Genomic DNA, 53,213 nt, shown 5'->3' with positions numbered 1-53,213 from the left:
GTGCTAGTTGGGTGTACTATGGCATGCCAATGGCTATAAAATTACCGTTAGCAACCAACATTCTGAACTCAGTCTTCCTAATAAAAATCAAGCGTGCATAGAGCAAGAAAGCAATTTTAAAGTTTTCATCTTCAACCATACTATTTTATTATCAATTCTCACTGCTCAGACTCATTTTTCAATTAAACATGAAATTAAATAATTAAACCGCAATAACATAAACTATTAATGAAATCAAGACATGATCATCAATAAAAAATTATTAAAAATTGAATTGAAAAGAATATTAGTACAATTTACAAGGGAATAATATTAAAAGTCAAATAAAAATTATTTTATAAAAATATTATTAAAAAATTTATTTGAAACGACTCACTTACTTGAAATTTTAAAAAAAATTTAAAATTTGACTCTCTCAAATTCTCATTTACGTCAAGGGTATTCTAAATAATTCTTGTAACAATCAACTTCAACCACCATCATTAATATAATTTATTTCGAGCTTGACACAATCTATATGAAGACAAATATTTGTTCAATTTACATATATAATTCCTTTAAGCTCTACTCTAAAATTTAACAATCTTATTTCATCAGTTTTTTTTTTTTTTCAAGCATCCCTACAAATACTACAAGAACATTCACAATTAACTAAAATCAATAATTTTTAACGTCTAATTTCTTCACCAAATTTTTCAGCTCAGCATAATAATAAAGTAGCATCCAACATTAACCAAAATAACACCTAAGTTTTTGTACAAATCTCATGACAGAAATATTGAAGAACAGAGCACTATCCTCGGCCAAAATATTGAAGAATGATCCACGTAGTAATTGAAATCGAAGGAGAAAAAGGAAGAATCAGTGTTTTTAACTCTACCAAAGTGCAGTGGGAGCTGTCACATTTTAGCGGATGGACCACCGAAGAAGAGGAGAAGAATTTCGCCCAGCTGTTCTTCGAAGAGGGTGAGAAGTAGAAATCACTAACCAAAAAAAGGAAAATTTAACCGTATAATACACACATACAAGGACGTTTAGCAGTTGAGGAGGAAGGAAGATGAAATCTAATTTCACGCACACACTCACCACCGACAGCCCACAGTAGAGAAGGAAGGGAAGAAAAATTGCAATCACTCACTTTCCAGTGGCGGACGGACGACAGTGGGGCAAGGAACGAAAGGACGACAGTGGCGGTGAGGAGAAAAATGAAGAACAAAGGCGAGGAGGAGAGACGACCGAGAACGTGGGAAGATCTCTCTGTTTCTGGCGGTTCTGGAGCTTAAATCGCAGAGGAGAGAAGAAAAATTTAAGTATTAAGAAATTGGGACAATTTACTAAAAGGAGCACAGTAAATTTACAAAAGAGAGCACAATGAAAATTATAAGAAGGGCACAATTTTTTTATAATTTAAAACATAATAAAACTAACTTTTGCTTAATAGAATTTAAACTCTAAATCTTTAAAAAAATTATTAGCATAAGTTTCATTAAACTACCACTCTCTAGTTGCTATAAATTAATTTAAATAAAATACCAATTGAAAGAAGTTTTTATTTATTCATTTATTTTAAAATTTGCGATCATTACACATTTGATTGGTTTTGCACCTTTTGTCAATAGGGCTTGTTCCCAAACATTATTGTCTTACATGAATTTATACTCTTCATTCATTACATCAATCCACATTTGAGAATTAGGATCTTACATGGCTTGACCAATGTTGATTGTATCATTGTCCACCTTACCTTTTGCTCGATCATATTCATAAAGAATTACAATGTAGTCATTTGTAATTGCTTTTCTCCTTCCTCTTATGGATTTACATAATGGAGGTGGTTGTTGAGTTAGTTCCATATGAATCTTTACTTGATCTTCCATCAGAAGAATTACTTAATTTGTTCAATATTGTCCTGTTGAGGTTCTTGAATTACTTCTTGAACAACAATAAGTATAAGAACCAATATATAGTTAGAAGCATCTATAGGAATTGGTTCAGTAACTGAAGCCAATTCTTCCTCTTAGATAATGTTTCTATCCTTATTGCTCCCCCCATTCTCTATATCTTCAAAACACCATGTTGTTCCCATCTCAAAGATAGTCTAAAGCATAGGGTCATAGAACTTGTAACCCCTAGAATGTTTAGAGTATCCAATAAAGTAATTGCTAATTGTTTTAGACTCTAGCTTCTTTTCTTGAGGCTTATAAGGTCGTGTTTCAGTTGAGCATTCCCAAATAAGAAAATGCTTAAGACTAGGTTTGCGGCTTGTCTAAATCTCATAAGATGTTTTAGCAGTTGTTTTAATTAGCACTCTATTTAAAATATAAGATGTTGTCTTAATTGCTTCTCCTTAGAGTGACTCTAGCAAGGTAGGATGATCGATCATACTCCTTATCATGTCCTAGAGAGTTTGGTTTTGCCTCTCAACTACACCATTCATGCTAGATGACCCTAGCATTGTGTATTGAGGGGCCATTTTCGATTCCTCAAGGAATTTAGCAAATGGTCCTGTACGTTGCTCACTTGAACATCATATTTGCCGTAGTATTCACCACCATGATTAGATCTAATGCTTTTAATTCTTTCGTTGAGTTGATTCTCAAATTCAACCTTAAAAATTTTAAACATGTCTAAGACTTGTGACTTTTCATGAATTAAATATATATACCCATACTTGGAGTAGTCATCTATGAATGATACAAAGTGTTGTTGGCTATTCCATGAGGGCTTGGGAAATGGTCCAAAAAAGTCTATATGTATCAATTCCAGGACATTTGAACATCTTTGGGGACCTGCTACCTTAGTATTGGTTTGTTTCCTTTGATATAATCAATACAAACATTTAAGTTTGTAAAATCTATATCATTTAAAATTCTATTGGACACAAGTCATTCAATTCTTAGTTGAGAAATGTGATCTAATCACTTATGCCACAATGACACAAAATTTTCTTGGTTAATTTTATGCATAGTATGACATGATGACATATGTAATGTTTCTTGATAAGATGCAACTGTCTCAAGTAAATATAAAGTATCATAATACATTAGAGAACTAGATCCAATAATATTTGAATTAATAGATACTACTACCTTATTATTTCCAAATGAACAAAAGTAACAAGATTTGTCCAATGCAGAGACAGAAACCAAATTCCTTCTAAAAGACAGAATAATGAAAGTATATATTAAGTCCAAAAAGTGACTAGTTCCTAATAATAATTGAAAATGACTGACTACTTCTACTGCTACTGACTTGCCATCTCCCACATAAATGCATCTTTCAATATCAATTAGCTTTTGATAGCTCATGCAACCTTGCATAGAAACATTTATGTGAACAGTAGCACTAAAATCTAACCACTAAGTGTTCCTAACTAGATACTGAAGCTAAATTAACCTCATAACAAACCAAAGAGATGAGTAAGTTTCTTTTCTTGAGTAGCTAAATTATTCTTTTCTTGAGTAGGTTTCTTCTAGTCAGGGCCCTTAGCAGCCTTAGATTTCTTTATCTTTTTGCCTTTTCCCTTAGAGGTGGATGCAATTTTAGCACTTCAAGTGCTATCATGTTTAAGTCTCTCCTTCTCTTGAACAAGGTAAGAAATGAGCTCATTTAGAGTCCATTTCTCCTTTTGATAGTTATAACAAACTTTGAAATGACTATAATGCATGTGGGGAGAGAGTTTAAACCTAGATGCACCAGTAGATCTTCACTCAGTGTAACCTTGCGTTTCTTAAGCTTAGCAACTATATGAGACATTTTCATAATATATTCTCTAATATTTCCTTTGCCTTTGTACTTTATAGAAATTAAGTGTTACAAAAGCATGCTTGTTTCCACCTTATCACTTTTTGAAAAGTGTTTCTCAATTTCACCAAGGAAAACTTTAGCATTGGTGATCTCTTCGGTCACCACACCTGTCACCACACCTTTAAAGATTATGGAATGGCACGTTTAATGATCATCAGACACATGTGGTTTGAGTGATCCCAATTCTCAAAGTACTTCTTTTCATTAGAGGAACTTGCATATGTAAGAGAGGGTTGCTCAACCCTTAATGCAAGGTCTAGATCCATGCAGCCCAACATGATCTATATGTTGTCTTTCCATTCTTTAAAATTTGTTCTTCTCAAAATGGGAACAGAATTCAAATTCATAGATATTGATAAAACAACAGCTAAAAGAAAAAAATACATTACAATAGATCATACTCACAACAAAAATAAATTGATAGGAAATACATTCAAATAATTAATACCCATGTCAAGATATGATACACCATTAATATTAAGTCTTTGGACAATAATATAAATTGCAAGTGGTAATCTTGTTGCAATAATCAAATATTGACAATAATTATTGCCAAATAATAAATAATCTTGCGATTAAAATATTATTTGCATTTAAAATTTATAATTGTCACACATTTATCATTACATTTGCATGCAAAATTCGGTCAAGTATATACTTTCCTTTGGGTTGATTAAAATCCCACACACATAAATATTCCATTATTTTTTTAAAAATAATTTCACAAGGGGGGTCACTTAGTGACATTCATGTGACAATTAAATTACAAAAAATAATAGATAAACTTTGGGGAATTAAAATTAAATTAATGCTTTATATAATTATTTGAATTTAATTACTATTTCTTAAAAAAATACATATACTATATTTATATATATGAAGTTGCCTGTAAAAAAAAATATAATAATAATAAAAGGTGCTTGCCATAACTTAATACTTCTTAGGGCTGCAACGAGAAATAGGCACTAATATGTGTGTGTATTAATTTTTTTTATATATAACAAAGATAATATAATATATAAAACATAACGGTCCATTTTTTTAAAACTAGAATTGCAAAACCAAAAAAAAATAATAATGTTCATCCATTTGACCGAAAATCAATCTTTTGGGGCCCTACCTTTTGAAAATTTCCAATGGTAGAATCCGTGTGCGCACATCGGCAATTGCATCTTAATTCCTGACTTTCAATCAAAATTTTTTAATGAGGCCCATCCATTTATTATATCAACCTTATTGTTTTATGAAAAATGGCACTTAAGTATCACTGTGTGATATTTATACTGCATAACAACTAAATAATTTGTTGTTTGCGCTACAGTCCTCTGGTCCTTCTTTGATATTAATTTCGTAAGCAAAATGACAAAATTGCCCATTAAGTAATTAAAAAACCAAAAAAAAAAAATCCTGCCGTCACCAGTGTCGACCGTTGGATCACTACCGGTAGCAAGTTCACTAGAGCTCCAATGCCCATGACATTTTATTTCAGAGAAATCCCTTGGCCACCTGAAAAGGATGGTGGCCACTAGGCCATCAAGCTATTTAATAACATATAAAAAAAATATAAATAGTAAACCAAGCTTCTAACCACTTTCATGTAATAACATAATGATATATTGTTAATTTCTGAATAGAACTTATTATTTTACAAATGTCACTTATTAATATGACATGGACAATTATAAATTGAGGATTTCAAAACTTTACTCATTTTAATTGTTAAATGTCTCAATGTATTGTTGTTAATCACAAATAGCTTGTAGTCAAAACTAAATGAATACCTGTTAATGAATGACTAATATATACAATTAAATATTTTCTATCAATTTTTCTAACTTATTAAAACCTTTTTAGGTGGCCAAGGGTCATGGGACCAAACCCTCCCTTGGCCACTTAAAACAATTTCTTTGAAATAAAATGTCGTCGGTGCCAAAGCTCTAGTGAGCTCTGTTGGCAGCAGGGACTCCAACGACCTCACCATCGGTGGTGGTCCGATGGCTCGCGCTGGCGACGATGAGATTTCTTTTTCTTTTGTTTTTTAATTACTTGAGGGGTAATTCTATCATTTTGCTTATGAAAGTAATATCAAAGAAGGACTAAAGGATTGTAGCTTAAATAGCAAATCATTTGGCCCTCATGCAAATCATTTGGCCCTAGTGAGCTTTGTTGGCAGCAGGGACTCCAACGACCTCACCATCGGTGGTGGTCCGATAGCTCGCGCTGGCGACGATGAGATTTCTTTTTCTTTTGTTTTTTAATTACTTGAGGGGTAATTCTATCATTTTGCTTATGAAAGTAATATCAAAGAAGGACTAAAGGATTATAGCTTAAATAGCAAATCATTTGGCCCTCATGCAATATAAATATCACACAATGGTCCTTGGATGCTATTTTCCCTTATTTTATCTATTGAGATAGCCTTCATCTTTCTCATTTTGGTTCTAGAGAAGAGAATCACCAGCCATGACCTAGACTTCATATTTATAGATAGAGAAAATAAAAAATCAATACTTATCACCCTGTAATTTCCAAAAATTTCAATTTGCCAATCAGTTCAATTTATTAAGATCTTCATGGATTGATAAAGAGAATTAGATTTATTTTTCTAAAAGAATGCCTTACCATAACATGCTTCCTCCATGAAACCAAACCTTAAGGGTGGTTGACCAGAGCGTACTGGCATGTGAATTTTCTGAAACTTAAAAAAAAAAAAAGGTTTTGAACATAGGCGCGGGAACAGTGCAAACCAATGGATTCTTAACATTGAGAAAAACTTCAAAGGTTGGAAGTCAAGAATAAAGATTGGGCCTAAAGGCTTTATTTAAATAAGGGTTTATATTTAAAAAATGAGTAATATTTAGGATAATTGGGCTTCAGGACTCAGCCTTGATAAGCCTTTAAACAAAAAAAAGGTTTGGGTCCAAGTAGCCTTCCAAGCCTTGTTATAAGTAAAAAAAAAAATCTAAAAACTCATTGTATACCTAAGCTCCTCTCATCTCTTCACTCTTTCTAATTTTTGACAAAGCCATATCTTCATCATTCAATACTAGAAAATAAAAAAAAATTATGGTTATTTTAGCTCATAAATGATGGTTAGTAATTGCCATTTATGTGTCTAACATTTAAAAATCCATAGTAAATAACGGTTATATAACCATCATTTATTCTATTTTAAGTGTAGGCCATATCAAAATTTGTAAACAACCTTAGAATTGATTGTTTCATGTTTGTGCAGTATAACTCAATCACCCTAATAAAATAGTAAAAAATAAACACATAAATATATAAATATATAAAATAAACACATAAATAAACACATAAATATATAAAATATATAAAATACTTTATTGACTTACATATTAATTAACTCTAATAAAATTTGTCAATTAATTGATTGCCCTCTAAGAGAATCGAGATAATATATCTTTGGAGTGTTACCGAATGGTTCAATGGCAATAAATACCAATGATCCTTGACAATATTAAGAAGTGTTATAAAATTATAATTAATCAATTAAGTTAAAAATAAAAAATTCATTATGATAAGAAAGAAGAACATTGCCTTTAACAGTATGGTATTATGAATGATGCCCCTTTCGAGCCCTTGCTTTGAAATTTTTACTTAATTACTTTACTTGATCTAAAATCTTGTCCTTTTTAATTAAAGCATGTGCATTAACCTCATAGGGACTGATGAGGACGAAGTTCATTTGTAGATCAAAAAGGACAATAAATTTTTCATATAACCACCTACCATAAATATTTCAAATGGATTAGTTTATATTAAAAATACTAATTTTTCATATATGAAAAAATTTATCATATGTAAAAGCTGATAATAGTGAGGCAAGTCATATCTTGTTAAAGCACTCCATCAATAATATCAAGTGAAAGCATATCATATCATTCTTTGCCATGTATTTGAGCCTCAAACGAGACTTGCAGGATTGGAGGATTAGACTTCTGAATTGCTACATATGCCTAAAGTAAATTTCACTATTGGCTTGACAATTAAGGCTCTTCCTCAAGCACAGTTGCATGGGAGACTAGCCTTTTTTTAGGAGAACCTAGATTGAAGTATCATTTTTTTCTTGGATTGTGCATCTTTACTAGTTTTTTTGGACTTGACATTTTAACTTGACTAGCTTCCATTCAACAAAACTACACTTTGCCTCTTCTACAATCCTTGCATCCTCAATGGGAATAGGTTGTGGATAGTTGAGATCTTTTGGCAAATCAATAACAACCCATACATAGGATGCAGGGAGTGGCATATTATGTAGCATATCTCTCGGCAAATTGAACACTTGAACTATAGCAACCACATGATGATTCGGGCTATTTGCCAATAACTCACATATTTTCTCACCCTATATTAAGTAATATATTATATTAAAGCCATGGAAAATAGAAATAGTGAAAAATAACTAAAATAAATTAATAATATTTTACCTTAGGGAGATTTTTAATAAGCTACATTACACTATAACTACCTGCTAAGGTTGATATGTGTAACATCTTAATTTTCTAATCTTGCAATTAGCCATTAATCAGGGGTAGATAATTAATTAGTAAAGAATTAGAGATTTGGATGATTAGTTGATGATTGGACTCGTTGGGATGTTATATGGAAAGGTATGGGTGGAAGGATCACATTTTGGGTTGAAGTATGTGAGCACGGTGAGGAGAATCCTTACCGTGCCATACGCTACGGCACAGGCTATATGCATCGCGGCTCATGGACTAGAAAGTGACTTAATAAATCATGAATTAGGGTGAGTTTCAAAAGGGAGATCAAAGAAACACATGAGAGGGAGAAGGGAGGAAGCCAAGGTTAGCTAGGGTAAGAGATTTCTGAGCATTAGAAGTTACTTTCGATTAGTAATTTATCAGGTAAGCTTCGTACAACCCTTACCTTCCATTCTACCCAAATTTCTCTTGATATGAGTTATAGATAAATTGAATTGGGGAAATTTAAGGGGCTTTATTCTTATCCAATAGTAATGAAAAGGTTTTTGAGAGTTAAGTTAGAACTTTATGACTGATTTAGAGTTAAACGATAGAGTTTTAAATCCATAAGCTCAATTTTGGCCCTAATTCAATGAAAAATCAAGGGTAAAAGTGATGATAAAGCAAAATGGGATTGTTTGAAGTGTCATTAAGTGGTAATCAAGTAGTAATTAGCTTAAAATGGATAAGCGAAAGTGAATGAATGGCTAGTTGTAGCCATAGTCGATAATTAAGTATTTTGGTCAATTTGAACCAATTGACTAATTGTGCCAATTATGTGTAGATTGGCATATTTCACATGTGAGTTGAGAAAGAAAGCTTGTGACGAGCTATAGTGGTAATTGAAATCCATGGGTAACCTTTCTTGTGACAGAAGGATTGAAGTAATCAAATAATTTTCTCTATTTGACTATTTATTGTAACTGTGTGTGAGTATGCTATGTAGTACATGACATCTTTTTAAATTGAGCATGTTTTGTAGCATTGTATGCTTATTGCAGAAAAAGGAATTTTGGTTAAACAAGTAAATAAAATTTTGTAATTTAATATAAAAATGTATATATGTGTATATAAGACATTAGTGGTGATTGGGAACCTACGATTGATTTGCAAAGTATGATCATAGGGGTGAAAGTTCACCTGTATAGAGATATAGTAATGAGACTATATGGCATCATTCTCCTTTGTGTCCGATGAGGTATGATGTTGGATAATTGCATCTCCTTAGTGCCTTTTAAGGTATGGTGTTGGAGATGATCTCTTTAGTGCCTATTGAGGTATGATGTTGGAGATTTGGACTCCTTAGTATCAATGTGATGTGGTGTTGGAGTCAACAACACCCCATTGTGTGTATTAAGGGAAACCGTAGTCTAAAAGTGAGATAAAACACCTTTGACTGAGTGATTCTACCACTGAAGGTGAGCTTAAGGCTGATGAGTGTGTTATTGGTCTAAGGTGAGCCTATGGTTTTAAGTTAAGGTGATTTAGAGGTTTAGTCAATAGTAATCATGCTATATGTGACAAAGTGATGAAAAATGATGAATACTGTGGTAAAAGAGGTGAATTGACATATGTTGTTGTGATTTGAAATGAAATATATGTTATAAGTTATGTTTGATAGTATATTATGCTATACTTCATAAAGTTGCATGTGATAATTAAAAGTAGAGAGTTATTCTATTATTGAGATAATTATCTCACCCCTGTGGTTACATTTTTATAAAACTGAGCAGTGAGCCTGGCAAAGGGAAAGAGTCTGAACCGATATAGTGGTGTTGTAATCAAGGAGATTCTTGAGTTTGTGTAATAAACCGAAATTTATTGTGAATATTGTGTATATAAGTTGTTATAGGATTTGCATGCATATTTGAATGGTAAATTATGAGAAAATGGTAGTGGATTTGTGAATCTTAACCCATTTGTAAAAATATGTGATGAAATTATTAATTGGGCTAAGGTTGTAGTTGTGAACATGTGGTAAATGTGTGAAGCAATGATTTTGTGGTGAAAAATAGCCAAGTGGTCCAAATTGAGTTAAATTGTGGAAAGTTATGGTTTATGGAAATTGGCTGTTGAATAGCTAAATTTTGATATATATGCATATATGTGATGAAATGTGGTCATTCAAATGTATTAGATCCTTTTGAACTTCGCTTAGAATGATGTAATGAGATTAAGGGATTGAGTTGAGTGCTTGGGTACATTAATTTCTTTAAAAAGTAACTTTTTACACTTGGTGTCTAAATTTTGATTAGACTGTTAGATTGTGTTTAAACCTATCTCATTAGTTAGCTTATGAGCTAAGCTTCATGTGGGTACTTGAATCACTTTGATTGGACGTCGTATGTAAAAATGGTGCACGCCAAAAGTTCATTATTTGAGCTGTCAAATGATAGCTACATAATCAGGCTTGTGCACCGCGATGCATGGCGTGTCATGTTGCGGTGAATGGCACAAAGAAGGTCTGGCTGTATGACTTTATGCCACATTCTGCAGCATAGGTGTTGTTCGCCACGATAAATATCCCTTAATCTAACTTGATTTTATAATTTTTAGGACATGCAATGATTGTTATGAATGCATAAGGCTTGTTTCCATTGTGTATGACTTTGATGTGATAAGATTTTAATAATTTTGTAAAAAGAGTCTTGGGCTTAAGCTTTTCAAACATTTGTATTGATATTGAATTAGTTTTAACAGGTGGTGATTAAGTTAATCTTTTCCTAGATTTGACAGATATAAGGGAGGGTTATAATATGAAGCTCCCCTTCTCACATCTCATTGTCCTTTAGTAAGGCTTCAATTATGTCATGTTGCCTGTAATGTCCACCTTGACATTACCAGGACAACAATCACACATCATTGTGATAACTATGATTAAATAAAAGCCCCTGAAGAAGCTACCACAAAGATAATTAGTTTGAAACATTAAGATCCTAAGAAACTCCTTTTTAAACTATGGTTTGAGCTCAAACCATGGCTAAAAATCAATTTAAAAGAAATACGAAAGCATAGAAAACAAACTACATCAAAATTAGGCTAAAATGCTATTTTTCTACAAATTTTGGTCTATCGCCATAGAGAGATGAGTCCCTCAAAGGCCCCATGCACCATGGCACAACAACCACGCACCGTGACACACATCTAGTGTCATGATAGTAGCTTGCTGTCATGACAGCCCTCTGAATTTTTAGACCGCATCGTTTCGCCATCTGTTGTTTGATTTGGGCAATTCAAGTGTCCACATGAAGCTCTTTGAGCCTTCTAGTTAATGGAACCGGTTTCTCACTTAAGCAATCATTCGTTTAAAAGATGGACACCCAAACCCAATATGGTTTGTTTTCACAACAAAATACACACCAAGGTGTCCAACTCACAATACCAAATGTCACTAATCCCAGAGACATTCTGACCACCTCAAATGGACCACATACAACATAACAATTCATTCATATCATACAAATAAGTAGTCACGCTCAAAATGACCACCAAACCCCCATTTGGCCATAACACAAAGGGGTAGATTATATTTAGTACACACCTTAACTTGGTCATTTTAGGCACATAATTCACTTCAAATTCATCACTTGTAATTGTAACTTAGCCCAACACATACACATAATCCCCACATTATCATTGGACCAAGATACGCACACTTATAGAAAATCCATACAAGTAATATCCAAAATAATGTCATGTACCTAAGTTGGCATTATATATGTATATTGACAATATTCATTACAATACTCAAAAAGAAGAAAGGGAAGAGCTATACAATGACACTTTTCACTCTTCAAATGTCCCTTCTTTTTCCTTGCCCCTACTAGAGCCCTCACCTGTAAAATATAACCACAGGGTGAGATAAATATCTCAGTAACCAATATAGTTTATCAAATGATTATTACCACAAATAACCACGATGATATCAAAACTATAGTAATATCAAGTATACATATTTATGAGATAAGTACATATTTTCACAACAATTTCATACTAGCATGATCATTTAACCACTGAACCTCCAATACTTCTCGAAATGAAAACTATAAGCTCTCCTAGATTAACCACTTGTTGACCCGAGCATACTTTCAATGGTAGAAACACCTGCCCAAGGTTAATCTAACCTATCTACGGATTATGGTTTTTTCCTCTTCACACACTTGTGATAGAGGCATCATTGAGTCCTAACGGGTACTAGGGAGTTGCCAGACTATCTGAATGTCTCATGGTAACAATCCCATATAATGCTGTATCGAATGTCCCATGGTGCCAGCCTAACCATATGAATTTTTTACTCATATATCTCCACACACACATATACCCACATATCTCGGGTGAACTCCTACCCCCTATGATCATGCTTCTTCATAATTTCTACTACTTTTCATCACATTTTCACATCATAAACTTATATACATAGTATATACATATCAATTAAAATCAATAACCTTTTACAAATTGATTTTCATGCTAAAATCATTTACAATATCAAATTATGCATAAAACTCTTCAAAACCATAACTTTATCATTTGTATTTACTTCTACCCAATTATAATAGTTAATAAACATAATAAATCATATGGTTACCTCAACCCTTTGTCACACAAAAAGGGTTACCATGACTTAACATTAGCTCCACATGTTCCATATGTACAATAAAGCTTGAGCAATGCTCAATCTACATAATTAAGTAACAATTATCAATTATCACTCAGGTTAACTCTGAATTCACTAGGCTTTAAGTGCCTATAACACCTAAATTCCTTACCTAACAACACTAACCATTCTTAAATATTCTAACCATCTTTTTAAATATCCAACACACTAAAATCACTAACCAATATCCCACATCATCTTAAAATTTTCAAATTATGCTTAGGGTTTATCCAAACCCTTATCAAAAATTCTCAATCACCACAAAACTCATAAACTTAGGGTTAGAGGCTTGATTTAACTTCCCAAGACCTTAAATAAACCAATGGGTTCGGTCTAAACTTAAGAAAATCAAAATCAAAGCCCCCATTAGCCCAAATGTCTAAATTTTTCATATAATGAGGGAGAAGAGGGAATGTACAACTTACCTAACAGTGATTCAAGCTCCAAATGCCTCTAAAATAGCTTAGGGATCATGCCCAAACAGACTACAAGCTCTTCTCCATCACTCTCTCATTATCCCTCTTTCTTCTTTTTATTTTCAATTTGTATTTCATGTCTGATAAGTGCAGATTTTGCACGTGTACCATGGCAGATTGACATACCCATTGTGGCACATAGCACAGAAAGTCTCACAAAATTTTAAACTCCTTTCCATGCCATAGCCAGCTCAAACATAGACCTAGCCCTCTTTTAAGACTATCCAAGGATCTAAACATTATATTAGTCTCTAATAAACCTCGTTAATTAACAATTTATCTAAATTAATCAAATTACCCTTGGAAATACTAAATTTTACAAATTGAGAAGCTTAGGATGTTACATTGCCTAGATAGCTCCTCTCAATCCTTGCACCCATATCCTCTATTGGCTTCATCTTCTTCAATGTCCTAAATATTTGTTTCTTTCATAATACTAAAGCCGTTACCACTAACCAAACTAGGGTGTTTGGGAGTACCTAATGTTTTGCCCAAGACATCATCATCAAGTGTGCCACTTTTCTTGATCTTAGCCTATGCAATAGGTATAGCGAGAAAGTTAATTGATTAATTATAAGAAAAAATGACAACATCAAAAGTAATGTAGTAATACATTTGTCAGTAAATTCTTAAACATGTTTATCAATAATGTTTCCTTTTTTATCGGTTCAGCCTTCTATAAAGAGTTTATACGTGAAACAGAACTTGCTCCTGAACCCTCTTGCTCGACCTATGAATTTAAATAATGTTGAACATCGGTATTATGCACATCCATTTATTGCTCCATTCCTGTATATCCTATACACCTATTCTTGTAAGGGTATGGACCTTTCTCTTGTAAATTTTTCTTTTTTTTTGCTCAATTCCTATGAAAAATGCTTGGAATTATATCAATAAACATAAATATATTGACAATAAAAAATTAATTCATCTCATTATTCTTACATGAAATTGTCCCTTAACATATTGGGCTATAAATTTATCCCATTATTTTTTTGAAACTAATACCCTTATTAATTTGAGGGCCTCAGCACTAACATTTATGCTTGATTTTTTAATGTATTTTACTCCCCCGAAATATGAAATTGTTCACATTATCTTTCTAGTTCGTTGGATGACAAATTTCATCTGACTATCATCAATTGTAAATGTTAACTATAAACTAAGGAAATTAATTAGATTTTTGGTCAAGTAATTTCAATTAATTACAATGTTTATGAGTAAAGTATTTTACCTCTACTTGCTCCCAAATATAATTCTTTTTTATTGGACTAACATTGTTCCAATGCCTAATTGTAATGGGCATATTTGTTCTTACCACAACCCCAATGTAGCTAATGAATTTATTTATGTTGGTCTTCATAGGTTGACCTTTGTAATTTCATTCAACATCATATTTCTGTCCAACAACCCTTCTTCTATTCAACTTAACCATTAATGTTAATCCTCTCGTTATTTGATTTGCTTCTTGCTAACTTTGTTGGTCATTCATGTTAATGCTAGGATCATTACTGTTAGGTCCGCTGAGACCAGCACTTTTTTGAGAAGCCATTTACTTAGAAAAATAGAAAAACAAATTAAATAATAAGTAACGGTATAGAAAAATAAAGCATATAATAAGTAATTGTAATCTAGAAAATTAAATCACACAAAACAAGTAACCTACAGGTTTAAGTTAATTGTTCTTTTTCATTTTCTTATATGTTCCTTATCTTTTCTCTCCTTCTTTGCTCGAATTCCTTTTCCTCTTTTCTTTGAAATCCAAATACCTTTATTGTGATCATGTCTCATAGAAAATGCTTTATCTTGAATGAAATAATTTTCAAATGATGTCCCCATTAATAGATCATCTTTAACTGTAGAATCATTCCTATCTTCATTTATTTCACTATCCAATAAAACAATAGACCAATTTACTTTAGTCAGATCAGGAACAAAGAATACTTGTTGAGCTTATGAAACCAAAATAAAAGGCTCATCTTTATAACTTTCTTTATTAAGATCTACTATTAAGAATCCCAAGCCATCAACTTTAACACCAGTAGTTTTATGATCATCAACCCACTTATAACCCAAAATTGAAACTTAAAACTTGATATAGTCCAACTCTCAGTATGCTCAATTACCTCAAAGTATGATATTTTTTGCATACAAAGGATTTTTGTCTTTAGTACTAGACATATGCATTGCTTGGTCTATAAGAGTTGTACCACTATTTTGCATTGTACTTCGATCATCTTTCTCTTTAGTATATAATGTGTATCCATTAATGAGATCACCAATAAAGGAAAGAACTTGTTTATTTAGACATCTTGCTAACCATTTTAATTTTTCAAAAATTGCATTAGGATCGATAGTGAACTTCTTAAGAATGTGTTAATTTTAGCTAAACTGTAAAACTCTTATTATGCTTATTTTTATACTAAATATTTGATCTATTAGGGTTATTCCTCTTAAGCTTAGCCATGCGTATCTCTACATACTCCTCAACCTCTATAGAGTTGCGTAGTACACACACACATACACACACATGCTTTATCCATTGTAAGTACTTTATTGCCCAGATCAATTCTACTATCATGATGAGAAGTCAGAAGCCTAATATGGTTGACATTTGATAAGTACTCAGTATAAAATTCAACTGTCTCCTCACAAATGTATCATTCAATAATGCAACTTTTAGATTAATGATAGGAATTAGTCGCTTGCCTTCAAAATTAACATAAAGCTAACCTTAATGCAATATAGGGTCAAGCCTAGGTCATCTCCTAAGGAATGGTTTAAAGTCTAATTAAAAGTTATCTAGTGAAATAAATTACCTAAAGTTTGAAGTTGATTAACTAATTGCTAACACAATTATCTAGTGAAATAAATCACTCAAAATTTAAAGTTGATTAACTAATTACTAATATAATTAACTGGTAAATTAAACTAGAAAACTAATCCTAATTATTAATGAAGTAGCTTCCCAATTAAAGTAGGAATCCTAGGGTGTTGCTAATGGAAGAATCCTAGCCTCTAATTAATTATGGCAGCTCACTTAACTTCTCTTCCTTAGCTAAAAAATATATTTACTTAAGATAACTATCTTAAGCAACCTAGCTTCACTAATTTAATTCTCTAAGTGCTATCACAAGCCCTTTAGGTAACCTCACTAGCTTAGCTCAAGAATTAACCAAAATGTTAAGTTAATATTCACTGCTAATGGCCATTGTCTAAAGCTGTACCTAAGCTCAAAATTATAAAAACTTAAGCAACTCATCAAGTATTCACCACGCAATTACATGCTAGGCTAATACAAGACATTCACTAAATGAAATCATATATTACAGTGCAAAATCACTAAGTGGCGAAAATTTCTAGCAATAAAAGAAAGTAAAATTCAAGTCAACAATCATGTTTCAACACTAAAAATTATAACCAACCATGAAACTAAAGTCAAATTGAACTACAATCAATCATAGTCATTGTATTCTAGTGAAATTGAAATAAGATAAAGAAATAGTTGAGCTTAGCTAAGTGAATACTTCAAGACTCTTCTTCCATCAAATCTTCCCTAGGATACCGTGGAGAATTTAGCTAGAAAACATTTAAACGATCTCACTCTTCCAAGAACTAGACATAGCCAAGAAGAGATCCATGGAAATGGTGGAATTAAGCTTTAAATCTCCTTGTAAGTGGTAGGGATAGGTTCATTCAAGTGAGAGAAATGGAATGGTGGTAGTTTTGTAGAGATTTGATGGCTAAATGTGGAGTTATGGGTGCAGGAAAAATGAAAAAGTAGAGAGAAGGTGGAAAAAATAAAGAACAAGATGAACTAAAGAGAGAATGGAAGAGATGATGAAATAGAGTGAATTAATCTGAATTGTAGTGGTGTGGGACGTGCTCAAGAGGTTGGGAATCATCTAAACCTAATTAAGATAAAATAAAATAAAATAAAAAAGGAATTTGGGGACCTTGTCATACTTGCAATGTAGTACTATCCTATTAGCTTGTAAATGATTCCAATATGTGTCTAATTTTTCATGTGTCATCCACTTTTTTCAGGTTGATTTAATCCCTTAAATGAAGTATAAAATTTTTTTAAACCATTAGCTTCAATCTCAAGGAGTGCTGACTTCAATTATCCAATTGATGCACAAGTCACATGCTACCTATATCACATAAATCACATAATTTAATTAAATAACATGTGGCATAATTAAATATAATTAAATTTCATAATTAAATTCATAATTATAAGGAATAATTTATTAAAATAATCAAGTTCTAGGTTGCATAAAATTATATAAAAATTTTCATACAAAGGCAAATCAAAAATTAGGTCAAGCTAAGATACGTACAAAAGTGTTGACTTTTTATTTAATTACTCCCAAAGTAAAATAAATTTTAAAAATATAATTTATACACTCATAAAATGGGCATAAAATGTAATTTTTTAATTTTTCTTATATGTTTTCTCAAAAATTTATTTTTGGACCAAAATACCTTTAGTGTACTAAACCCAAACACTTAGGTGATTTTTCAATTCTAATGCAATGTATGCACTTTGGGATGATAAAAAATTAATAAAATGATCCTAATTGGAAAATAAAAGTGTGTAACAAATGTGTTTTATCAGTCAACTCTGAATTTTTACACACCCTTTTAGTATCTTCATGTAATGCTTAAATAGGTACATCTATCTTAAAAAAATACATGTCGAGTTCACAAAATATTAACACAACTTGGCTTTGCAATCTTGACAATTTTGTTGGGTCAATCACTTTACTATGTACAGACTTGAAGAAGAAAACCAATTTTGTGATCATGGCTCGAATCGTTTCAAGTGAAATAGAATGTATAGCCACTAGAATAAAATTTTTCCTTAACATATGGCAATCATATGAGCCTTTAATTTTAAATCCTTCAATGACACAAGGTTCCTAATGTTTAAAGAGTATCCCTTTGAAACTTTAACAGTAACAAGTGGCTCAAAAAAAAAGTCTTTTTTTCTTTTCTAAATAGTGTATGAGCTGCTGCGTGAAGAAATATGAAACTTTCCTTCTTTTGCAATGCCAACTCTTCCCTTATCGCTATGGAAATCATATCAAGGCTTGCCTTGATGCTATCTTTGGTATTTTTCAAAATATGGAGTGATGTACTAATTAAATTGTCATATACATTTTTCTTAATGTGCATGACATCAAGAAAATGTTTCATATATGGATTGCTAATATGGTAGGTCAAAGAAAATAGACCTTTTCTTCCACCCACTTATCCCAAGATACTTTGCAAAAGGTTTGTCAAATTCAATATTCAAATTTTTCACTTTATGAAAATGTTGCTCACCTGTCAATGGCAAAGGTGCCTTACTTTTTTCTAAATTCCCATTGAAAGCTTTTTTAGGTGCAAATAATAATGATTAGGATGAAACCATTTGTAATGTCTAAGGTAGACATTCTTCATCCCATGTTTTAATCTCATTAAATATGTGCCTTCTTCACAAGTAGGGTATTGGAGTTTCCCTTTGATGCTATACCTAGATAAATTGCCATATATTGAAAAATCATTAATGGTACCAAACAATAATACTCTCAAATTGAAACTTTATTCTTCATATCCATGATATACCTCAACATTGTTCTCCCACAAAAATTTCAAATCATCAAGTAAAGGATACAAATACATGTTTATGTCATTTCTTCGCTATTTTAGCCTCAAAATTAGAATGGATAACATCATATATTTTTCTTTATGCATAACCATGGAGGTAAATTCTAAATTATCAAAATAATTGGCTATGTACTATGAGTGCTACTTTGAAGATCATGTGAATTCATTCCATTAGTGGATAATATGAGATAAAGGTTCTATTTTCTACTCTAAAATTAAGGTAATCGAGATCAAGTTTTTTTCATTGAGAAGAGTTAGCTGGATGTTGAAGCTTCCCATCTTTGATCTATTCATCCACAGGCCATGTCAAATATTTTGCATCTTCTATACTACTATATAGGTGTCTGAATCTAGGTAAAATGGAAAAGTACCATAATGCCTTTTCTGGGCTCTTCTTGTTCTCTTTGTAGCATGAAGCATTACATTTAGGATATTCTATTAATGGTGCATATTCATTTCTAAATAATATGTAATCATTAGGACAAACATGTATCTTCTTTAAGATGATTCCAATTAAGTGTAACATTTGTTTTACCTCATATATAGTCCTTAGAAGTTCGTTATTCACAGGTAAAAGTTGTTTTATAAGTGTAAAATTTTTAGTAAAACTTCTATCGCTCCATCTATTGCTCACCTTTCAACATCTTTAGCATTTTAGGACAATCCTCAAGTTCTCTTTCAATTGCATTGGCCATCTTTTCAAGACGATCTGCCACATAAGTATTTGTGTCATAATCATTTGAGTCAAAGCTTTCGTTATTCTCCGAACTACTAGTACATTTGTTGTCTCTAGTCTCTCTATGCTTATGCTAATACTTGTAATTTTCATCAATTTCATGTCACACTAAATGATCTTTCAACTCAAATGAGATCATTTGCTTTAAAAAATCACATTTTACACAAGGACATACTATTCTTCTAGGGTCTTTTACAACACCTATCATTTATTGTGAAGATTTTAAATAAAAAAATAAACTTTAAATGATGTGCGTTTCAAATATCTATCATTTAAAGTCTTCACAATAAATGACAAGTGTTTGAAACACTCGTTATTTAAAGTTTCTTTTTAATTTTTTAAAAAACTAGATTTGAAACTTTATATAATGAGTGTTTTAAATACCAGTCATTTATTTTAAATAATAAATAATGGGTGTTTAAAACACCCATAATTTATTTCTTAACCATCACTCGCCTAATCTATATATGACATTTTTTTAATTTTCATTTTTTGGCATCTTATATCCAAAATTTATAGTAGTGGTTTGATACTTTTATGTTTTCTTTAAAATGTTGGATTAAAACACCCATAATTTATTTCTTAACCATCACTTACCTCATCTATATATGACATTTTTTTTAATTTTCATTTTTTGGCGTCTTATATCCAAAATTTATAGTAGTGGTTTGATACTTTTATGTTTTCTTTAAAATGTTGGATTTTTTTAATTTCAAGAGTAAGGATGTTTCTTCTATTGAAAAATATAAATTAGATTATGATTTGGAAGAAGCTTCCTTTGATGGTCATCAATTTTCAGAATTAAATGTGTTGCATTAGTAGAAGACTAATCAATAACAATTTCCCAATCTTTCAAGAATGACATCCTTTATTCTAAGTATTTTGATCACTAAAATAGCTAGTGAATGGGCTTTTAGCATATGCTATAGTATTATGAAAAAGTATCATTCTTGCCTCCTTCCAGATAATACGCTAGCATTAATCTATACTTGCAACTGGTTAAATGGTTTTGGGCCATTTTATAGTAATTTTTATATTTTTTTTCTTCTAATATATATATATATATATATATGATAATGACATAATTTGGTTAGTGTTTATTATAGGTGATGGAGAAGAAATTATAGAGATAATTAACATTGAACCTCCACTCACATCTTCAAACAATGGACGAACACGAGGGATTTAATATTATATTTTTAGATGATGATGATGATGGGAATTTAGATTTAGATTGATGAAGATTCTAATCTTCATATTAAATTTAGACTTTTACATCTTTGTTTGATGTGAAACTTTAATTTGTTTCACATTAAATTTTAGAATATTTCATTTAAATTATAATATTAAATTTTTTATTTTTTGAAAGTGGGCTTTTAGGGCCAAGCCTTGAGCCCTTTAAATAAGGGTTAAGCCTTAAAATTAGTTTAAAATTTGGGAAACCGAGTTTTAGCTTCATTTCCCATCTCTAGGAAGCAATGGAAAAATCACATTAAAAAAAAACAGATTTTCTTGAAGAATAGATTATAAGAAAAGGTTTGGATACTAATTGATAGATTTGAAGAACCAATTGAATATAAACACAGAATGAAAACTATATAAACTTATATATGTTATAACCTTAAAAATAAAATATTTTTAAATTAATAATAACATATTTTGATTGTATTTTTTTAATAAAATTTTGAGTAAACGTATTAAGGTGTGTTAGTGGTCCAATAGAAATTTTTCTTGGTTATTTAGGTTATTAGTTTGAATCCTTATGTAGTTGGGGGAGATATTTTATTTTGTTTTAATCTACTAGAATTACCATAATGCCCCTCTTTTTAAAATAAAAATAAATACCATTAGATTTCCCCATTCCTCTTCATTTTTGCTCATTGCATTGAGAGAGAGATTGAAAGTGCTTTGAGAAATTTCATCCTCTTTTACTCTGATTGTTCGTTGCTGACTAATATGAGTACGTCATCTACTATTGTTATGGGTGTTAGGAAGCTTGCAATTCCTCCATTCTTCCTCTTTTATTAGCATTGTATTCATGGGTATTGCTACCAATTCTTCTTCTTTCTCTTCTCCATGTGCTATAGCCTTTTCACTCCTTGCCTTTTTTTATTTTAGTAGCAACGTTAAAGCTCTCCTTTATCTTTATCAGCATCGTTTGTATGTTGGTGGGGAGATCGTCCTTCCTCTTCCATGTTCGATGCTAGGTTCTTTCATTTGTGTTTTGCAGCTACTGTCTTGGCATGGGAAGCTTGGTTCTTTCTCTTCTTTCTTTTCTGCTAGTTTTTTGGTGGTTGAAAGATAAAAGGAATTTGAATTTTCATCTTAGTTATAGCCTTAGTAGATAAGTCTTGCTTGAATCCATATTTTTTTTGAAATTCCATATAAAAAGAGAGGCATGATTGAATGGGGTAAACAATATTGTTTTTCTGATGTGGATTGATTATTATACAAGGAATGAAAATTAGGGAGTTTAATTAGTTCAAATATTGATATTGGGAAAATTTTGGAAATTGAATTGAAGAGGAAGAGGTTTGGTAATTGTTTGAATATTGGTGCCCACGAGGAGTTTGTTAAAATGTGTAGAAGAGTCAAAATGAGTAGTTAAATATATTCAACATATTAGGGGCTAAAATTTAAGTTTAGAATTTTGTTTTACTCTCATGCAATGTTGAATCTTATTATAAACTTGAACCTAATGAGGAAACTTTAACAACATGTTAATGCTTAGGAGTTTTATGGTTGGCAATTTATAATTTTTGGCACCTGTGTATGATTTGAGTTTAGAATACATATAAGGTGTTTTGATGAAATGTGAGAAGAGAAATTGTTCTTATTTAACCGATAACAATGTTAGGGATGATAGAGGAAATATTTATAGACTAATTCAAATAACAGCCTTAACAAACAATTATATCCCAGTATTTAACTAATTCTCTTATTCTATAATATTTACATATCAAATTAGGTATGGATAATAAGTCATTGACAAAATTTTAGTATAAGAGTTATTAAATTTTTGTGTTGCAACTTGGGAGCAAGGACTTTGTTTGCACAAGTGTCGGAAAGTTGTATGGAGTCTATGAAGATTGTTTTATTCAATTTTTTTATTTCTGACTTATAGCTTATCATATTTATTTAGACCTTTAAATATAATAAAATAAATGCTATGGCTTCAAATTAGATATTGGGGAGAGTGCACATGTAAATCAAGTTATTGTTTATTCAAAATATTTGTTAGTGGAATATTATAACCTTGTGTACTAGAGAGAATTATGAAGGAAATGTGTAATATCCTCCTTCTCTAACCATTATTAAACTCTAAATCTCAATTAATTAAAAGATTGGATTAAGGTAATTAACATAATACCAGGATACAAATAAGTGAAAAAGTTGGGAACCCGAGTTTTCAAAACTAAAATCATTTTCAAAGACCTTGAAATATACAAATAAGAGTTTACAATTATGTGAAAGCCTGAGATCATTTCAAAAATAAGTGCAAAAATTTAAAAACAAAATAATTCTGTAGAAATCTTCGAGTCCATGCACCGTGACGCATGCAGCACTAGCTGCGGCGTGTGGTATCGTGAGAAGAAATCTCACCACTCATACTTGCTTTGATTTGAAATGTAATCCTCTTACTTGTATCTGTTCATCTAACAATCCAATGAGTCAAATCATCACACTATCACTCAAAACCTTAATCACTTCATAATTACCAATTTACTTCTGATTAACAACTAATCATAGGTTTAAGAAATTAGGATGTTACACCTGAAGGATTTATGCCTGTATTTGTGATTATGGCTATTCTTCTTATAGGAACATAATTCATGTTCCTTACATTTGATCTTTAAATATGGCTTCTTACAAGCTAAATATAACTTTGGTTTACCTTTGAGCATGGACTTCAGAAGTTGCAACTGCTCGCAGAGCTTATCCAAAGTAGATAGAGCTAATTAATAGATTTCTCCAAGAGAGATTTGATACATATCTCTTCATAAAGCATTGATATCTCTATATGATCCTAGTTGAAGTTCATTTGGTAAAGAAGCAATGAATGTGTGTCTGAGGTTGACATCATTAGCACCATTCAGCATATAATATTTCTCAAACATCTGTTGAAAATGCTTTTATAAATCCTTACGATCTAATTAACAACATTTCATCACACAAAAATTCATGTCTGCTTCTTCTATCAATAAGGTTAAAGTCCCCAAAGAATTCTTTATGAATTGCTTCAAGAAATAAGGCTACAACAAGCCAATATGCTTGAATCTTTTGGTACTCATTAAGGTTTTATAACTATTCCTTCAAGTTTCACTCATTCTTGAGAGGAATTCTCAGAGTACCTCTTGTAAGTTGACATCTAGCATAGTCATTTGTAAGTTAATCCAGGCACCAAATTCAATAAGTCTTTCTCTCCACCTATGTGGAGATAAATCATTAAAAGTAAACCAAGGTTCAAAAGTAAGTTTAGAACTAAAACCATGGTTCGTGGGTCTGGCTAAGTTCTCTACCATAATTTCCAACTTATCATTAGGATGATTATCTACCTCAACTATTTTTGATTGAGGTTGGACTGTAGCTATCTTTGATAGGTCAACTAGATACTACTCTTCTTCAGAGTATGTGTACTTTGTTGAAATCTCATTCAAAATAATTTAGTTTGTATTATCTTGGTTAAAGTGAACCTAGTCAAAAATAACTTTTCAAATAGAAGCAATAGTTCTTGAAAGATTTAAGGGATATGCAATCCTTTTAGCTCTATCATTTGTTTTAATGATAGAGCCAAAAGGATTTTTAATGGTTAATAGTTTTTTAGGTATTTTGGTAAAGGATAGTGAAGCTTGGTGTTCTTGTGCTTTTGTATGAGAAGGTTTTTGGTGAAAAGATGGATTTTCTGGATATTATATGGGTATTTTTGGTTTTTGATTGGCTTTTTTGGTCTTTTTTTAAGAACGTGATATGACATCTTGATTTCCTTGCTATATTCGATCTCAGTTGGGTAAGTTAGGTGTATAGAGACATATGAAGGAAATTGTCTAGACATGGTTGGATAAGTAGTATAAGACTCATAAATGGTCATAAATTTGTCTTAAGCCAAGTCTGCTTCTATTTGTAATAGTTGCCTTTTTACTTAAGAAATTTCATTTTCTTTCCTAAAAAAATTAGGTCCAGTTTACCTTTCTTCGATAAATTTCATCATCATCATCATCATCATCATCATCATCCCTAAGGGGATGATTATGCTTGCATGGAGATTTAGGTTGCTTTGGCTTCCTAATTCTTTTTCTTCTAGAAGCAAAATCTTCCTCATCATCTAATCATTCTAGGATAGCAATCACAACTGGGGTCACATATATATAGGGCACAATCCCAGATAAAGTGAATATTGATGTGAGAAACATAAATTGGTTTAGCATCTGAAGTATACCACTCAATTAGAGGGTTCTCTTTATCTATAGTAAAGGAGGGGGAGATTGACAATATTCTCCTAGAGATCTAATTTGGATCTTGAATTTTAGGCCTTTTGAAAATTGATTTGACAATATCATCCAAAAGTCAATAGAGTTTAGGAGGTTCTTTGGTGTGAACATCCTTTTGAATACCCTAAAATTGTTTTTCATAATTGTTGATTCATTCCAACGGCATCATCTAGGCAAGTTTTTCTATAGGAAGATGTCTTGGGATCTAAATGATAGAGGAGTCATGCTTAAAACAATAAGTATTTATACTAGTGGTGTTGGATTTGTTCTCAACAAATGATGATCTTACATATATATTATATTCCATACACTAGAATATAGTGAGACTATTGACGGGGTGTTATTAGTATCAGTAGACAAATCATATATTTTTTTTAAATCAAGTAGTTTGAATCATGAGTTGATTTGACTTACTTCCTATGCTATGCCATTACTCACTCCATTTGTGGGAGCAATATCTTCACCACATACTTCAAAGAAAAAAAGGGGATTTAGAAAATAAAATCATACTTCATGAAAACAAGGCCATGTGTGGGTATTCATGTGTTCTTTGATCCTAGTTCTATTCATTCTTTTATCAGGCCTTTTTTTTTTTATAAATATAAATGTTTTGGATTGGACCCAATCAAGCTCAAGAATAATTTTAGTTGTAGCTAATGTTATCATATGAAAAAGTCTGAAGTGTACAAATCTCTTGTTTTTCTAGTTGAAAGCAAGGTTTTTTTTTCCTATGAATTTCTATGAGATTGTCTGATGAATTTTATAGTAAAGAAGGGTTAGTTAAGAATGATGGAGATCGGTTGAGCTATTAGTTTGATGAGAAGATCTTGATATTAAAGGCCAAATTTGTGGCCAAGAACAACGCATGGTGAATAAAGAGTAGAAATTTAGACACTTCTATCAAGGGCACATTTACTCATCACAATACATCACCAATAAATGGTGAGTAAGAGTGAAAAGTGAGGCTAAGAGGAGTAGTAATATAATTTAGGATTTATTAGGGTGAGGGGTGAATTAGTATATAAATTTTTTTATATAAATTTTAATTTAAAAATAATTTTTTAGAATATTCCTAATGAAGTTAACAGATTGAAATAAATTGTAGATTTTTAAAATAGAGAAGAGAAATGTGTAATTAAATTAAAACAGAAGAGTAGTGAGGGTATTTTATTTCATAGTATGGCTTCATAATTCCAAAGCAGAAAAACATAATAATACAATACATTTATGCTTCCATCAAGATTTTTATACGCACCATAAAATATGCAAGCCATGACCAATGGATTGGAAATTCTTAAGAGAAAAAACATAGCCATTAATATATTTATAAAATACAATGTACATTTTAACTGTTTAGGACCAATTAGCAAGTTAAAAATTGTTGAAGAAACAAGATTAAGAGCTTCCCTGATGAAGATCTACATAAAATATGTGTAAATTATGAACATATTTTAGATCATTTATCAAATGAAACACAACATCACAAAATCTCTATCTCCCTTCAAATTCTGAGATAGTTACATTGTTGATGGAACATGAGTCACCAGTTTTTGAAACTTGCTTTGAAGTATGAGACAAGGTCTGCTTGAGAATGAATGCAGGCTGGCTTGGAGAAGGAATATCAATAATCTCACTTTGAAGCATCGACAAAATGATGGCCATAGTAGGCCTCTCTTTTGCAAGTTCTTGCACACACAGAAGACCTATTTGCACGCACCTCAATATGTCCTTATGAAAGATTGGATCATATATATGTGGATCTATTAGAGGGACAATATTGGCATCAATCCATAATTTCCACGCCTATAAAAAAAGATGTGTCAAAATTTGATGTTATATTCAGTCAAGCACGGACATTTTAGAGCTTTTTGCAAGAAAAGAATGTGTAAATTATGGAGAGGCTTACAAATCCTTAAAGTGTCAAGGATTCTATATCTTCATAAAAGCTTGTGTTTTTTCTGCCACTAATAATCTCTAGCAATAAAACACCAAAGCTAAAGACATCAGATTTCTCTGAATAAAGTCCTTCAGTTGCATATTCTGGAGAAATATAGCCACTGCATTCAAACACCATATTTTGAGCTTTGAATATGCTATTGACATTATTATATTGGACAAAGGAAAAGGAGCACTTACTATGTACCAACAATTCTTGTTGTGTTTGCTTGATCTTTACCACCTTCAAAAAGTTTAGCTATCCCAAAATCTGATATTTTTGGATTCATCTGTTCATCCAATAATATGTTACTTGCCTTCAAATCTCTATGTATGATTCTTAATCTTGAATCTCTATGAAGATAGAGCAATCCTCTAGCTATTCCTTCAATTATATTGAAGCGCTTTCCCCAATCTAAAGATTTTTGTTGCAATGGATCTGCAAAATATTATTTTGGGAAAAAGTTGTTGGAAGAATGAAAAATGGTCAAAAGGGCTCTCTTCACTCCAACAATATGCTGCTAAATGGTTATAAATGTACTGTTTTTTGGTGTTTAAGATGACCTATTGTTGACATCAAGTAAAATTAGAACTATAAAATTATTATATTTCTATAAATATTCATAAACACCTACAACGTTTTCCTTTTTCTCCTTCCTTCCTTTTGTTGAATTGTAGAAACATCCAATTTAAACTATCCAAAAAGAAAACAAAAATGAAAGAAAGAAAAAATATGTGTACTAACCAAATATATATGCATCCAAACTTTTGTTTGGCATATATTCATAAACCAATATCTCCTCATCTCCTTCTATGCAACAGCCAAGAAGTCTAACGAGGTTTCGATGTTGAAGCTTAGAAATCAATTCTACTTCATTCATAAATTCTTCCATACCTTGCCCAGATAATCTTGATAGTCTTTTCACTGCTATTTCTTTTCCATCTCTTAACATTCCCTTAAATGATAAAACAATTACTAAAGATTAATTTATTATGACTTTGAAGATGATAAGCTGAAAGCATAAAGAAAGAAATAAAAATAAAAAGATAATCACCTTGTAAACTGGACCAAAACCACCCTGCCCAAGTTTATTTGCCAAGTCAAAGTTGTTTGTTGCAATTGCTAACTTTCTAAAACCAATTAATGGTAGCTCTTGAATTTTGACTTGCATCATCCTTCTCTTGTTTTGAATTTGCATATGCATTTCCCCTGTGTTTACAACACCATTTTCCATTTAATTTCTTAATTTGAAAAGATAATTTATTGCTATTCTAATTTATTCATTTGAAAATGTTAAAAGCGCAAATAATAGTTTCTACCCTAAAAAATCTATGAATGTTGTGATAGAATTGCTTTTTTAGTCACTTGTTTATTTTTCTCTCACGATGCACTTTTTTATTTCTTTTATATATCTCAAGCAGAAGCTTAACAATCAGGTCAAAAAAAAAAAAAAGGCAGAAGCTTAATAGTAAAAATTTTCCCCAGCTCCAGTACACCAGAACATCACCTTTTTGCTTTGACCATTTTTTCCACAAAAAATACCCAAAGGAAGTAATGAGAATTGTTCCAATTAGAGTTGATATGATGATAGGTGTTGTCATTTTCCTCTTGCCTATACCTGTATCAAAGAAATGTAGAAGAAAATTCAGATAATTATCTTCATTTTCTGAAAATAACTCACATACACTAGCTGATTACTTGAAAGAAAACTGACCCCACTTGTTATAATTGTACTGAAGAACAAAATATAACAATATATATATAATTAACTAGCACGAAAGTTAAGGAGTACTAGTGTACGTTCGCTTGAATATTTAACAAAACAGGATATGCAAAAGTCATGAGACCAAATCTATAATGCTTAAACTAAATTTGAAGCTTTGTTTCAAATACTATTTGGATTTCAAATACATGTTAGATATAAAACAAATTGATGTATACCTTGCTCTAAGTGGGCTAAACGCATGTAAAAATCAACCCCTCCAACTGAGAAGTTTTGTATGTCAAGTAAATCTGCATTCCAAACCATACAGCCAAGGCTTCTATCATAGGCATAAGCTAAACAAGAGCAATTCTTCAGGCACTGAGTTTGACAATCTCCATTACTATCCTTAAAGTCGTCAAAAGGTAACACTTGTGCACGATCAGGCAGTTTTACCCTCTCTAGCTTAATAAACTCATCTATTTTGCTAGCTTGAGAACCATTTTTGTCTCTCTCACACTGAAGTGTTTCTCTTCTCACACACCCGCTGGTCCAGTTCTGTCTTCCCCATTCTTCTTTGTTCTTGGGTTCAAACCCTCCCAAGCAGCAGCATATCGGCGAGCTCGAAGGATTGCAGATCCCAAATGGGCCACAATGGCCATAAATATCACAATCGGAATTCACGTTTAGCCATTCAATTTCCCATATATATGACTGGGAATTCCAACGTTGTATTCTTATTTTACCTTGATAACTTAACCTAAGAGTTAGTAATACTGAGTTGTCTGAGTAATGAAAATACAAGTCAAAATTGCCTTCCTCATCACCTTTCATCTTGAACTCATTCAAGGACACAGATGAATTCTGAGATACCCCGAGAAATTTTGTACCATTCCAAGGACCACTGCGCCAATAAGGATGATTTCCTTTCCATACGAATAGTTCAGTGACATTAGCACGAGGTTCAAGACTGCAAGAAAATCCTCCATAGGCTGCGTCAGATAAAGTTTTCCATGATATAAGTTTCACTTTCTCGCCTGTTTTCTTGTTGATACTCAGTTTCATGTCTTGCAGTAATGCATTACAAGGATGCTGGAAACTCTGCCACACGAATGCTCCAGTAATTCCATCTACGAGGACAAGGTTGCCGGAATCTAAGAGTTGAGCACTGGAATTTGATGCAACATGTGAGACATTTGTTGACCAGAGAACATGTTTTTGTCCATTGATGACAACGAGATTTCCATTCTCTGATATTGTGAGAATCCCAGAAGAATCCATTAGTGGGTTGTTTCTATTAGCTTCCCAAACAGTATGCGACTCAGACATAAACCAAATTCCTAAGTAGCGATTGGTGGAATTTTGAGGACTAAAGAATCCTAGGGTGAACCTGCTATTATTTGAGCTTATTGTTTGAGGCTCTTGGATCAACGAAGATGATGTGATGGTGTCCAAGGCACTGGCCAGAACAATAAGAGAGAACAAAATAAAGGCAAGTAACAAGCAATCAATTCCATACAACCCCATTGAAAGAACATGAAAATTATGGAAATGAAGGAAGAAAAAGGGTTTCAGAATGCTGTGAAGGGTAGCCCAAAACGTTTTCTACTGTGGTTATCCGGCATGCAAAGCAATACTATAGACATAGTGACTTAGTTTTCAAAGTCTAAAACAGCATAACCACCACATTGGACAATTGTTGAATCTTATTCTTTCGTCGATCATTTTCTACACTCCTAACCTGCTAAAAAATCATTGAACAATGGAAGTTTAACACAACTCCTTGACCGAGATTTTCTCAATTTCTCTGCCCCACATTTATTATTTAATTGAAGTAGTCATTAAAGAAAGTTCAGTTTTTTCCAATGCAAAAATATATAGCATCCTTTGTCTCACTCCCTGTTTTTTAGGAAGAATGACATATAGGTCCTAAAGAGACCAATTAATTCAACTTAAATTTCAAGTGTCAAATTTTAAAAATCTATAAGTTTGGCTTTTAATTTTTCAACTTTGTTGTGATGAATTTACAACTTGTGTTCTAAAAATTCTAACAGAAAAAACAAATTTATTTATTCTTTAACTATCTTAAAATTTTAAAAACAAGTTACAAATTTATTACAACAAAATTTAAAAATTAAGAGTTGATGAATTTATAAATTTTTTTAAATTTGACACTTAAAATCTAAGTTAAATTAATTGAAGATTTTTTTTCATTTTTCTTATATTTTAGGGTGTGTTTTCAAGAGATGAAAACAGCTTCTATTCTCTATTAATATTTAATAATATCTACTTTATGTCAGAATACCACTGATTCCTTTTTTTTTTCTTTTACTTTGAATAATGAACTTTTTAAAAATAAAAAGAAAAAAATTAATTGAGATTACATTTTAAAAAAAATTAAAATAAGAAATAAATATTAATAACTAGTACATCGATCATTCTCAATTTTTAAGTAATTAATCAATAGCAGGTTACTGAATATGGGTCTTCCCCAGTGACGGACCCATAAATTTTGAACTGTAAGTTCCATCATACATTGACACACATAAAGATACACTTATAATACAAAAAATGTATCATGATATCACAAAAAATAAAATATGCGATATTTTTTATATGGGCCATGGAAATTATGATTATAAAAAGACTAATAAAAATTTGAATGGCATAAGAAAGTAATGTTATTGGTTATTGGGGACAATTAATTTCTGTAAGATGGGGACATGTGACACGTATAATACATATATTTATTGAAGAAATTAAAAAAGAAATTCGTTGGAGCAGTTGCCCATTCTTTTTCGCATGTAGGTCCGTCCCTAGTCTTCCCATCATACCTAATCCAATAGTCCAAGAGTAAATAATCAAAGTAATTAAAGAATTATTCTTACCAAAAAAAAAAGTCTTCTATTATCTTTCAATATGATTTTCTTTTTCAATATTATTCTTGCCAAGTTATGAAAGCAAACCATATTTGAAAGAATAGATATTTTTCACAAATGACATCGCATTGCTTTGCATCTCTCATTTCTATGATCGTAGGATTGCATATATCGCAAAGCAAACAGCCATAAGCCACTTCATTCAATTTGTTGCATCTTTTATTTTGAGAATAACTCATCATGTTTCCAAATATTAAAAAAAAAAACCTTATAAATCATAGAATGATTTCCTAGAAGAAAAAACATCAAAGATACTAGAAATTAGAGCCAGAAAAACGGGCCGAGCTTGTCGGGCTAGCCCATTTAAGCCCGTATAACAATAGGGCCGGGCTTGTAAAAAGGACTCTAAAATGATAAATCGGCCTTAAATGGATTGGTCCTCGGAAAAGGACTCCAAAATGATAAATAGGGCTTAAACGGGCCGGCCCTACAGGGCCGAGGGCCAACCCTTTTAAGCCTGCATGCGCATATTTTTTTTAATTAATTCTCATAATTTTTATTTTTTTTAGATTTGAAAAAAAAATTAAACTAAATCTTACTCCACATCACATATCAACCCATATTTACTTAGGATGGAAGGGAAAAGAAAAAAAAATAGCAATGAAGAATCACTAATCAAAAATTATACAAGTCAAGGATCATTTGTTGTCAAAATTCGAGCGGATACTTGTGGATTCGGGTTAGCCTTTATCAATAAGTATTCATTTAGGTTTTAATAACAACTTATTTTAAATTAACAATAGTTCATTGTAGCTTAATTTTCATTCAGATTTTGACAACAATTGATTCTTAACTGATATAAATTTCATACAGAAATCCTTGACTGCTATTTTCTAAGAAAAATACAACCTTAAATCCCCTAATTCATCTAGATCCATCATAATGATTCATTCAGTTCAACATTTACTCTTCTAATTTTGATTGGGTGTTTGTCAGCTTAGTCGATCCATTGCTTATAGCATTGCTATTATTTTATTTGTGTTTTTAGTTCATTTAGATATTATTTAGTTAGTTTTTTTTGTACCTTTCTTGATTGGGTATTATATTAGAATGAAGTAATTTTTTGTTTGATTAAAAAATTTAAAAAAATATAAAAATAGTTAAAAGGGCCTAAAGCTCGCAGGGCCGACCGTGAGCCCGCTATATCAAGGGCCGGGCTTCAAATATCAAGGTCTTAAAGGAAACTCGGACTTAAAAGGACTGGCCTTTTTAGGCCCGAGCCCTTCAAGGGCCGGCCCTATAGGGCCGAGCTGGCTTTTTTTGCCAGCTCTACTAGAAATATCTTTTACTAGATATTACACTGTATAATCCGTTCAGCTTTCCTGCAAATTAAATGTTCGTCTATAAATCAACTGCAGATTAAACGAAAAGTCTCATGTTTTGATATAAATTCAAAACAAAAATATAAGAGCTTGTTTGTTTTGTTACTCATTTTCTGTTTTTTAAAAACTGGTTTTTAAAATTTATTTTTCAAAATGAAATTTTGTTTAAATATATCAATTTGAAAATAATTTAAGAGTTAAACAAATGATCAACATTGGTGGTCACTGATAGTTAATAATGATGGCATATAATAATATAGTTGACCATAGCCAATACTAATTTATACTAGTCAAATAATATAATGAGCTTTAAAAAAAATTTAAAACTCTAAGATGTTTCCATTTAAAAAAACGAAAATATTTTTGAAAATATTTAAATCCAAAATGCTTACCAAACAATTTTTTATTTTTTATTTTGAAAAACAAAAAAAAAATTGAAAACAGAAACTAAACAAGCCTTAAATCCTTCTCTAGTTGATGGAGAGACATAAATGCGTAACAAAACCTATAGATGATCGTTCATCAGCAAAGAAACATATCCCTTACGAATACTTGCCTCCAGAATTGTTTTTTACCCCAAACAAGGTCTAAGATATTTCCAAAGAAAGTGTCGTAATATGTATAAGTTCTCTTTCCGGTGTACGTTTGTAATGTTAACACTGTTTTTGGTGAAAACGATCGTTGACTTTTATTTAGACATTATTGAATCCAACAAACCTTACCTATTAGTCTACCACTTGATGAATGTGGTTGATATACCTTTATTCTGATGATTACAAACCTCAGAAAAAGTTTTGTTATATTTGTAGATCATATAATCAAGATAATGACAAAACAATCCAAGGTGAGCAAAGGAACAAAAACTAGAAAAGTTATAGATGTATAAGTTTATTCATTGATTCTCTTAGTTGAAATATTAAAAATCTTATCTGAGAGCTTGTATTTGTATTTAATGGTGAAAACCTTAGAAGGGACAAGTCTTTACTCACACACATTGATCTTAACTTGGAAAGCATCCTAGAAAGCATTTTATAATGTTCTTATCCATATTTGTGAGGACTAGTTAGTTCACACATGTTTTAGTGAAATGGCTTTGCATGCACTTGTGCTGTTGAACCCATTTTTGTGAAAAACTAGATGATCTACCCACAAGAACTAGGCTTCCAAGATGGCATCCCTTTCTGTGTGCTCATTCACAAGAAAATTAAAGCAATAGAATGTTGCTTGGTTCTATTTCTAAACCATGCAAAAATTAGACTGACAATAAGACTATGATTCTAGACTTCCTATATGCATGAGAAGTAGAGCCCAAGCTCATCAAAATGAAAGTTCCGATAAGTCTTGAGTTGTGTCCAATTCCATTTTTGTGATGTTTGTAATGTCTTCCCTGATATTAGCAAACACACAAAACACAAGACACAAATATGTATGATAACCAAGATTAATTAAATCTTTTATATATGGTTATCATAACTCAAGGGCTAGAAAAAAGATTAAGAAATCCGAATCCCAAGAAAACTTTTTTTGAAGAGCCAATTTAAGTTACCCTAAAAGTGCTCCATCCGATGTGGCGGATGGCACAGAGAGCCCAAGGCTTTCGCTGTGTAGTGCGCCATGGCACACATGTCCTGCGTAACAACGTGTCCTTGTTGTCATGACAGCAATTGGCTTTATGATAGCACTATGGGTCTAACTTTCGAAACACTTTGTTTTGCCATTCGGCATTCGTTTTGAGTGATTCAAATGTCCATACGTAGCTCTTAGAGTCCCCTAGTTATTGGCACTGGTCTCACACCTAAACACTAAACTAATTGAAAGTTAGACACCTAGATATAAAATGGTCCATTTTCCTTCCAAAACAACTATCAAAGTGTCCAAACTGACATACCAAGTGTCAATAACCCTAGAACTATTTCAATCAACTCAAATAGACCATAAGCAACTTGATTGCAAACTTGAACCATAGTATAACATTGTAAACACAATTTGACCATCCAAACCCCAAATTGAGTACAATAATTCACCATATATAGCATTAAGGCCATTCAAACACATAATTAGCACCAAAACAACACTTGCACTAGTATCTCGAACTCTCACAAACATTATATCATAATTTCAACATCCCAGGTCGAGATATCCATAATTTATAGTAGTATTCATGTAAGTGATCACAAAATGGCTTTATGATCCTAAGTTGGCATAAGCATAATTAATTCGTTACAAAACCAAAGATAGAAAAGGGACTATATAGTTACAAATCCCTAAATGCTCGACAGCACCATCCTTCCCTTTGCCCCTATCGGAGTCTTCACCTAAAAAATGTAACTAGGGGGTAAGTCGAGAATTCAGTAACCAAATAGTCTAAATAAATTGCTCGTGTGTGAGAATATACTACTATAAAAAACACCTTTAGGAGCACATATTTCAGAGCACTTAGGACAAAAGTGCTATCAAAAATAGAGGCGAAAACTACCGAAGCACTTTTTTTAATAAGCACTCCAGTAAGTTGATATTTAGGAGCGCTCATATTCAAGAGCGCTCCTAAATTTTTAAAATAATTTTTTTAAAAAAATATTAAACATTTAAGAGTGCTCTAAGAATGAGCACTCTAAAATTAAAATAATTAAAAAATAAAAAAATTACATAAATCCTTTAGGAGCACTCACAAGAAGAACGCTCCTAAAGGTATACCATTTCGGAGCACTCTTGCATTGAGCGCTCCAAAATTAAATTTAATAAATTAAAAAAAATATATCTGACCTTTAAGAGTGCTCAAAGATGAGCGCTCCTAAAGGTCTTGCATTTCGGAACACTCTAAAATTAATTAATAAAAAAATTACAAAAAAATTATCTAACCTTTAGGAGCACTCAAAGTTCAAGGTGAATCTTGGATCATGGCTAGAGATAATATCCTTTGACACTCCATGAAGTCTCATGATCTCATTCATATATACCTCGGTATAATTCTCCAGTGAATAAGTCATCTTTATTGCAAGGAAATGCACTGACTTAGTTAAGCAATCCATAATCACCCACATTGTGTCATAACCCGACTGAGTTCTAGGCAAGCCAATGATGAAATCCATAGATATGCTATTTTATTTTCACTCAGGAATCTCAAGTAGTTGTAACATACCACCTAGCCTTTGGTGCTTAATCTTTACCTTTTGACACATCAAGCATTAAGCTACAAACTCTGTCACATCTTTCTTCATTCCTGGCCACCACTACATTTGCTTCATATCCTAATATATCTTAGTGCACTATGGTGAATAGTATTCTTGCCATAATATGCTTCCTCTAGGATCGCCTTCCTCATCTCCTCATCACTTGGCACACAGATTTGATCTCGATAGGTCACATATTTGTGATCATTGAAACTGAACTTTATGGTTCTCCTCTTTCAATGTTCTTATGGATTCCAAGTAGATATTCATCCTTAAACTGAGCAGCTCGCAATTCCTTCCAAAACTTGTTGGTTACTATTATAGAGTGCACATTGCATGATGTCATCTGCAATGCTTTCCTTTGAACATCCAGGAATGTTTCTAACAAGCAGTGCTCCAAATCGTCATGTAAGCGACATGCATCGTATTTTGGCTTAGTGCATCAACTACCATATTGGCTTTACCCAGATGGTACTTGATTTCAAAATTGTAGTCCTTGGGAAATTCTATCCACCTGCATTACTTAATATTCAGTTCCTTTTGATCTATTAAGCACTTTAAACTATTGTCATCGCTGAACACTTTAAACATTAAACCATATAAGTAATGTCACCAAATTTTCAAGGCAAAGACTACCGATGCCAACTCTAAATCATGAGTTGGGTAGTTTTCTTTATGTGGTATTAACTATCTCGAGGTATAGCAACAACTTGCTCGTCTTGCATGAGAACACACTCTATGCCTTTCAATGAGGCATTTGTATAAACCACATATAGTAGGTAAGGATTAGGAATGATAAGTGTTGGATTAGACATCAGCTTCCCTTTCAGCTCTTGGAATGCCATCACACTTGTTAATCTATACATACGGCTAATCCTTTTGAGTTAACTTGGTCAATGGGGACACAAGTTGTGAGAACCCTTGAATGAAATGTCAATAATACCCAGCCAAACCGAGAAACATTTTAATTTATGTCACTGAGATAAGCTATTCCTATTTCAGAATGGCATCCACTTTGTATAGATCTACTACAATCTTGTCTGCTGACACAACATCGCCCAATAATCTCACCTTCTATAGCAAAAACTCACATATGTTGTGCTTAGCATACAACCTATATTCCTTTAGAAGCTATAAGATAGTACATAGATGCTTGGCATTCTCCTCTTCATCTCTTGAGTAGATCAAAATGTCATCGATGAACACTATTACAAACTTATCAAGGTAGGGATAAAAAATTCTATTCATATAGTCCATAAATATTTCTAGAGCATTTGTTAAACTAAATGGCATTACTAAGAACTCAGAATGGGCATATCTAGTGTGAAAAGAAGTCTTTAACATATCCTCAACTCTAACTCGTAGCAAATAAAACTTCTTTAGAACAGTCAATTCAGATGGAGACATCTAATGAGGAGCCTTTGATATGGATTTTATTCCAAGCACTAAGTCAATTGAAAACTCTACCTCTCGATCAAGTGATAACCCAAACAGTTGTTAAAAGAAAACCTTAGGGAAACTTATTCACCACCCCTATTCTATCAATTCCTCTATCATAAGCAGCAGAAACGAAAAAGAAAACTATAAAAGCTTGATAACCATGTTGGATATACTTTTCTACTTGCATCACAGACAAGAATCTCGATTGATTAGGTTTCATTGTAGGTGCAATGTACATAAGTAAAGATATAATCTTTCTTTTACAGTCTAATGTCATATTGTTTATCGATAACCAGTCTATACCCACTACTATATCAATCTCAATCATAGGCAAATAGATCAAATTAATGGTAATCATCCTATTTTCAAACTTTAGATTAACACCCAAATAGGCATGGTTGGTCTTAATAAAAATTCCCACCGGCATAGACATATTAATCATATAGGAAAATGTATAAATAGACAATTTCAATCTCAACACACAATCATCAATTATGTAGGAATGGGTAGCACCTGAGTCAAATAATGCGTCAATATCACATCTATGTAGAGAAATCTTACCTTTAATCAAATTTAGAGACATACCAGCCTCCTCTTAGGATAATGCAAAACTTTTGGAACTACCTGAGCTAAAATTGAATCTCTTTCTTACCCTACCAGTAGGGCCAAGAGATTGTGAGAATCTGCCTTAACTATCTCTTCTCTTTTCTATCTCTACTCTTTACCCCTTCTCGCTGCTATTCTTAGCTTATTGCACATTTCACCATATGAGGTTATCTCAAACAATGCCAACTGTTGCCTATATTTTGGCATCATCTTCTCAAATAGCCTCTCTGCCTTCCACTTCAAATCATCATTTCCTATAAGATAAGTAGAGTACTTGGATAGTTTGTTTAACTTCAGTATGAAAGCCACTTTATCTAAGTTCCCTTGCTTGAACTCATGAAACTCAGCCTCCTTTTTAACTCTAAATGCAATCAGGAATTAGAAATCGAAGAACTGTATCCTAAACTCTTCCCAAGTCCACTTAACTTTACTCGTCAATCTCACCAACTTCCACCAATGTTTGGCCTCCTTTACAAACAACACCAAAGCCAAAGTTAATTTTTGCTCCTTTGAGTAAGGTACCACCTCAAAGATAGTCTTAATCCATTCAAACCACTCTTCAACTTCACCCTCTTTATTGTCCCGTCAAAAGGAGGTGGATAAAATCGTGAGAAGCTCCTCCAAGCTTGGTCTATAGAATTCTAAGAACTACTATCACCAATAGCCTTAGAATGCTTAGGTGTACTTCCTTTAAAGGCTTTATCTTCTTCCTCATACATATCCTCTTCATTCTCAATGGTCTTACTGTCTCCTCTTACCCTTTCATTTTTAGGTATACCTTGTCCTTATATCGTGTTTTGAATTTCTGGCATCAGATTCCTCATTTTGAGTAGTAAAGCCTCATTGCCCTGTGGCTCATTCCTTGGTTACTCTGAATTCTGACCCACAGGAATATGGTTCTTTGGTTGTAGCTCATTTATCTTCAATGTCACATCCGTGTTGGATGGGTTAACACCAGTAACAATTCTAACAAACCATCTTCTTACCATCCTCTTTTGCCTCCTAAGGATGGAAGTAATCATAAAAGAGTGAGTAGATAAGCTAAACAATTATATAAAGGGAATGTAAGTGTAATGAATATATATGCCAACTTCTACACATGAATGCAATAAACAATACAGCTAAATACATCAGTCATGGTATACCAATCTCGGAATGAGTGAAACTGATACCAAATTGTAATGTCTTTCCTGACATTACTAAACACATAGGACACAAGACGCAAGACACCAAAAACAAGAGTAGTCAAATATACAATTAGAATAATTAAACATCATTATCTCACTTAAACTAAATATTTAGCCCCAAATCCAGCTCAAAACCTAATTTGGACCCTAAAGAACCCTCATACATGATTCTGGGCCAAATTTTAATCATAACTAAGTGCCTAAACAATTAATCAACCTTACTCATACCTGATTTCTTAATTAAGACCTCAAATTCATGAAATTTCTAAATTAAATTTTCAATACATATATCATTTTAATTAAGTCCTAAACTCACTTAAATGCTTAATTACTCTTATTTTATCATAAAATGTTCCTTACTTTTGATAATCCTCTATATTTTGAAACTAGATGCCTTCACTCTCCTTAATCATCGATATTCTTCCTTAAGTATTGAAACTATTTGTTCAACAAATGTTTTTCAGCCTCCTAAATTTCAAAAGTGTGTTAATGAATTTCCAAATTCTCTTCTTATATATGTTGAGAACACTTTCTGAACTTAGCTAATTTTGAAAGATCCTTGTTATTATAACTTTCAAAGTGTGTACAACTTTTGAACATGCTCTATCTCTCACTAAACTATTTTAACAAAAACTAAGGAGCATTAATTCTCAAATTTTCCACCATTATTCTTGAACCCACTTTCTCTAATCTCATCATTTATTCATTCGACTTCATAGGTTCAATTCCTTATCTACAAACACGTGATTCTCTAGAGTAATATTCCTAATTTTTAATATCAATAACTTTTGTAACTTTTGAAAATTCTTCTAGTTTTAAAAATGATTTAATACGCTTTCTCTCATATGAATTTCGAAATTATCCAAATACTTTTCAAAGTTTCTCAATGGTAATAGTGTTAAAACTTTAGATGATTATTTGCGTTTAGACAAAAACACATAACCCAAGTGGAAAACTCTCTTTCTTCCATCTTTTCTAGGTAATTTGACTGTTGGTATTCATTAACATTGGAGAAAGCGAGACTAAGTCACAACAGACAAATTTACAAGCCTAACAGATGCTTTCACACCAACCATTATAAATAGGCTCATTTATGAAGAACACAAAAAAGACTTACGTGAAAAAAAGCTCAAGCATTCAACTTCTTCATCTATTCTCTATATACTCATTTATCACATTACATTAATTATATATACTTTTAGAGAGAGTTTTTATAGTAGTAAATCACTTGTATGATTTTACTCTATTCATCACTATTTTTCTGTACTAGAAATAGTAACTTAAGTTTTGAGAACTTAAATGGGGAGTGTTTCAAATGAGAAGTTTGTATTATATTGAGGCTTCCAAGAGCTCAAATCAATCTTGGAAGAGTTAGTTGAAAATCTCAAGTGGTAAGGCTTGGGGACTAGATGTAAACAAATGGTTAGCTAAACTCAAATAAATCACCACTAGAAAAATTGTAATTAGTGATGGACAAAGCCATCACTAATTAACAAAAATCCTTCACTAATTTTGGATGATTGTCTATCACTAATTTTCATTAGAATTACAGTGTCACTAATCCATGTAACGGATATGTTTTTGTCACTAATTTAGTAACAAAAAATATCCATCACTATTTAGTAAATTTCTATCACTAATTTATTTTATAATTAAAAATATTTTACAGGACAAATCACTATCACTTCATCCCCATATCACCCACCACCCACCATATCATCACTACTTGGACCTCCATGCCATATGGCCACTGTGTCTGCAACCTATTTTAATTCTTTTTAAATGTAAAATTGCCTTGGCTCAAATTCATGACCTCTTCCTTTCCATATGCACTTTTTACTAGTTGAGCTATTATGACTTTTCAATCTTAACATACAAAATTTAATATATATTACTCCCTTTATTAAAAAATATAAAGCATTTTTAGTCTTTTAAGGTATAATTATTTCCTTTTTTTTTCAAAAGTACCCCTATTAATAATGAATTTTTATTTATTGTAGGGTGTTTAATAGGGATAAATATGAAAAAATAATGTTAATTTGAAAGTAAGTAACTACTTTATTAGGGAGTGAGATTTGGTTAAAAATGCCTTACATTTTTTAACAGAGGGAGTACTTAATTGAACAAATATATTTAACTAAATGCATTTTTTATGTTTTTCATATATTATTATATAAATATGTTGATAATATCTATTATCACATACATATGTTAACACATAAATATATAAATCAATATATATATACATATATTATTAATGAATTAATATATTATTTAATATGAATTAATATATATTATTAAAATAAATATTTGTGTATATCATTTTATATTATCTTTGTCATAATTAAAATATTTTCATATGATAAAAATTTTATTTTTACATATAAATTGACATAATAAGTGAAAATTTATTTTTATTATTTTTCTATATTATTTTATATTATTTATTTTATGTAAAATATAAAATAATTATTTGTGTAATTATTTATTTTGATAATTTTGAATTTTTTTATAGGAATCTCTATGTATGTTATAATTTTTTAAAATTTATAAAATATTTCAATACATTTTACTAATTTTTAATTAAAAATATCTGTCACTAATATAGAGATTTAGTGACGAAGTTAAATCTATCACTAAATTTGTAAAATTTGACAAAAATGTGATGACATTTTATTTCTACCACTAAGTTCACCATAAAATTTTGGTCACTAATACCTATGAATCTGTCACTAAATATCCATCATTAATTCTAATTTTCTAGTAGTGAATCCCATGTGTTGATTTCTCTCACCTCTTCCGCTAATCTATTTATAATGATAGAATACATATCTTTGATCTCTTTTAATTAAGTCTTTATTTGCAAAAAAAAAAGTATAAGCCTAATTCATCCCCCAATTGGGCACACTTTAAGATCTAACTCATCCTACAAGGATTCTTAAAGAAGAGATCTACAGCATAGACTCCACTTTATGCCATGACTTCCATATGTTTAACTCTTTGGTGGAGAGGTCTTTCAACTAGGGGGGATGATGAATATTATCTATGATTTGATTTAGTATCTAGGGTTTAATATTACTTGACTTAGTATCTATGATTTGATTTGATCTTTAAGTGTTATTTCTAGTAAAATTAGATATCCAAACTAACTAAATACCTTATTGTCATCATTTAGGTAGATTATGATTTGATTTTGATACTGATTTATTATTATTTTATTATTTTGAGGGCTTTATAAATAGAGCTAATTCAATCTTGAGTATTGAATAAAAAGTTCCTATTTTTGGCCTCCTTTCTCTCTCTCTCTCTCATTTTATCTCTCTTCTACTTTCTCTTTCTCTCTCACTCCCCCTTCCCTTTAACCCATTTCATGTCATTTTGTTATCATTAAAACAAATTAAGTATTCAACATTGAGGTTCCTAATACCCTAACTGTCATAAAGGAAGAAGAAAGGAAAGAAGAAAGTTGGAGAAAGTTCTAAGCCCATTGAATATAAGATTCTACTCCCTAATTTGTCATTACAAGTCATAAATGAATTCTTCGCTCGATTGTTATATAAAGGAGGAAAGAATAATGATGTCCTATCTGGTGCTATTTGGGACTTGCAAAAGTAGATGGTTGGCCTTGAAAATCTAATAATTGAACTATATGCTCAAGGCAAAAGCAGCTAAATGCTTAATAGCAACCTACCATAGATCATCTAAAGATCCCAAAATTTGAGTATGGCCAGAACTTCACCACTAACAAAGAAGGCTCCTTCCTCTCCTATCATGGAGAATGTAAGTTTTGACTTTTCATCCTCAAACTACTTTTTACATATACCTATCCAAAAGAAAACACCTCCACCTTCTCTTAATCACCAAAAATAACTTGTTCATTCATTTAATAGAATTCCTCATGTTAACTACCTTCACTACCAGAATCACCCTCTCAATGACACAAAGAAACTAAAGATCCTATGAAAAGACTTTTGGATGTCATTGAATCTATTACCAAGAATCTCCCACCTTCACCATCTAAAAATTACAAAACTTTACCTCCTAAAAAGTACAAAACTCTACTTCCATCTCCCTCTCAACTAATTAAGCCTCAACAATATGTAACCAAAACCTTCACCAAAAAGAAAACCATCCCCAAGACCAAAAAATCTCATAAGCCTAGCCAACCTTCAACTAAAACCACTGACTTCATACCCTTACCATACTTGAGGAAGAACAGACAAAGAAAAATGAGATTAAGGTAGAGCATACTGAAGAGGCTATGGATATTGAGGCCTCTAAGGGAAATAAGCAAGGGGGTATTTATACCTCCTAGTTAGAAGAGATTAAGACAAAACATAGAGATATTGAAGAAATTTTTGCTCAAGCAAGAACTAAAGTTCAATTTGTGTAAGGAAGCCTTGACTCTAATTTTGGTTTTGATAAAAAGGCAACAACAAAAGGGAAAAAAGATCTAAAAGTCATTAATTTGGATGCTTATGAGGAATAATTGATTAAATATCACCATGAACCCTCTTAACCTTTAAACATGGATAATGATTGGCTATGACCTATCTTATCACACCTCTTTACCTCTTGTGCTTGAGATACCAATTGTAGTTCCTTCTACTAATCTTCCTCCTCATTTTGATGATGAAAATCATTAGAGGAAGACTTCGAGCCATATATAGGGGCAATTGGTAAAACTCCTTTCTTTTAAAGTGCAAGGCATAGTGAAAGAGATGTGCTAAGTTTTGTTCTTGAAATTCTTATTTTCTCTTGTACTTGTATTTTCTCTTCCATGCTTATCTCTGTATTTTCATTAATAGAATGTATCATGCTCTAATTGTAATCTTATCAATTAACAATGAAATATGAATTTTATTAATTCTTTCTCCTTATTGCACTTTTACTTTGCTCTAATCTTGTAAGTATTTATGCTTTTACTTTTGCTCTAGCAACTTCTTGAGTTCATTCCTATATTAAGAGGGAGTAATTCATTAATGGGGAGAAAATTATGTTTTTAAAAATACTATTATCAACATAAGGTTTTGCTATCATCAAAAAAGGGAATATTAATGTTGATATACCTTTGATTATTACAAAACTCAAGGAAAGGTTTTGCTATATGAATAGATCATATAATAAAGATAATGACAAAACCATATCTAAGGAGAGCAAAGGAATAAGAACACTAGAAGTTATAGATCTTATAGTTTTATTCTTTTAATTCTCTTAGTTTAAATGTTAAAAAGCTTGCATTTTCATTTAAGGATGAAAAGCTTAGAAGAGGCAAGTCTTAGGCTCACACACCTTGTTCTTAAATTATAAATCATCCCAAAAGGATTTCATAGTGTTCTTATCCATTTTCACAAGAACTAGTTAGTTCATGCTAGTTTTAATGAAATGCCTTTGAATGTGTTTCACTATGAACCCATTTTTGTGGAAACTAAATGGTCTAATTGCAAGAACTAGGCTTCCAAAATGGCATCCCTTTACAAGCTCATTATCAACTTATACAAGAGATTTATAAGCTCACCAATAACTTCAAGGTTTTCTTAAGATAACTTAGAATTTACACAAGTCTAAGTTTTCACTCAACTCACCCTTTATTTCACTTCTCTCACAATATAGTGTAAGATTTACACAATATGAAAATATATACCTATATCCAGAAGGGATACACTCAATCTCAAGTAGTAGACCATTATCGATAATAATGAGCCAAGCTAGTACGCTCAGTGAATCCCTTTGTTAAGTAATATTCATGCATATATTAATTATGATGGGAACACCCAATTCTCGGATGTGAGAAAAGGAACCATGTATTTTAGGAAAAATATCATCTAAGGACTTTTGGAGAGTTTTTATATCACAAAAGGACCTTAAAAATTTGAAATTTTATCACACTCCCTTGGTACCTATATGAAAATAAGATTTTTGAAAAAAGACCTAATTACCTCTAAAATTTAATAATTTAATGGCTTTTGTTAATTATGTATGCTTAAAGTCAACTCGAAAAGATGCTTAATTATGTAGGATCAAAATTTGTACAATTAAACATGTACTATAAGGTATAGTCACTTGTTCTAAATGGGTTGTTGTTAATTATATACTGTTACTTGTCAAAACTTAAGTGAATGCTTGTTTATATATGAAGAACCAACACATGTACAATTAAACATGTGTTATCAATTACAGTCACTAGTTAATTCTGAATGAGCTGTTGTTAATTACATAAGGTTACTTGTCAAAACCTAAATACATACTTATTTATACAAGTGGAAATTATGGTCGCTTATACTCCAAAATAGCTAAGTTAATACAAATATAGTACTAGTGATAACCTAAGTCATTCTTCATTAAGGAGGCTAACTATGGTTAATTAAGGCTAAGCTAGTAAACTAAACTAACCAAGAGTTGATCAATTTTGATTAATTAAACTAAATGGATAAATTTAATTAAAAACCTAATTAACTAATAAAATAAAAATGTGAGTGTTTAAACCTTTCTAAAGTGGTGTCCCAGGAGTTATGGGATGCTAGATTCCTTAATTACCTATTCTTTTTAATTAGACTTAGGTCAATTTCCTCTCTCTTGACCAAATTAAACCCCTTATAAAATTTTATATAAGTTTGCCTTCCTAACCAATTCAGTTAACTAAGTCCTTGCATAATTTTGTACAAGTCCTTAATCAATTCCTTAGCTAGCTGCAAAGTGATCAAAATTTCTCTTAGGTTTCCCTTATGTGCAACTCAGCTTATGGTAAGTCTAATGCATAATTTTACATATAATACATTTTATCAAACACTAACCAAACATATTTATGCATAACCAATGTAAGACAAATTCAACACACATAAAACTTATATTTATATAAATTACAATATATTGGAGAAAATTTTCAGCAACTATACAATGGAGAATCAAGTAGGAAAACAATAATTCATAAAGTTAAATACCAATTTTGGTCAATAAAAAAAAGATATAGCAATGTTCCTAATTTTGAGAATAAGATTATATCAACCTAGGTGTAATGGAGAGTGGTGTAACCCTTCAACATTCCTTGATACTTCAAGACTCCTCTAGCATCCTTCTTTCCTAGCACTCCTTGTATATTTAGCATCTAATCATCTTTGAATCCACTTGAGCACAATCATTCTATTATGGCTGAACTAGACTCATGAACACATTAAAGATCTTGAAGCCAAACCAAGAAATAAAGCACTAGGGTTTAAAGTGTGAGGTGAGAGAAGAAAAATGGTGGAGTTGGATTAGGGTTTTAATAGTTAGATCATGAGTTATAGAGGAGAAAAGGTGAGATGGAGATGAAGAACAATGGAGAGAGAATGGATAAGGGTGGCTGCTAAAATGAGGGTGAATGAAAGAATGAATACTCAATAAAATTAGGGTAGTTTAATTCAAGTCTAGGGTGAATAGACCTAACTCAAGTGTTAAGTAAACAGGTGAAAAATGAGAGAGGGTAATTTTAATCTTTACCATAGTAATATGGAAAAAAATTCAGGGCAAAATGGTGTAAAAATTGAATTCAATAAAGCTAAAGGCAATGGGAAATGAAGAGAGAGAGTGAGTGAAATTAAAGTGTGATACAATGTGTGTAAAACCATGCAAGACTTGTACTTTGACCTCAAAACTCAAGTGTTTTGCCTCTTGACTAATCTTATATTCCAATTCAATAGTCCTCATGTGCTAAATCCAAGGTGCGTAACCCTACACAAATAAATATGACACACAACATCAAAGTTCAAAGTATATGGATAATAATTGCATTTCTGATTAAAATTAATTCCTAAATATGTGGCGTAATGAAATTAAATAATAAAAACTAATTATGACATCATAAAAGAGGCAAGGAGGCATGAAATTAGGCCCCAAAATTGTAAGCCCACACATGCACAAAAATGACCTAGCTTAAGTGTAAGAAAATAAGTTAACCTAAAACTTTGACTTCCCAAAATAGTCAACTTGTGAAATTAATTACTTTCAATCTAAAATAAATTTTAGAAATCTAATTAGAACATTATTTTTCTTCTAGAATAAAAATATATTTTGAAAATTTTCTCAAACATTTTCTTAAAAGTTTAATTTTATGACCAAAATGCCCCTAATGCACAGAATCCTACATTTAGGTAATTTTTCACAATTAATGCAACAACTGTACAATTTGAATAAATATAACATGATTTTGGTCAATAATAATAAGAAAAAGTGTGTAATAAATTCACTTATCAATAAGACCAACACTTGTACAATTACACATATGCTGTCAGTTTTTGCAACATGTTCATTTCTGAATAAGTTATTGTTAATTATGTATGATTACTTGTCAACACTTGAATAGATGCATGTTCATGCATCCATAAAATCTTAAGGGTAATTGGATCTTTTCTCACAAAATTTTATTTTCAAATAGGTACCTAGAGATTGTAGTGAAATTTAGATTTTTAAGGTCTTTCTTTATTATAAAAATTTTATTTATTATAAAAGCTATCCTAAGGTCCTTAGATATCTTCCCTCAAAATTTGAGATAGTTACTCTACTGATTAAACATGAAGTAAAATAGTACAATCACAATTAAACTATAATATTTTTTTTTTGCAAATAAAAATATATTTAAAAAAGATTGCCTTTAATAAAAAGATATCTATTAGTAATTAAAAAAATATATTTGGAATGAACTTTTTAAATTGACTAGGATGTGGATCATTATAATTATATACATAATTTAAAATTAATTAATTAATTAGGCCAATATAATATTTAAGAGCCACCTTAGGTGTATGGTGTAACATCATGAATTTTAATCCCGAAACTAATTGCTAATTAAGGGCAAATATATGAAAGGAAAGGGAGAGGAGATAAGCAATGTTAGGGCAAGTGATCAGGGACACTTGGAGTATGTTCCAAGTTATTGCTTACTAGTTAAGCATCATGCCTCCCTACTCTTCTATTTGACCTTATTTTCTTAGTTTAAAATATAGAGAAATTGAATTAGGGAGTTTTGAAAGGGTTGTTTTCTAACTCAATAGTCATGAAAAGACTATTGGGAGTTAAATTAAGAATTTTTGACTGGTTTTGTGGTTAATGGTTGAGTTTTGAAGCTATAGGTTCAATTTATCCTTAATTAGGAGATTTAAAAGTATAAAAATCCTATATGAAGTATATGGAATCTAATAGAAGTTGTAAAGGGTTTATGGATTATGGTTAAGACATAAGTTGCTTAATGGAAGTGATTAGAAGTTTATGTTAGTTTAATTGTGTTAATAAGTACTTATGGTCAATTTGAGATTGACATATAGTGCTTAATTGTGTTGATTAAAGTGGCTCATGACTGTTTTGAGCAACCAATAGTCAAAAAAGAAAAGAGTACTATATGTAACCCTTTTAGAAATAGAATGGTTGAAGTAACCGAATAATTGATACTATCTATTGCTAGTTTAATTATTCATAGGTAAAATTTTGTAATATAGATTATATTGTTGTACATTAGTATAATTTGAACTTGCATGATTTTGGAAATTGAATCAAGTTTTAATTTATACTTATGTATCCAAAAGAAATTGTTTCAAAGGCTAATTTTGAAAAGTACTAATATGATTTAGTATATAAGTGTATATTATGTGCAAAAGACATAATCATGATAGAATGTGTGAGTTCACCCTAGATGGAATAGTTTAAACATATATATATGGCAATGTTAACAGTTTGGGACTCTAGGTGCAACATATACTCTCCTTAGTTCCTAAAAAAGTGTGATGTTGGAGAATTTCTCTCCTTAATACCTATATAGGTGCGATGTTAGAGACTATGCTCATTAGTATTTGTGTAATGTAGTGTTGGAGTGATGGCACCATAATTGTATGTGTGAAAAGGGAATCCATAGTCTTAAGGTAGGATAAAATACCTTCATTGTGTAGTGTTTGTGCATTCCTAAATGCTTTTGTTGTGCATAAATACTTATATTTTGAAGTTTTAATATCTTTTTAAAATATTTTTTGGATCCCAACTATTTTTAAAGTTTTATTTTCTATATCTTTAGTATTTATGAATTTGTGATAATTTAGGGGTTTAAGGACTCCTAACTACTTTTGTGTGCTAAGTATGGTACAATTTGATAATATCAAGGTGAATATTATAGTTTGATATTAGTTTCTTAAGTTTTGAGATTTGCTTGTTATAATTTAATTGATGCATTCATTATTTAGTTGTTGACAACTTATATTCATTCATTACACAATTATTTCTCTATTACTTCTATTAAGCCTTTCTTCTCCTTATTTTGGTCCTCGGGATGAGAGGAAATGGTGAGGCATACTCTAGCTACTGGCAACATGTCGATTAATAGTAATGAACAAATACTAGAAAATCAATCAGTTCAGTAACAATCGAGACACCAAGACAATGCTCAAGGTAGACCAGAACAAGAAGCCTATGATAGTATACCTGGACTGTCTTAGGGTTCGGATAGTAGACCATCACGTCCTATAGAAGCTAAGGGTAATAATGTTGATGTGTTTATTAATCAGGCATAGAAGACCTCTGTCCAATTCAATTTGTCAAGTTTTGATAGTAATACGTAGAGTAGTGGATTGAGTGCCTCGAGACAATATTCAAGGTAATGATCTACACGCTTGAGAAAAAGTAGTCCTAGTTATTGTTAGTTAGTTAAGTTAGCAAAGAAATGGTGGAACACTAATAAGCTATCAGATGGAAAATTGTTATCTTGGGAAGAATTCAAATAGGTTTTCTTTAAAAATGAAAATGATGAGGAATTTCATGCTTTTAGACAAGAAGATCTAGATAAGGAAGAATTTATTAGAAAATTCAATGAGTTATTAGCCTACTCCACATATCATTAGCAAAGTAATGATATTTGGTAAAAGGTTGAAAGACTATTAGAGAAGAGGTGTCCAAAATACTGACAATAGATTGCTCTTTTCGACGCGAACATATATGATGAGATGTGTTATAAGCTAAGAGTGGCAACTAGAAGGGGCAAAGAGGTAGAAGCTAAGAGGACAAGAGATAGTCTAGTAAGATTCTTGTCTCAGTTGGGTTTTACAGGTGGAATTTCTAAGAAAAATACATACAGCCCAAGCAGTTTCAGGGTTTTAAGGGAGAATAGCTTTAGAAGGTCTCAGTTTCATTCAATTTAGAAAGCCTCTATTTAGAGAGGTAGTAGAATAAGAATTGAAGCTCTACAACTCTCGAGATGGATTTCTAATATACCAGCTCTAATGTTAAGTACTGCTCAATTTACATAGTGTTTCAAGTATGGCAATTTTCATATCGGAAAATGTTGAGCTTGCATAAAGTGTGGCAAGGCTGGTCATATTGTTAGGTAGTGTCTAAATGATAGAGTTGAGATAGCTAAGCAACGATCAACCATTTTAGAAGAGTATTTACCTTAACTCAAGAGGAAGCTAGAGCATCTCTAAACGTGGTTAAAGGTATAATTATGATTTGTAATGAGAAAATAAAGGCTTTATTTGATTCTAGTACTACACATTCCTTTATGTTTGATGATTTTATAGAAACATTAAACTTATCTTTAAAAGAGTCATCGACTATTATCAAAGTGTCAATGCCTTCAGGATCCTCTAATGTAACAACTACAGCTTGTCAGAATGTTGAGATTAGGTTTAAGAAAAGGGTTTCAATGATTGATTTGATTTATATTCCTATGAAAGGAATGCATTTGATTATAGCATAGATTGGTTGGCTGCTAATAATGCTATGTTAGAATACACCAAAAATATGGTTTATTTACTTGTACTTACTACAAATATGGGTTCTTCAAGGAAATCTAAGTTTTTATTAGTGTTCAAGCAGATAAGCTTATCAAGCAGGGGTGTTAGGCTTTGATGGGTTTCTTTTCAACTAGTAGAGTGTATAATAAAGGGATTGATAAGAATGATATGGTAAATGAGTTCCCCAAGGTATTTTTTTTTATAAAATGTTTGGATTACCTCTAAAATGAGAAGTTGAATTTTCTATAGATCTAGTGCCAGAGACATAACCTATTTCAAAGGCTACTTATTAAATGTCACTATTAGAACTGGCAGAGTTAAAGAAGTAGATTAAAAAATTGCTAGAGAAAGGATTTATTAGATCGAGTATATCACCTTGAGGATCATTGTGTTATTGTAAAAAAGAAAGATGGCAGTTTTTGACTATGTATTGATTATAAGAAACTAAACAAAGTTACAATGAAAAATAAGTATCCATTACCCATGAGCGATGGTATGTTAGATTAGTTAGGTGTTGACTCAATCTTTTCTAAAATAGATTTAAGATTAGGTTATCATCAGTTAGAGTTCATTTATATAATGTACCCAAGATGGTTTAAGAACCCAATATGGCCACTTTGAGTTTCTTGTTATGCCATTCAATTTGACTAATACACTTATGGTATTTATAGATTACACGAACCTATTTTCAAACCTTATTTGAATTAGTTTGTCGTGGTCTTTATAGATGACATTTTGATTATTCTAAAGATAAGGAACAATATGTTGAGCATCTTAGGATTGTGTTACAAATTTTGAGAGATAATAAGCTTTATGATAAGCTTAGCAAGTTTGAATTCTAGTTAAGAGAAGTCAAATTTCTAGGGCTTGTGGTTTTTATAGATGGGATTTTAGTTGATCCTCATAAAGTGGATATAGTGTTGAAATGGGAACATCCTAATTCAGTTATGAACATATATAGTTTTCTAGAATTAACTAGGTATTACCGATAGTTTATCTAAGGGTTTTATCAAATTGCTTCTCCTTTGACTAAGCTAACACAAAAAGCTCAGGTGTTTATATAGGATGACAGGGGTGAGGCTGTGCTTCATAAATTTAAAGAGAAGTTGACTTTGATGCCTATGTTGATTATCCTTAATCTGCGATTGCCTTTTGATGTTTATATGGATGCTACTTTGAAAGGTCTAGGATGCATATTAATATAGGATAAGTGAGTTGTGGCAAATACATCTTAATAATTAAGATTACATGAGGAGAATTATCAACCACATAACTTGGAGCTTGCAGCTATAGTTGTTGCTCTGAAGATTTGGTATCATTATTTGTATGGTGCAATGTTTCGTGTGTTAGCAATCATAAGAGCTTGAAATATCTAGTAGATTAGAAGAAATTGATATGAGATAGAGAGGCAGATGAGACTTCTTAAAGATTACAACTTTGCGTTAAAATACCATCCATGTAAGGCTAATATGGTCACTGATACATTGAGCAAAAAGACACTGCATGTGGCTCATTTGATGGTATAGGAGTATAGCTTGATAGAATCATTCCTAGATTTATAGTAAGATGCACCATTAAAAGCATTGGTCTATTGACTAGGCTTATCCTTTACCCTCAAAAATAGACTAAGTTAACCAACTATATAGGATAGTAGCAACCTAGATCATCTTCTAAAGAGGTGTTTCAATTTAAAAATAGTGGTTCACAAGTGTACAAATTAATGGGGCAGAATTGATTGTTGTGTTTAAAGTGTCCTAATCAAGCTAAAAACCTAAACTAGTGAATGTTGTGTGTGAGTTTCTTACGGAAGTAAGTACTTAGAGTTGGATTAAA

General features: G+C 31.4%; 1 protein-coding gene across 3 annotated transcripts; it reads right to left on the bottom strand.

The window, feature by feature from the left end:
* Nucleotides 1–26,769: 26,769 nt before the first annotated feature.
* LOC129296597 (G-type lectin S-receptor-like serine/threonine-protein kinase SD1-13) lies at nucleotides 26,770–30,560 on the bottom strand. 3 transcript variants are annotated; one of them, XM_054935180.1, is made up of 7 exons: nucleotides 29,206–30,560; nucleotides 28,772–28,882; nucleotides 28,319–28,473; nucleotides 28,009–28,219; nucleotides 27,465–27,702; nucleotides 27,235–27,385; nucleotides 26,770–27,131 (listed from the first exon to the last, which is right to left on the bottom strand). In XM_054935180.1, exons 1-6 carry the CDS (start codon nucleotides 30,491–30,493, stop codon nucleotides 27,241–27,243), a joined length of 2,148 nt encoding a protein of 715 aa, XP_054791155.1. In that variant the 5' UTR covers nucleotides 30,494–30,560; the 3' UTR covers nucleotides 26,770–27,131; nucleotides 27,235–27,240. The 3 variants fall into 3 exon arrangements, 2 of the variants coding, with proteins under 2 accessions (XP_054791155.1, XP_054791156.1); XM_054935181.1 differs by lacking the exon at nucleotides 27,235–27,385; XR_008589844.1 differs by lacking the exon at nucleotides 26,770–27,131 and having other exon boundaries at nucleotides 27,351–27,385; nucleotides 27,465–27,553.
* Between the last annotated feature and the right edge of the window lie 22,653 nt (nucleotides 30,561–53,213).

The sequence above is a fragment of the Prosopis cineraria genome, unplaced genomic scaffold (genome assembly GCF_029017545.1).
Source record: "Prosopis cineraria cultivar Desert tree isolate PC_DT_omini unplaced genomic scaffold, ASM2901754v1 PC362, whole genome shotgun sequence".
Classification (NCBI taxonomy): Eukaryota; Viridiplantae; Streptophyta; class Magnoliopsida; order Fabales; family Fabaceae; genus Prosopis; species Prosopis cineraria.
The sequence above is the reverse complement of the archived record's forward strand: the minus strand, read 5'-3'. Positions and strand labels throughout refer to the sequence as shown.

Bases quoted from the DNA above. Each gene is read 5' to 3' on its own strand.
- LOC129296597 (XM_054935180.1), bottom strand. From the start codon at position 30,493: ATGGGGTTGTATGGAATTGATTGCTTGTTACTTGCCTTTATTTTGTTC. The intron at 28,220-28,318 runs GTGATTATCTTT...TTATCATTTAAG, and splicing joins GTTTTGGTCCAGTTTACAAG to GGAATGTTAAGAGATGGAAA. The intron at 27,703-28,008 runs GTTAGTACACAT...AATATTTTGCAG, and splicing joins TTTGGATGCATATATATTTG to ATCCATTGCAACAAAAATCT.